General features: G+C 43.3%; 1 protein-coding gene across 1 annotated transcript; it reads right to left on the bottom strand.

The window, feature by feature from the left end:
- Nucleotides 1–26489: 26489 nt before the first annotated feature.
- LOC145393313 (zinc metalloproteinase nas-4-like) lies at nt 26490–56218 on the bottom strand. Its single transcript, XM_080267421.1, has 10 exons — nt 56042–56218; nt 51646–51709; nt 44415–44527; nt 43194–43284; nt 39291–39408; nt 36422–36666; nt 35891–35997; nt 35011–35218; nt 27492–27632; nt 26490–26617 (listed from the first exon to the last, which is right to left on the bottom strand). The coding sequence occupies exons 1-10, from the start codon at nt 56216–56218 to the stop codon at nt 26490–26492; spliced, it is 1392 nt and encodes a 463-aa protein (XP_080123547.1).
- Nucleotides 56219–72089: the final 15871 nt, after the last annotated feature.

The following is a 72089-nucleotide window of genomic DNA, read 5'->3' as shown; positions in this document are numbered from 1 at the left end:
TACCATGTCCTTTGTTTGGTCCTTAGTCATCATCTTTTGGTCAGTCCTGGTCCGAGGCTTCTTGTTTGCATTATTAGTTAGTTTTCCAGGGAGGGGCACTAACCCTCCGCCAACCCACTTGCCGTCACGTAGGAAACACGTGTTGGTTGGTTATAAGGTTACCACCAAGCGTTGTAAATGGTTTCGTGGTTTACAGGAAATCATTTGGCTTGCCACTCAATGTACAGTAGAGCTACCGTAAAAAAACAGAGTACCACTACACTAAGTGGGTGGATGATCGGCGCCCCCACCTACCACAATATATATATATATATATATATATATATATATATATATATATATTTATATATATATATATATATATATATATATATATATATATATATATAAGTATATGAAGTGCAGTGCCCAATATCAGTGTGATATTAAGAACTGTGAAGTGATTTTCTTCAGTAATCCTGTCTTATATCGGCCACACAAGTCAACTGATTAATGTCGGTAGTTTATCTCATGTTTAACCCACTGAAACGGGGACGTAATTTTCTATTTCTTCTTGCCATCTCCTGTTGATTTAATTCAGTTTAGGAAACTGGAGGGGTTAGATATTTCATTCATAAATCCCTTCAGTACGAGAGGCTTGTCCTTTGTTGAATAAAATAGCATGTTAGCAACAGGAATGGTGGAAAGAGGACGTCAGCTGGACTCAGGGGGCCATGGCTAGGTATCTCCCGCACTCACACTAAGTATGTCTCCCAGCATTCCACAGATGATGGCCACTGCCTGGACTCTTCCATGGATGCGTGGTGCAGCGTGCCTTTTTCCCTCCCCTCCACTCCACCAGCTGCAGAAGACGTGTTCGATGTGGTAATGGAGATCTCGTAACACCTCTTCCTTAGCGATTTATTCTGCACGTAATTCCTCAGTTTTGTCTTGTACAACATAGTACTGATGCAAACTATATTAACAATATAATGATATAAGCACCACATACGGGAAGGGTAAGGTGATTATAAAAGGTAAATATGGCTATGGAAGAGGTAGGACGAAGCCTCCTACACCATTTAGGATTCGGCTCATTCCACAACCAGTATCATAATTCATCTGGTTATGCCAATATTACATCAAGATATTATGATATGCGGCTCTACCTGGTGTTCAGTGCTTTGTACATTATATAATACGCAGTCAATGTGCCTGTTCCATAGTAAGTGAAAGTAGCACCAACACAGCATTACCAGTGCTGTGAGTCATGCCCGCAGCTAAGAGGGGGCCGGACTTGAGGGGAGGGGGGGCTGTCCCTTCCCCTTCCCCTTAATTTTTCTTTTTTGCCACCTGGAAACCATTTAGTCCAAGCTGTGTGTCATATTGTAACAGTTTATTGACGCTGTAGAGTCTTCAGAGTGTTGAATTAGTCCTTAGCGGATAATGTAATGCTTATTGTATTATCATTAGAGAGAATATAATGTATTTATTTTATGTAATATAGACTTACTTGCATCTGCTTATTGCGAGCAATGTATGTGCATAACTGCAAATAAATGTATGAGGAAAATAAGTACTTGATTTATATTCTTAAGCTGAATAAGGAAATCTAAGTATTATACGCAACAAACGTTCTTCGATAGTGTCCTTGGCAACGAACGGCTAGAATGTTAAGGGTTAGATTGGTGCGCTGACGGTGCAACCAGCCATTCACTCGTCTTACATGATCATCATTTTCCTCAGTGTTTGCCGCAGCTTATGCTAATTTATACCAATCTCAGTAACAAAGTCGCTTGTTATGGCTTTTTAATCTAAGTCTGACCCAAAATCGTTCCAACAAGTTTAATTCCGACTGAATAAAACTTTCTGAGTTAAAAGGCAGGAAGTTTGACACCGTCCTGTGACCTTAAATTTCAACCGATTGTTATCAGAATTAATATAGTGCACCGTATCCTCACGCTCTACCTTTATGTCAGGTTTGGCTTAGATCAAAACTGTAAAAGTTGACCTATTCCCGACCTATTACCTTTGACCTTTTCTGGGCAATATCTACCATGCTTCCAACCCAGTGAAGAAAGAAACCACTCTGTAAAAAAAAAAGGAGAAAAAAAAAAAAAAAAAGATCGGGTTTACCATTTTAGAGCCAGAGGGGTCTAAGAAAGAAGGAAAAAATACATGAAGATTTTTTTTTTTTTTCCCTATTGTTTTAGCTTGTTAGCGTTATGTTTTAGCACCTTTAGATGTTTTAGGTGCAGACAAGCATGAAGGGCAACGCTAAATGCTTTAAAAACTTAATACCGCTGTGTTTTGGAGTTACGATGGACTCTGTTTATTAAGGCTTATGGGTGCGTCGGCGCAATCCCTATGATCATAGCGTCTACAGACAATCTGATTAATTCCCGAGCGATTTGGTAAATATTCAGATGCACAGAGCTGAATATCTCATATTTTGCATGACTACCGCCATATTTCGAGACAACTGTAAATATACATATACAGTATCTTTCCTAATTGCATCATCATGCTCCATTCTTACCCACCTTATCATCATAAAGCAGTTTCCTTCACATCATGCATATCCATTTGGATCAGGAGCCTCCTCTAATGCTCAAGGAGGCTAAGTTATTCTCGGCGAGCCACGGGACTGTACTAAATTTGTGTTTTCTATTTACCCACTCTAATTCCCGACCACATCTTGCTGTGATAAATTAATGTTGTGTATAAGAGACAGTTATTCACTGTAACCATTTAACCTCATTAATTTACAGTTTCACCATAAAACTAATCTCTTGTTGTTTGACCTTAAGACTGTGTCGAAGCGACTGAATGAGGGAAAGAGAAAAGAAAAAGTATTATATTAATGCTTACAGACTATAAGGGAGTCTTTCCAGGTCCCAGGTTTACTGCTTAGTAGAGGGGATGGCCTTTTTTTTTTTTTTTTTTTTTATCAACTAACCTCCTGAGGATTAATATGAATGACCAAGTGGATTTTTCCTTAATTCTGTCGTTAGCTCGTGTGGATTTTTCCTTAATTCTGTCGTTAGCTCGTTCTGACTGAGCACTAGTAAAACACAGTCTAGGTAAGTTGCAATCAGATTTTAATATGAATTCCTTAGCAAGCCGACCGAACCATTGAGATGGCAGGTGAGGAAGTGGAGGCAGCGTACTCCTCCCTGTGGCGGATTCAGAGAGGGAAAGGGGTCAAGGGAATCTGACGACCCTCCCATTTCTTTGTGCCCATTTCTTTCCATCAACAACTATACGGGAAAACTGAGTGAAAAACAACAATAAAATTCCTCATCAAATTATTTGATCGCACTGATGATTGTCCATGGCTGCAAAACAAACTTTGTTAATACTGTACATAAATACATACACACATACATACACATATACATAAACACATACCATATATACCAATATATATATATAATGATTATTACTCTAATTTTCAAGTGGTGTTTAAAAAAATAAAGATTTGAACCTCTCTTTTTAAAAAATGCACTGCCCTCCCTCCAACACATCCATTCCCCCGCCACTGGGTAGGCACATTCCTTCTTGACCCTGCGCTGATGACCTCACATTCCTTCCACCTCTCGAATACGTAGTGCTCTTATTGAAACTTGGATGAATCTTTATAAGGGTGCAAAGCTTCAATAGTGTTACGAATTAAAGGATACGCGGATATCTGACATTATGACACGTCTCTCATCCCCCAACACCCGATTCCTCTTCAATTTCCAACTTTTTAGTTCTCATTCCAGGATTCTGCTTGACTTTCTGTCACAAAGGTAGCCCTAACTAAAATTTTCATAGAGTGTGGTAAGTGGGGGCGGCCATCACCCACCTACTCAGTATAGGGCAAGTCTTTGGGTGATTCTACACTGCGTGATAAGCTAAATAGTTTCCTGGATTACAAGAAACCATTAACTGCGCTGAGTCGTAACCATAAAACCAAATAACGACTGGTGGTCTAGTGGGTTAAGGCTACCTAACCGAATGGACCCCATTAAAAGTTTATATACGACGAGTGGTTGGTGTTTGTTGTTCACACAATGCCACTCAGGGACAGTGAGGCTGATCACCCTTGCCCTCTCTCTCCTTTGTCGTAAAATTCCGGCCATTCCTTGTATTATGGGTAACGAGCCCTGCTATTGACTTCCTTATCATATCGCATCATTATGACGGGATTGCAGCCTTATCAATGACCTTGTGTAAATCTACTGGATGACGTGGGGTAGCTTTAGAACCCGGGGTTATTTTGTCTAAAGCGCGGTGGTTGGGTTTTACCATCCAGGTGCTGGTGCACCAATGTTACCTACGTATACTTGGACGCTCTAGCAGCACTCAACCTTTATCATACCTTAGGTCCAGCTTATCCTTCGCTATGTTATACTGTATCAGCCTGTATGATGACACGGTGCATAAAATACTCCTTGCTTAGCATATAAAACTGCATTGTTCACTGTATTACTCAATGTTTCTAATTAGTTGAAAATTGGACCTCATTCAGACTGCTGAGAGGTGAAAGTGTGTTCAATGGTCAGTCAACATAACCAACAAAACTGCGACTTTGGCTGCTTTCTTGGTATGAGTGTGAACAGGTCGATAAAATGTATTACCAGACTCCCAGCACAAACACACGTAGACTATACGCAACTTTACACTATCCCAGCAGCACCACGCCACAGATATATTTTGTGTAGCCGTGGTTACATACTAAAACCTTGTGTTATAATGGCGGACTACGGACAGACATGCATATTGTGGCCTATGTTGCAGTTCGTTATATGTCCGTTTATCACAAACAAACGTTGCAGACGTCATCTACTGTGTTAACATGGGACTGGATTGGCCAGTTGCGTTACTGGACCCCTGCACAAACAAGGTTAGACTACGCGATTTTCCTAGCAACATCACACAACCGAAACGCTTCTGTAACAGTGAATACCGGCCCGAGACTAGCCTTGCAATTTCATGACAGACAATGGACGTACACAGTATATCAGTCGTAGGACAAAGGGAGGCAGGACCTAAAATATAATGATGTGTAATGTGTATCGGGCACTGTGTTGGTGGTGATTGTAGATGGGATGTGAATCGTCGTCATAATATACAGTAGTTGTTTACAGCCATCATACGAGAGTCATAACGTCATGTTCGGCAATAAATTTGGATATTACTGATATCCGTTATGCCGTGTCCCAAGACGCTGAACATTGAAAACGAAATTCCCACAGCAGTTAGAAATAGAATAGAATATCTGGTAGGTTAGGGGAGACATCAGGAGAGGTTGGACGGTGTATTAGAAGGGGAAGGAAATGTTGCTGAAATAGAAACGGGGGTGGGGACTTGACCACCAGCTTAGTGGCAACACATTGTATGACGAACAATAAGACTCCAACATTCATCCAATACAGGTTACTGCATACGGAGTTACAGATCACCTTAGAACATCTGTATAATCACAGCCTGCATCTTTCTTAACGAAACTCGACAGTTTCGATACATTTGCCCCCACCACCTGTCCCCACTCCCCTCCGTTCCACCTCGCCGCACAGTCACCTCCTGCCCATGAAAAAATGAGTGTCAATGGCATTATTATTTGTTTTTCTCTCTACCTTCCAATATACCTACGTGGCAAACATTTGCATTTGCTGACTGAGTATGACTTGCTAGAACATTGTCTCTGTGGGTACTAGATACTGTAGCGGAGGGGAAGCTCTGCCGGGTCTGTCCATTCACTTACCATTACTTCGATGTAAATAAACACAGTGGTGCCACATTGCACCAAACACACCATCTACTGTACTCGTTAGAAGTGGAGGCCTGACGCATCATATCAAAGAGCATCATCAGAAACACATATCAGATCTCTTTCAACTTAAGAATATTAACCACCAAAGGAAAGTGAGACGTAGAAGTGGTGAAGTACTATATGAACATTCGTGCCCGGCTGTTCCCTAACCACAGAAAACACATGTGGTATTTCCTCTGCAGTTGAGTTGGTGGCCACTGGCCACTGCTTCTCTTCTTCAGCTTGACGTTAATCTCTCTCTCTCTCTCTCTCTCTCTCTCTCTCTCTCACTCTCCTGTACTAATAAGGGGCCAACATGTTTCACGTGTGGAACCTGGAGGTCGGACGGCGCTCGCAACACTACTCTTATTCTACTCGTAACTTCTAAAAGTTAAAACAAAAATTGCAAATTAAACTGTCCCCTGTATGTGGTAGTAGCCTACTTAGTACTTACTTAGAATTTTTTATGAAAAAATCAAATTGTTATGCTAGGTGTTTTAGGGTCAGCTTCCCGTCCCGAGAACGCCTTGTGTGCAGCTGGGTTCTCTTTCTGGATCGGAGCTTAGACAAATAAGAAAGAGGCAGGACACAAAAACTCAAGGCAACAACCTTACACGTGTATTGACTAATTCTATATGTGGAACAGGTAGATGTCACAACAACAGGAATCTGGGTAATTATAAGTCAAGTACTAGTAGCGTAGTATCACACAGGATACTATTTAGGCAACAGTTTAGGATAGCAGGTGAATGGCACAATAAATAGTGTTGGTAGTACCTCGGGCAGAGGAATAGATCACTGTCGCTTGGAGGGGAATATAAACTGTATTTAGGCTGGGCAAGCATTTCACTGGTCTTGCAGTGCAGAGGAATTACACTACGAAGGCCGAGTCTGTTGTTCACTGAAATCACTGCACTTAATAAATCTCCCTTCTATGTCATTGTTTGCCCAAATCACAATTATCACACATTACTAGGCCTTGCACTTCTGTTCTCTTGGATAATGCACTGCCCGATATTCCAGTCACTATTACACTGTCATTGCACTCTTCACTGTCACTCACGGTCGGTGGGACGGCAGCGGGGTTAGTGGGGGGCAGCGCAAGGATTCACAGCCCGACTCCTGATGAGGGCTAAGTCCCGCCTGTGGCCTCTGCATCCAGCGGCCACGGGGTCACTCGTAGGGGCGTCCTCTCTCATCTGGGGCTGGGGGCGGCGAAGGGCCCTGCACTGTCAGGGCTGGGAGTTGGAGTGCAGCCCTCAGGGCTGGGGCCGAACAGCCTCCTGAAGCACGCACTTAGGCGCCTGACGGTGGACAAGGGTCATCTGCATCGGGGTGGGGAGAGGCCTTGCCCAGAGTTCCTGGGGGCAACCTCAGGGGCCCAGTGACTGCGGCTTCCTGCCGTCAGGAGTGAGCTGTGGGGTCGGTTGTCATCAGAGTCCATCAGGTAGGGTCCCCCTGGAGCCGGCTGGGGAGAGTACAACCCTGGGGATAGCACAGGGCCTCTCCACAGGTCCTCGGAACTGGGACCCTCCTCCTGGAGGATGTCACGTCGTGGGGGTGTGGCAGCACCTGATGGTGGCGGCGGGCAAATTCCGGGTCATAGGGGCGCACGGCCCGGATGGACTTATGTCCCTCTCGCCCAGGGTTGGTCTGTCTGCCCCTCCGTAGGCTCCTCCTTGGGGGGTTGTGTTGTCCTCAGTCGCTATTCCTGGCATTTTACAAATTTTTCAAAGATTCACTTCATGATTATAGGTTTGTTTGTTTGCTGATGGCCAGTCAGTACATTTTGATGTTCTACCACCTTAGCACATCATGAACAATCATTTTATCTTTGCTCTGATCAGTCAAAAGATGGTTGAATGCCTAAAAAAGTATAGCTCGATTCGTATCAATATGGATGATGGCATCTGCATTTGCATTTGACACAACCTCTCAACATCCATTTTTTGCAACAGGCAAACTCTGACTTTATTCATTATTACGACCTTGTTTGACCTTCAGTGTCAAGTCTACTGATATCCACCCCACCATTCTGGGGGGCAAGGAACATTTTTTGTTTTATACCTTGTCCTCGATTTTGACTCCTTCATGGACTTTTAAGAAAATCAAATTTTGAAATGGTCATTTTATGGCCTTTGTTGACCCTGAGGGCCAAAGTAGCACAACCATTGATAAGACTGGTTGCACATTAGGGGGGGGAGGGTCTATGAAGTGACTTTTTCACCTAGAATACCTCCTTCTACAGTTTTATCGCATACTTCCAAATTTAATGCTGGCTTTTTTCCACCACTACCTAGCGTAAACTTACTGTGGAGGCCGTTTCCCTTTCATTATTGTAGGATATTCAGGAGAGCTTACAAGAGAGTGGAGAAAAACACCAAATGCCAGAAGGGAGCCAAGTTTTTTTTTTTTTTTTTTTTTTTCAACTTTTCGCTAATCAGGCTTCTTTTCCATTCAGCCTGTAAACTATTCTTTGAATCAATCAGCAATCTCACATTGTTCTCTTTAACTATCTATCTATCTATTGCCAGACGCCACAGTCCCGCAAGGGGTGGCTGTTAGTCTTTGAGTTAGTTGTTTTACAGGGAGGGGCTCTATCCCTCTGCCAACCCACTTGCTGATACACAGGGAACATGTATGGGTTGGTTATATGGCTACCGCTGTCACAAATTAATTTGGGACATTGTATTAGTATCATATAAGGGAAAGTCTGAATTTCATTGAAATGCATTAATTTTTGCTCATACTGTTAACTGCCTCGCTTTTGTACTCAGATCGTAATGAGTTTCATAACCCTTGTCGTTGTTTCATAAGTGACTGTTTTTCTGTATAGACAGTGCATTTCACTGAGCGAAAATTTTTGTGTACTTGTAGTTTTCACATTGCCTCTCAACCGTTAAGTTGAGCCACGCTCATCTCTTGTCCCCTGTGCCCCACTTGCTTATTTCAGTCAGTCAGCTTTAAACTGCCACGAGAGTAGGGTCGTTTGTGCCCAGTGTAGAGAGCAGCATCTCCGTTGTAAAGCGATTTCTGGATCTCTCCACCTACAGTGATCGGCATAGCGGACAAGCAGCGAATAGCAGCGCCTGGTGTTTAACAGACGCCCAGTCTTTCGTAGCTTCACCTCCGTTCCCTACACTGACCAGTATTTTCGTTCGTTTTCTTAGCCTTAAGTCTGATTAGCTTTTGAATGAGTGAGTGTATTTCCTTTGTTATTTGAATTCACTAGTCCCCCTGTGACAGTGAATTCCCCTTTTGAATTCATTTTTAGATTCATGTAACGTAAATTTATTTTATAGTACTCAATAAATTTACAGTTCTTTGAGCTCATTTAACTGTGTTAATGGTGTTTCATTTCTCCATACTGAGCTTAATTTAGTTTGCTATTCCCAGTTAGCACAAACTTCTTATATTAATCACAACTAGTATTTAGGCCAGTTCTTTTGTATCAAAACTTAAATCCGTTGTGCCGGACAGGAGTTAAGCATCAGCAAGAACTTGTTCATTATTATTATTAATTATTGATTGTCAGGGGGTAAAGATCACACTTTCCCAGAGGCTAACAGTACTCATGATATAGCATTCGTGAGTAGATAGTCTCTGCTGTGTATTGTTGAGAAAGTTTATAAAATTCTCATCTTTAGAGAATTGGCGAAGTAAGTCAGCATAAAGTAAAACTTACTACTTGATTTCACAAGTCAATTCTTTGTGTTTACCTACGATTAATATCAGTTTTATTTCCTAATTTATACCCCCCCGTGACATCTGGCGACCTCATTCCAGGATATTAATTCCTAGCTCTAAAGTTATTAATGAAATAATACTCACTCACACCTAGGTATTTGTTATCATTAAAGGCTATAGCCAGTCACAGATTCACTAGTCCCCCTGCAACAGTGAATCTTACCAGTTTAACTAGATAAGACTAGTTACAATTCACTAATCCCCCTGCGACAGTGAATCCTACCAGATAAGACTAATCACGATTCACTAGTCCCCCTGCGACAGTGAATCCTATCAGTTTAACTAGATAAGACTAGTCACAGTTCACTAGTCCCCCAGCAACAGTGAATCTTACCAGTTTAACTAGATAAGATTAGTTCCGATTCACTAGTCCCCCTGCGACAGTGAATCCTACCAGTTTAACAAGATAAAACGAGTCACGATTCACTAGTCCCCCTGCGACAGTGAATCTTACCAGTTTAACGAGATAAAATGAGTCACAATTCACTAGTCCCCCTGCGACAGTGAATCCTCCTCCACAGGAGATAAAATGAGTAATAATTCACTAGTCCCCCTGCAACAGTGAATCCTCCTCCACAGGAGATAAAATGAGTAACAATTCACTAGTCCCCCTGCAACAGTGAATCCTCCTCCACAGGAGATAAAACGAGTAACAGTTCACTAGTCCCCCTGCGACAGTGAATCTTCCTCTACAGGAGATAAGACTGGTCACCACCAGCCTGTGCCTATATTCTTTACTTTTGATTATTAGCATTTCTCTGCGAAACAGCAGTCAGTACTCAGTCTTTAGTCCACTCAACCTTAGTTGAGTTAGCATCATGGCTACTAATATATATGTGCAGGAAGCCAAAGATATGGGGCTTACCGATCCCAAGGAAATTAAAGACTATGTGCTCTCACGGTACACTCTTGAACAGCAACGTGAGAGTGATGCCCATGAAAAGCATAAAATTCAACACGAACATGAGCGAGAGCAGCATGAGGAACGTGAGAGAGAGCGCGAACACGAGCGAGAATAGCGCGATGAAGGTGAGAGAGAGTGCAAATATGAGCGAGAACAATGCGAGAGAACGTGAACACGAGCATGGCGAGTGTGAGGCACGTGAGAAACATGAACTTGAGATGCTGAAGCTCAAGCGAGACTCTTTGGCTTCAGGCACATCTGGTGCAGCCAACCCGAGCTCCACAAGTGCTCTCCTTGCACATTTTTCTGGCAACCCCATGCCTCAAGCTTTCTTCATACAAGGAAGGTGAGTGAACTGAGCCATTCATAGTTCATTTCGAAGACATGGCACAGCTGTACCAGCTGGATGAGGCAGCCATGCGGCTCCAGTTTCTTGGCTTGTTTGATGGCCCTGCACTTGATATTCTCCACAGAATTCGTGGAGACAATCTCACATATGAGATGATGAAGGCTGCACTCATCGAAGCATACAGTCTCACAGTTGACGACGCCAGGATTCAGTTCATGAGGGCGCACCTCCAAGAGAAGGAGACTGCTGTTCAGTTCCTTGACCGTCTCACTGCTTACTTACATGAGTGGATGAAGAAAGATGAGACCCCTCGCACACGAGAGGGGATAATTGACCTCAGGCTGCGCACACAGCTAGAGAAGTCATGGCCTGCCAAGCTTATGGCTCAGCTTAAGATCTGCCAGGTAAGGGATGCCAGCCAAATGGTGGATAAGGCTGATGCATTCTTCACTGTGTACGGGTACCAAACTCGTAAGCAACACATCTGGAACAGAAAGGATACTGCCAAGTCTGGGAAGTCATCTCAGACTGAACCCCAGCATCAAGGTCGTTCTCAGAATAATGGCCACGGTCCAAACAAACTGCAGAAGAAGGACTAGGGGCAAAATGCACAGAAACCCGATTGGAAGAAGTACAAGCAGTACCCTAACCAGCAGCAGTATCAGTCACGCGATCGACAGTTGGGACAATCCTTTTCAGCACCAGCCCCAGTGTATCGGAGGCAGGAAGCAAATGCAGCCTTCATTCCTCAACAGCAGTATGGTGGTGTTGTCCCTAGCAGCACAGGTACTTCCCCACAGTTCACTAGTCCCCCTGTGACAGTGAACCCTCCTCCGCAAGTGGTCAACACTCCATCTCCCCAGACGGTGAGTACGACCCCTCAGGCATGTAGTTATCAGGGCACCACATTTGGAGCGTTGTGCACGATGCAGCCATATCAGTGGCTCGCCGCTTCCTCCACAGGCCCTCCCACAGGCAACAGTGCCTTCCTTGTTCAGCCAGGATTTGTGGGAGGTGTTCCTGTAAAGGTCCTGAGAGACAATGGTTCCTCAGGTTGCTCTGTCAGGCAGAGTCTAGTTCGGCCTGAGGAATACACAGGTCGACAGATCCAAGCTCAGCTGATTGATGGATAAATGAGATTGTTCCCTGAGGCACATATCCAGGTGGCATCTCCATTTTATGCTGGTACGACAGTTGCAGTTGTCATGCCAGAACCTTTGTTTGACCTAATAATAGGCAACATACCAGGTGCCAAGTATAGTTGCACCATAGCTGACGCTACTCAGACTTCGGCTGCAGTAACAAGAGCCATGGCCAAGGCTCCAAACTGTGTCACCCCGGTGACCATTGCGTCGCCACAAGATCTGATTTGTAGTCAAGATGTTATCCAAGAACAACACTCTGACCCCACAGTTGCTGCTGTGCAGAAGAAGCAAAAAGGTGAAGTGATTAAGTATTCACGGGGAAGTCAAGCCAGGTTCCTTCGTAAACAAGGACGGCTCTACTGTGAGTCATGAACACCCCAGGGCGAGGTTCAGCTGCAGTTTGTTGTTCTTGCTAAGTATCGCTGAGCAGTGTTAGAATGGGGTCATTGTTCAGCCTCAGGAGGTCACATGGACAAAAGGAAAACCCAGGGCCGTATCCATGCTGACTTTTTCTGCCCGGGGATGGGACAGGAATTAGGTAGGTTCCTGCATTCCTGCAATGTGCGTCAATGTACCACCAATCAGGGATATGTCCTTCCTGTGCCGTTTGAATCCACACCCATAATCTCTGAGTCAGTTGAGAGAGAGGGCAGTGGTAATGTGGGTGCAGACCTGATGTCTTGCCTGCTAACTAATGACTAACACGGGCAACTGTTGTACGCTGGGTTCCGTAAGACAGGCGTCCTCAGAGATTCATGCAGTCCAAGGACCAGCTTGGTTTCCAGTTGTACCAGTAAGACCTGACGTCTCGCCAGTTGGCCCCAGAGGACACATTACATCCAGGACCTATATATATATATATATAGGTACCGTAGATTAATGGGAAAGTTTGAAACCCCCATAGGGGCAATCTGAGTGTGAATTACCTTATGGTGTTTCAAGCTGTGGGCCTCTCTGAGGATTCCCGGAGTATGCACATTATCCACATGAGTGTTCACACCACATCAGGTGTTAAAATGTGACCTGCCTGAGATCGCGTAGGGATTCTTAGCTTGCCAATACTTATCGTAAGTGTAGAGTTAGGTTTAACCAATAAACTGCCCATTCTGAGAGATTTGAGCAATCCATGGACTAGCACTTTTCCTGGGTAATAATGTAGGTTTAACCAGTAAACTACTGGCCGTCCTCAGAGATTTATGCAATCCAAGGACCAGCATGTTTCCTGGTTAAGAATCTAGGTTTAACCTTAAACTACAGGGGTCCTCAGAGATTTATGCAATCCAAGGACTAGGTTTCCTGGTTAATAATGTATCCATTAAGAAAATAATAGTGTACTTTTTATCGCATATGTACTGAGTACTAGGCAGAGAGAGAAATTGTAATTTAATAAAAATTGTTCGTCACACTGACACTTTTGATGCTCCACCTTGATTGATTTCGCAGGTGCAGATGGCGGGTGTAGCAGTTTCGTCCTGCAGATCAGCTGATCGTCTCTGCCGCATGCTGCCGCCTCTTCTCTTCTGCCTTATTGTCTCCATGTACTATTAATTTGTATTATATCATTTTACACATAGGTACAGTTGCACTACAACTGTCACACCTATACCGTGTATTACATACACCACGCTACATAACAATTAGTTGTTAATGTAAATGTAGCAAACTTTTGCTGTTTTTGACCTGAGTACAGGATTTTTCACCATCGTCACCGAGTTTTTTCCCTCAAGCTTGCTTCTATTAACGTAAATATGAGGTTTTTATGCTCACTGGCGACAGTGATTTTCTCCTGTAGTAGGATAGTACACACACCACAGAGTGAATCTTGTGTCACTGAGTTAGGATGTAAATAGCACCTACTGTTATATCTTCTATGAAAAATTTCATTTTGATGGGGCATAATGTCACGAATTAATTTGCGACATTGTTTTAGTATCATATAAGGGAACCTCTGAATTTTATTGAAATGCATTAATTTTCACTCAGACCGTTAACTGCCTCGCTTTTATACTCAGATCATAATGAGTTTCATAACCCATGTCATTGTTTCATAAGCAACTATCTTTCTGCATAGAAAATGCATTTCACTGAGCAAAAATTTTTGTGTACTTGTCGTTTTCACATTGCCTCTCGACCGTTAAGTTGAGCCACGCTCATCTCTCGTACTTTGTGCCCCAGCTTGTTTACTTGTCAGTCAGCTTCAAACTGCCACGAGAGTAGGGTCGTTTGTGCCCAGTGTAGAGAGCAGCATCTCCGTTGTAAAGCGATTTCTGGATCTCTCCACCTATGGTGATCGGCATAGCAGACAAGCAGAGAATAGCAGCACCTGGTGTTCAAGACAGACGCCCAGTCTTTCGTAGCTTCAGCTCCGTTCCCTTCACTGACCAGTATTTTCGTTCGTTTTCTTAGCCTTAAGTCTGATCAGCTTTTGAATGAGTGAATGTATTTCCTTTGTTATTTGAATTCACTAGTCCCCCTGTGACAGTGAATTCCCCTTTTGAATTAATTTTGAGATTCATGTAGTGTAAATTCATTTTATTGTACTCAATAAATTTACAGTTCTTTTCTTTGAGCTCATTTAACTGTGTTAATGGCGTATAATTTCTCCATATTGAGCGTAATTTAGTCTGCTACTTCCAGTTAGCACAAACTTCTGTATATTAATCACAGCTGGTATTTAGGCCAGTTCTTTTGTATCAAAACTTAAAACTGTTGTGCCAGCCAGGAGTTAAGCATCAGCAAGAACTTGTTCATTATTATTATTAATTATTGATTGTCAGGGGGTAAAGATCAGACTTTCTCAGAGGCTAACAGTACTAATGATACAGTATTCGTGAGTAGATAGTCTCTGCTGTGTACTGTTGAGAAAGTTTATAAAATTCTCATCTTTAGAGAATTGGCGACGTAAGCCACATAAAGTAAAACTTGCTACTTGATTTCACAAGTCAATTCCTTTTCTTTACTTTCGAGAAATATTAGCATTAAATCCTAAATTTCACATCCCCCAGTGACAACGACCCAGCATTGTAAATGATTTCCTGACTTACAGGAAACCATTAGGCTTGTCACTCAATGTAAAGCCACCTGAAATGGAAAGAGGAGTAATATAATGTGACAGGAATGATGGGAGAAATAGGAAGAGAAGAGGGCAAACACAGAAAAAGAGTGATAATAAATAATGTAGAAGTAAGCAGCACAACATCAAGTGAGTGGATGGTGGTGAGAAATAGGAAGAGAGGCGACAGACAAAAAAAAAGAGTGATAAAGGTAAAGGAAGAAGTAGGCAGCACTACATCAAGTGAGTGGATGATGGTCACCACCTACCACCATACTTAACAACGTGTAAAATTGCCACCTCTCCGTCTTGACTGCTGAGCAGTAACAAGAGATCAACACTATACGATGGTCTAAGTCACGGCAAAGTGATGTGAAAAGGATATACTGTAGGGTCGTAGAATTCTTGACAGTGAACTAAAGGAAACATGCTCCAAAAGAACGAAAATCTCCGCCAGTTTAAAGTGAATGAACTAAGTATGATGAGCCCAGCAGCTCTTCCCTTGGGATCCTCCACAAGAGAAGACAGTAAACCATGGTACAGCACATTCATTCGAACCTGTCAAATACCCCTAACCTCTTTCTGTACAGTTAATGTCCAACTGTAGTCAGACTTTAGAATGGAGGGGTGATTTGACTAGTAACCATGGACTCTCATCCCTACCTCATGACTAAAATTCATCCAACATCATGCACGCACTACTCTATATTCACACTGAGGAAGTGATCCAATACCGTCAGGGGAAAACAAACCGTGTATTATGAGGAAACCGTTGGTGCATGGGTCAGCAAGTCCAATTTACAGCTGGAAGAACTCAAGCTCAATTATCAGTCCGGTCAAACTCCTGGACAAAGTTTGTTTCCCCTTTGTTCATGTCCGTCCCGCTGTACTGTTTGAGATATGGATGTATACATCAACTTTTTAGGATCGTATTCCAGGGGAAGACAGAGACTTAGCAAAATAGATGGTCTTCATTAACGACCCTAGTGCAGTCGATGGGCATTGATCTTACGTCTCTCTCTCTCTCCTACTTTGTAAATAACAGCAGGTGACGGTAGTGTCTTTATTCGGCTTCAGATCAGTGTCATAGCTATTGGTCGTTTCGCCTTCATAAATCTGATTTTTCGAAGATCATGGAGAGGTTCAGGAGGGGACACATATGATTTTCAACGATTACAGTACTGACATCTACAAAGATCCATTTGCTTCTCCTACCTCTCTCTCTTCGCTACCCGCTGAACCAGCATTCTCCATCAAAAATATCGCACTGCTCCATCCAAGGATGATAACTTACAACTCTACCTGATGTCTCATGCAAATGTCTGCATATGCAGCGGTGAGAGAAAGAAGCAGTTGAGGCGAACGGATATTTGTAAATTGTATGCAATTTATAACACTGGAAACAGTAAATGCGAGGATTTGTTGTATGAAAAATGCTCCAGAGTATTTTTACTTTTATTTGGACAATGGTATCTGCAGTAAGAGTAAATTCGAGAGCACCTTACACCTTTCCCTTCACCCACAGCAGAGCGATACAGGAAATCCTCCACGGGATGCTCCTCCGGACAACACAGTAAGCCATGATCACAGTCTCAGCTTTTATATCTGGACCAAAGGTTCACAAACTATCTTAAGACCAGATCCCGCTCGTATCTCTAAATTATTTTTAACAAGAGACACGGGAAGATTCTGTACTCTACCTGTCCTGCCAAACTGCAAAACAGTCTTGACTACGAAATGATAATTATCGTGCAATTTTTTTTTTTTTTTTTTTTTTTAAGAAGGGTAAAGAAAAGAGAATGCAAAATCTTCTTCCTAAAAAATACAAATTTGAATTACGTCTGGTTGCTGGTCGTCGGTTAGTTTGTGAATCACCTTGACAGGACACGCTTTTTCCAGCATCAATAACCATGAACTTGGTTTCCTCAAGCGGTAACCGCGTCCCATTCATATAAAATTCGGATATAATCGACCATATATATTGTATCTGAAAGCTGGAATACATAATTTCAGGGAAACAGTTTCAACATTAATAGTCAGGTTTACAGTGAAAAGAATACTGATTTTATAACAGCTCTTACAGAAACTATCTTTTCCTAGACATTTGCACAGATTCAGTGCACACGTTCCGAGTGCATGTCGAGAAACTACTGGGACTGACGCTTCCCACTGAGGAAACTAATATAAGACTCTGACTAAGACCAGATTCTAATCACCAGTAGAATGCAGGCGTCCCTACTCGTGAAATCTGTGAGATGCTGGGTTAATGGTTTCTCTTGTATAGTCTGGAAATCTCAAGACAGTGCTTCAAGATCAACCTCACTAAAATTCGATGATAGAGTCGTCTCAAGGAAGGATCATGTGATATAGTCAGGGAGCTGCCCGTCAATAGAGGAGCTCACTGAATCTCCGCGGTTGTTTCAGCAAACTACCTTGATTTATGTTGACACTGTATCGCTCAGTGAAGTAACGATTTTCCCTTAAGTACAAGAATGCACAAAACTGGTAACCATGAATAAGTTCGTAAAGCGATGAAAGAAAATTTTCTGTGCTTCTGGAATTGCAAGTTCTCCCTGGAAAGCGGCTCTAGTCATCGACAGTCTCTAAGAAATTATTATTACTTTTTCTTTGAGTAAAATATTTCAGTATTACTATGCTCAGCTCTATCTGCTTATCACTGCATCTGTTTCCCAACGCCGCCTGATGTTAGGAGTAACTCTGCGAAAGGAATATTTTGGAGTAATTTGCTTCAGTGCCTTTCACTCCTGACTTGTGCCTCTCCAGCATCGTCTACGCTTCGCTGCTGTACGTCGGTGATAGAATAAACATATGGTTATGTAGTGCTTTCTTTAAATCCACACCTACATATTTGTCTGTTGTAACTGTTCTTAACACCCCAGACACTTGCATCCCTTGCTGAACAATTTCATTCGGTTGATTTTCCGTATTAAAATCCGCACTAACTAAACTGTTTAAATACTTAAACACCCTCACATTCTCTATTTCTGTACCATTCTAGCAACGTAGTTTTTGGTCATGCCTCTGCACACATAATCACCATACTCTGTCTAAATTTACTTGCAAGTAAAGTTTCTCATACATATTAATATACTTCATCAGTTTCTGTACTTCCCACTCTTTTGTCTCCCATCACGCCCTGCATCATCTGTACACGGAAGCAGATGTAGTTCCCATTCATAACCTTCTTTCTTTAGAATCACTCCCCTACCAAGTGTTCAGGCTTCCATCTTACTTAATACCCTATCAGTACACGCAATGAAAAACCAACGCGATAAGACAGCCCTGTCTCGGTCAACTGTCCGAAGGGAACTCCTCATTCACTTTACAATTCAGCCTCTTATTTACTTTGTTTCACTGCATAAATTGTGGATGATTTTGAGTAGCCTAGTCCACACTTCACTCCATATCTTGATCTTTTTTTCCCCACTGCTAATTATGATGTTACTGATCACTCTCTTCAATCCCAGTCTTCTTCCCACCAGCCTAGTCATCCCCCAAATTGACAGCATTACAGCTTTCTTTTCAGCCATCACTTTCATTCACTGACCATACCTCCATCCCTGTCATCACATCTTCACCTCTTTAACCACACACAAACACTTACACCTGCATTCATATTTTCATCTTATCTCAGTTTTCGACGCAGTTTTCCTTTAATTTATTTTCATTTTTTTTCCTTGCCTTGTTCGCTCACTTTTATCGAATCCTTCACACACACACACACACACACACACACACACACACACACACCTCCTGCAGGACACGAGAAAGGACAGTAATTCGACTTAATTCGAAACAACATTAATCGCTCCAGGAACCTCAGTACACATATCCAGTTGTTCATTTGTATCTGTCTTCTCCAAACGATTTTTGTATTATCGCTATCGCAGTGATCAGTGGTCTTCTGAAATGTCTGCATGCGTCCCTTCTCTGTTACGCCTGACACGCGTTACCTGTCTAGAAACGCACTCTCACCCCTTTTCTGTTCAACGCTAATGCAAGAGTTAACCGTTACAGGTATTCCCAGTCCTTTGTAATACAGCCTATGCGACTGGTCAGCTCTGCTACTGTATTCCTCAGTCTGTATATCCCTCTGCCAATTAACTTCAGTCATAATTTTAAAAGCAATAATATTCAGGCACCTCGATATGACCCATCGTGATTTTGGCTCTCTTTTGTTCATTTATTGTCTTGGAAATGACAGGTTTCTGTAGGCTTGCAACTATTGGTTCGTTCTCTGTATATAAAAAAGGTAGCAAGTTTGAGGGAAGATGATCAAGATGGCAGCAAAGGTCACAGAGACAGTCGATAGTCCCTCTGACTCCACTGCATGGATGTGTTTGTGTAGGGTTATCACTAGCTCTAAGATAATGCAGATTTGATTCAATAATAATAATAATAATGATGACGAGGATGAGGATGATATTAATAATAATAATCATAATAACAACAATAATAATAATGATAATAACAATAATAACAACAATAATTTTTTTTTTCCAGATCAAGCAGATGTTACTAGGATCAAAGGACACTGGGTGAATTAAGTTCATAAGCTGAAATTGAGTTTGTTGTGAGAATACATCAGTTCTGTGGCTGGGACCCTCTTTGGATATGAAAAGTTTCTGTCCGTGTTTCTTTTCGGGTATGAACAATTTCTGTTCATACCTGAAAAGAGGTATGGAGAGAAACTGTTCATACTAGGAGAGGTTCTTACTGGGACAGAAACTGTTGTATCCTCACAATATACACACTTCCAGTATGCGACTATGACTCATCAGTATGAATTATCACGACACAGCAACAACACATTAAAGAATACTACACTATGTCTTGTCACAGATGACTCTTCCACCTGTCCTCACTAAGATTGGATGGAAGGGATAATCATATTACAGCCTACTGACTGCAAAATACTGACATTTAATATCACGCCTGGAAAATTACTGAACACAACACAACCAACCCCAAGATTATGCCGACTCACATTCAGCCTCTTTTTTTAAAATTTATCCTTACTCCGGGTGCGGATGCTCAAAACTTTAGTCCCGGTCATTGCTCGCCAGCGCGGGACTAACATCAGCTGTGTTCACAATGGCTGCCGTCTGCGGTGTTCAAAACAGTTTGGGCGCCATGTTGTGACGTCAGCGGGACTATCTCGGGTCGCAACTCCATCAAAATTTACGACTGGTACCGAGCAGTCCTAAAGCCCATTCAGCACGGTCGTAAGGAAGCTTTGAGCCTCTCATCAGCGTTATCTACCCCTCAAAACATTAGTTAAGGCAAGTGTTTGTAATATATACAGGCATATAGCGGTATTTTATTATGGCAAGGATCACAGGGAACTCTCTCATGCATGATTTGAGCTTGGTTATCGAGTTTTAAGTGACTAGCTACTGAGGCCTCTTATGAATTGTAGATGTGCAGCATAATTTTATCTCATGAGACTATGAAAGCCTCCCTATGATGCCACACATTTGCTGTAAAATGTAGGCTACTCATATATTTTCATTAGGTATGGCATGTGAGCTGTTTTGCTTCTACAAACCCACGTTCTAAGTTAGATGTGGGCAGAATTGGTATTTTTTCCGGTATATTACAGTTTAGGACACTACTGGAATTTCACATTTTAACCTCCATTCTTTAGAGTATGCATATTGAATTCCAGAGGTGTCCTAAGCTGTTAATTTACTTTCTTTTTTTCCTTCAAGGACCTTTCATTAGCTCACAATTTTATTATGACCAGTATGGGCTGTGAAGTGATAGGTTAGGGTCTTTAGGTAAGGATAGGGTAAATGTTTACAAGTGCACCTGCCTTATGGTAATGAATTTGATATAGCTCAATAGGTACATCTTGATGTCTGCGTCAAATTATTCTAATTAATCCATGGCAAAATAATAGTCTTTGAGATATTAACAAAAACCCACCACCACTTTGCACTTAGCTTAAAACCTAACCTAACCTACCCTAGTCTAATCAGAAGCCTAACCTAACATTACTTAACTGCACCCCACTGACCTAAAAACAACTTAATCATAAGGCCTTGGCTTGACAACCTCCAAGCAGGTTTCGGGTTTAGGTTAGGTTAGTTAATTTAGGTAAATTAGGTTAGATTGGGACTAAAACATTGTTAGATAGGCCTAATGGTTATTAAATAATATAAAATGTCAAAGATTATAATTAGAAAAGAAAAACATTGCAAAACGGGTCTTAAGGAAAAACTTTCCAGTTTATTGACTAAACTGAATGCTTGAATTTTGTTTTTACGACCGAAACATCACGTTGAATTCTACTGACAGCATTGACAGGATCAGTAACATACTGCCAAGCTGCCGCCTTCATCCTGACTTCTGTTGCTGCACTGTCAAATGAAAATTTTCCCAATATAATGTCTTGCTTCTCTGCAACACTTGTTGCCATAGCCAGCAGCTTTGCATCAGAGAAGTTTGGGCGCCGAGGTCTCTTGGCTTTAGGTTCACCTTCCATTGTGCAGTAGTCTAGTATTAGACAAAGAAGCATGTGGCGAGTACCTGTGGCGGTGATTTTTGTTTTGTTACCAGCATGCTCGTGTTCTTAGAAACAACCTCCTTGATTCTCATTGGCTGCCTTTTTTGTTACATTGATTCTCATTGGTTGCTATCAGATCAGCTGGCGAACTGCCTGCCCTCTGCCGCATGATGGGACTAACACTTATACCCGCCCTACGACTGACCGCTTCTCGTTTGAACATTGGTGGAGGTGGTCAGTCATAAGGCGGGAATAACTTAAGACGGGACCAGAGGAGCGACCACCGACGGCGTGACTGAGATATGACCAGTTTTGAGCATCCGTGTGTGTGTGTGTGTGTGTGTGTGTGTGTATATATATATATATATATATATATATATATATATATATATATATTTAATGCAAGAAAGAAGGAACCAAAGGCCAGGAGCCAGCAAACTGTTCCTTCCAAGAAAAAAAAAATCAATGCAAAAGAGAACCAAATTCAAGATCCGTTCATTTTGAGATGCCTGGACACACTGCGTTTGAAAGACTGGAGATCATAGGCGGTAGGATATACAGACAGAGGGAGACAGTTGCAGAGTCGACCTGTTGCATAAATGAAGGACTGGGAATAACGGTTAACTCTTGCATTAGAGAGTTGGACAGAAAAGGGATGAGAATTAGTTGCTAGACGGGTGCTAAGCACCCGTCGTAGAGGTGGAGGAATGCAAGCAGACAGTTCAGAGGAGCAGTGACCATTGAAGTAGCTATAGAAAAGAGATAAAGATGCAACAGTGCAGCGAAGAGACAGGGGTTGAAGGGAGCCAGTAAGAGGAGGAGAGTTGATGAGACAAAAAGCCTTTGACTCCACCCTATTGAGAGGAGCTGTATGTGGAGAGCCTACCCACACATGAGAGTTGTACTCCAAACAGGGGCTAATAAATCCCGTGTATAAAATCAACAACTGTGCAGGGGTAAAGAAGGTACGGTGTCGGCTTAGCACACATAATCTCTTGGAAGCAGATTTTTACAAGAGGTGCAATATGATTTTTCCAATATAAGTCCCGAGTGAATGAAACCCCAAGCATGTTCAAGGATGATGCAGGATTGTGCGGGATATTATTAAATCTTAGCTTAGAGGGTACTCCTGTGGAAGATTGTGTCGGGTTGATAGGTGTAAAAACTGAGACTTTGATGCATTTAAAATAACAAGATTATTTTTATCCCAGTCAGAGATACGAGCCAAGTCAGACGTTAAGTGTGCCATAGCCTCATCCCTTGTTTGTTGAAGTAACTGCTGAGATGGACATTGTGGAAACCGAATGGAAAGGTGAAGGGTGGAATCATCAGCGTACGAGTGGATAGGGTTAGATGTACGGCTTAGAAGGTCATTGATGAATAAAAGGAAGAGAGTTGGTGATAGGACAGAGTCTTGAGGTACACCACTGTTGATAGATCTAGGAGAAGAACGATGGCCGTTTACAAAAGGCACAGATAGAAGGATAGAAACAGAAAGAGGGCAGTTTGGAAATTAAAGATTTATGCCAGATTCGATCGAAAGCCTTTGAGATGTCAAGTGCAATGGCAAAGCTTCCGCCAAAGTGCCGAAAGAAGGATGACTAGGAGTCTGAAAGGTAGGTGAGAAGATCACCGGTGGAGCGTCCCTGACGGAACCCTTGCTGACGATCAAAAAGAAGGTTGTGACAGGAAAGATGCTTTAAAATTTTTCTATCAAGAATTGATTCAAAAACGTTTGAAACACAGGATCTTAAAGCAACTGGACGATAGTTAGAGGGTTGGGAACGGTCACCCTTCTTTGGGACTGGCTGAATGAGAGCAAACTTCCAGCAAGAAGGAAAGGTACAAGTTGACGGTCAAAGGCGAAAGAGTTTATCTAGGCAGGGTGTAAGCACTGAAGCACAATTCTTGAGGACAACAGGAGGGACTCCATCAGGCCCTTATGTCTTATTAGTACTGAGGCCAGTGATGGCAGAAAATACATCAGCTGAAGAAATTTGAATGTCAGCCACGAGGAAGTCTGAGGGAGGAAGTGATGGAGGAACAGCACCGGAATCAACTAAGGTGGAATTGGAGGAAAAAGTCTGAGCGAAGAGATCTGCATTATCAGTAGAAGAAATAGCTACAGAGCCATCAGAACAGAAAAGAGGAGGGAAGGATGATGAGGTAAAGTTGTTAGAAAGGTTTTTGGCGAGATGCCAGAAGGAGTGGGAAGAATTCGAGTTGGAGAGTTGAGAGCACTTAGTACAGATGAAATTATTTTTAGCACTGCGAAGAACAGACTTAGCACGATTCCGGTCAGAAACATAAACTAGATGTGATTCAGGGGTGGGTTGGCTCTGGTACCTTTTATAGGTCCTCTCCTTGTGGACAGCATTAGAACAAACGTGATTAAACCAAGGCTTTCTTGCATTAGTCAAAGGATATGAGAAAGGAATGTATACTTCCATGCCTGAGAGAATAACATATGTAATGCGCAAGGCACACCCAGATGGCTTCCGGCCATGGAAGCAAAAATCATTCCATGGAAAATCAAAGAAGTACTGTCTGAGGGCCTCCCAATCTGCAGCTCCGAAGTGCCACAGACGACGTTTCTTTGGAGGGTCCACAGGCCGTACTGGAGCGATAAGACAGGTTTAGGTAATAAGGTTGTGATCGGAGGAGCCCAACGGAGAGGAAAGATTAAGAGTGTAAGCAGAAGGATTAGTTGTAAGGAAGAGGTCAAGTATGTTGGAGCTCTTTCCAGGGCGGTCAGGGATACGGGTAGGGTGCTCTACGAGCTGCTCTAGGTCATTAAGGATAGAAAAGATGTAGGCTTGTTCACCAGGTGGATCAGTGAATGGAGAGGAGAGCCAAAGGTGGTGGTGAACATTGAAATCTAAAATGGAGATTTCAGAGAAAGGAGAAAGGGATAGAATGTGTTCCATAGTAGAAGTAAGATAGTCAAAGAATTTTTGATAGTCAGTAAAATTAGAGGATAAGTAAATGGCGCAGATATATTTAGTCAGAGAATGACAAGAACGCCGAACCCAGAGAGTAGAGAATTCAGAAGAATCGAGTTCAGGAACACGAGAGCAAGATAAATCGTTGCGTATATGTACAGAACATCCAACTTTGGCTTTGAAATGAGTAAAGAGAAAGTAGGAGGAAACAGAAAAGGGTTTGCTGTCAGTTGCCTCAGACAGCTGAGTCTCTGTCAAGATGAGAAGGTGAGGTTTAGTGGAGGAGTGGTGGTGTTTGACAGAGAGAAAGTTGGAGGAAAGGCCGCGAATGTTGCAGAAATGAAGAAGTGAGTCAGACAGTGATTCCAGGCATCTCTCTGAGTCGTCACCGGGAGAGGGGCTGATGGTGGGGGAATTTATGGTCCCCCCCCCCCCGGGACTCCGAGGCCTGATTTTCTAATGCCGCCAATTTACTTTTAATTTTGAAAATGAAGTGTAGTGTATACTGTATATATATATATATATATATATATATATATATATATATATATATATATATATATATATATATATATATATATATATATATATGTGTGTGTGTGTGTGTGTGTGTGTGTGTGTGTGTATGTGTGTGTGTACATATAAATATAGATAGATAGATAGAAAAATATAGAATGTCTATCATCCTGTGTAGCATCGTCTGGTTACATCATCAAGCGCATCTTCATATATAAGAAGTGTTGGTGATGGGAGTCTAAAAGAGACATGCTTCAGCCTAGTTAAATAATATATTACTCGTGTTCACAGCACTTGCCAAACTCTTTGAAGGCTATAGAATGATATGTGGTATGGCAATAGACTACGAGTTGGGTCATGGATCAATCTAACAGACCAGGGGAGAACTTGCGTTATACACGGTCGCCTATATATAACGCACCATTTCCTATCCACCGGGCGATTTCTAGTACGTTGTGGGGTCGGCTCAATCAGTGTTATTATCCACCCCTGCGTCATTTATTAATTTCCTACCCTCTCCGCCACACCCCGCCCGCACTAACCAAGTGAGCCGTCCCCGAAACACATAAAATACTGCCACGTGATTTTCTAATGGAGTGCAATATACGGGCCAGCATGTAGATAAAACAGAAACACCTGAAGCTTATATAAGTTGAGGTGAAATAAGAGTTAGAGCACACGGATCAGGGTTGAGGGCCGTATTTAAGGTGGCATATGATACTTCGTAACACCTCTTCCTAGGCGGTTTATTTGGATATTACACATTGATAATTATTTTCTTCTAGGTTACTCATATATTTCGAGCACTGTCTTAGTTTGCTTCAGTAATGTATAAGAGGATAAGGAGGTGTTTTATGCAATATCGCTAAGGAACACATGCTATGAAGTTCCCAAAACATCTTAGAATACGGCACTAAGATTCACGGACAAACTAATTCAGATTAACAACCTCTCGTGACTCATATATCTTTTTACAGGAATGATAAGGAGGGGAGACTACTGATTCTTCCTGTCTCTACTGTTTTTCCTGCAGAAATAAATCTAAATTTTGAGAGGAGAATTATGACAGGTTATAACTAATTTTGCAGGAGGGCCAAGAAAAGATTACAGACTCACACGTCTCGTATTCTTTCCGTTTAAACAGATTTGAGCTACTAATAAGAGTAAAGCTGTTCGCAAAGCTCAGTCCAGTCCTGGCAAGTGTGCTCCGTCCTTATTTAAAAAAAAAAAAAAAAAAAAAAAAAAAAATCTTCGCCAAACAAAAGAGGATAATCCAAGACACTGGAGCTGTTGTCAGAGAGTGTGTAAGAAATGAATGTCGAGACTGAGTGGTATCCCAAGTGACCATGGAGAATTCGTAACGTTTCTTCCTTAGCAGTTTAGTTTACATTATAACATCTCCGTATCCTCTTGTACGTTATTGATGCAAGTTTTGTCGATATAAAATTATATAAAATAATATACAAGAGAGTGGAACTTAAATCGCTAAGGAACAGATGTTACAAAGCCTCCTATGCCATACGCTCCTAACACTTGCCACAGGATTTCTTGCAGTAGAGTTGCATGTATTCTGGGTTGGCCTGGCACTGACCCAGCTTGCTCCAGGAGTGGCAGTACATGTTCTTGTCCACACACTTCCTTGGCTCGGTATGACCTGGTGAAATAAGAACAAAAATATTTTATGTGAATAGCTGCGCTTTTATTTCTTGTGTTTTACCCACTGATAATAACATGAAAATCACTCGAAACGACAGGAATTAAAGATGGTGTTCAAATGATTTCATTTCTCTATCAAGTTGCCCTATTTAACAGATGCAATGGTTGGCAAACATCTGTGGTAAAATCGTCTTCCATAAGCAACAATAGGCAAACCTCTTTATATTTTCTCTTTACCTGGTGTACAGTGTACATTTGGACATTAAAACATACGTAGTTGACGTGTTTTAAATTTCTAAAAGACTGTACAAACGTGAAGTGCATACAGAACGCGTCAGACAGTTATACGATGTAACCACGAAGCAATGGATCATATTATACAGAGATCCAGATTTATCAGATTGATGATAACTATTATGAAGTGTAATTTTGTGTGTACCGTTCGGCCTAATTGGTGGAGCTACGAAGGTTTGAATGACTGGTAGACTGATGTGTGGTCCATTTCTACTGGACATAGTGTTGATCGTCCTCCTACTTTTATACTTTCTTGTTCCTGTTTCTGAAGCCTTTTCACCGCATGCAGGTTCAGTGGGAGAGGGTTAAGATAATGTTGTTGTTGTTGTTGATGATGGTGAAGACAACCATATTCATTGCAGGCCGACAACCTATAACTGATGATGACATGGTACTTATCGGCAGATGCTACGTTAGCGTGAGGATGAACCCAAGTATTCACGCGTAACAAATGAAGCTTGGTATGCCTGTGCACAGTAATGCATATTAATGTTGTTGTTGTTGCTGTTGTTGTTGTTATTGTTGTTGTGTGCGTGTGCATATGTGCATATGGATATATATGTGTGTGGGAAACTAACCTGCCGAGGGGTCTTGGCAGAGACCGCAGGACTTCTTGCAGTAGATATTCATGTACCCGGGGTTGTTGGTGCACTCTGCATTAGCGCTCCATACGCTGCAGTAAACATCCTGATCCTGGCACTCCTTACCTGCGGCACCACCTGGCATTACTTGGTGGTAAGTTGCCGAGCCGCACCTTACGACGGTCAGTGTCGAAGTTTTTAAGTTCCCCCAGTCTGAGCATACCCCGCCCCGCCCGCTGCCATTATTATGAAACCAACACCTAGCAGTATTTACACTGCCCGAACTTCTGCATTCTTCAGATTTACTGAGTCTACATCGCAAGTAGGAGTAACCCATTCTCCATGCCATGAAGCTCAATTGCACAGCAAGGGAAAAAAAGCTGAATTTTCTTGCTGAGTGTGAAGCTAAAGAGGCAGAGCCATACATCAACACTAAATCCAGTGTCGTAGTCCAGTACGTTACTTCCTCTCACGTAGACGGGCGGTGGCCAGGGGAACCTTCAGCGCGGGGGAACAGTCATACTATAACACTGCCCACTAGTAATTTGTATGTTTATATTCAGGCAACAGACTAGTAGCGTCATTTCCTTCAAGATGCCTTATTTAATGCTACATGTTAGAAACATAACCAATGTAAGGAAAAATATCAGAATTTTTTTTTTTAGTTAATTTAAGGCATTAGTCGACTGTGACTGTTATGGTGTTACCTGGAATAATTTCACTGTATGATAGCAAAGTGCACCTAACCACGCTTCGTGTGAGTTTAATGTCCAAATCCCCGAAAGTGACTGGGTAGAGTTTCCCTGTTTGTCCTCCTTTTCACTGAAATTTCTACAAATTTTTCGAAAAGAAAGTATTATGATGCTATCCCTTATCAGTATTTGGTTTCTTAAGCGATCGTTATGCAGTAAATGAGTAGCCCATAGCGTCAAGCGGTGGGAAGTGAAAACTGAAGGATGTGTGTGTGTGTGTGTGTGTGTGTGTGTGTGTGTGTGTGTGTGTGTGTGTGTGTTTGTGTGTTCGGGTAGCAAGATACAGGATATGGCAGCGTAATATAAAAAAAATATATACACAGCATTACGTTCGGACATAAATAAGATACTGACTTTGCGTGTAGATTCACGCCTTGTAACCACTAATAAGAGTTCGTGAAGTAGAAGTCACTCTCAGTTTATGCGTGATATGATACACATCCTTCACGGAGTCAGCGAAGCTCCAATACTCCAGTAATAAATGTAAATAAATTGTAGTATTTACGATAATCAACTGCACAGTTGCTTTTGAGTATGTATGATTATGTGAACAACAAAACTCCAAAACATACAAACGCTTTAAATGAAACTGTATCAGTGATCATTGCTGTCCAGCAGCTGATATTCCGAGTCAGGTTCAGAGTAATGTCCTCCTAGAGGGTGTTCAGATCAATTTTGTGCTCAGAATCGGTCGAGTTTTTGCGCACGCGCGCGTGTGTGACCAGACTGATGTCTTAAGAATATTTTGGCCACCTATGTGCTCCTGCAACGAATTTGCTGCTGCGGGGCATGAGGTCATCACGCCCTAGGAAGAGCAATTGTCCTCGTAAGTGCGGCAAGCGAAGGCAGTTGTGCACTGTTACTCATTACATCCCCGTCATTTTAATGCCAGTTATCAGAATCAAAGACTTCTACAACCCAACTACCCGACGCGAGAATTGAGAATCATTCACAGTATCTAAAAATCTCTCTACATCCTTATTTGTAATGACACCAACAGCAGACATTAACATTACCATTTTTCTTCAGCATAAGTAATTCTGTACTTGCTATATAATTTGCCATCAACTTCAGTCAAGTACTGCAGCTACAACAGTTGAGTTCATTTCATGATGAAGATACGTAACTTCTTTTCAGATGACAGGTTAATATCACTTCAGGAAAGATAATGCTACAGGTCTTCGTTATTTCATTTCATCATAGTCCATTTGGCCTTCTGTGTCACTGCTAACATCTCTCAGTCATTGCTGAGGTCAGAAAAACTGGCCAGAAGATGTGATACCATTATAACAGAGCAATTTTTTTTTTCTTTTAACTTATAAAGATACCTAACCCTTTTTTGTGTAGTTCATAGGCCCACTGTAGTGAGACTGGACTGGAGGGCTGAATATTTTGGCTTAGAACCAACGAATATTATTCCTACTTCATAAGTAATTTTCTTCGATTCATTCAACCACCATTTAGCATTCAGTTATTGGAGTAACCCGGTCCTGTTCGGTACAAACAAACCGACAATACCACTTCAGCAACAAATTACATCAGCAGCTGTTGTATGGTATATTGCAGGGGACCACCACCTGTTTACCATTATCGGAACTTTCCATATAATTACAGGCTTGGTTTTATTGATGCGGGTGTGCACTAGTGTATGTGTTGTAGTGAGCACACTTGTGTAGTACTGTGTGTGCATATATATGGTGTGTGCGCGGGTGTGTATTGATCTAATGAAAGTGGGAGGGTGCAGATGCAGGTACTGGTTCTAGGTTTATGGAAGGGTCAGCGACCGAGTGTGCTCTTTGTATAGTTGATTTGTTTGTGTCTGAGAGCTCAGCTAATTAATGCTTTCCTGCTTGGCTCATCAGATATGCAGGCACAGTGACTGAGTGAGGGGATGATGGACAGGAACGACTGTGTTGACATGGGGTAGTGTGTCGGTATGAAAGCATCATCAATGGTACAATAGTTTTATACATACATATATATATATATATATATATATATATATATATATATATATATATATATATATATTATTTCATTCATGTATGTATACCGGTATATATATTAATATTCCTCTAACGATTACAATGCTTCCCACAATACTAACAAGGGGATTGTTCTGGTAGTCCATCCTAAAATGAACCCAAATGAGATGGCCTTGCTTAACAGTATGCTAGAGAACCTGGGTGATGAGAGATGCACTAGTGAACTGGAGAAAATGTAGTGACTGTCCCTTTGTAAAAAAATGGAGGTAAATGAAGTGAATTATGTTGGGCGTTATACGTTAACTCTCCTCTGGTTGGAATTTACAGTATTCTATTCTAGCCAACACCAGGCGATTTCATTCACCTTAGAGTGAATTATATGAGCCTGAGTATTAATACTGGCACCATTAACCCTCTTTTAGTCGGAACAGCTAAAATATTCTACTCCAGCTAAAGGTTGACAATTTTCTTTATCAGAGATTGTCATAAGAGCCTGAGAGTGTTAGGTACAAGGAAAAACACTGTAAAAATAAGATAGATATCGATGACATGCATAATAAACAGATTGGTTTCCGGACGTGATTAGATGTATGAATTCATACCGATTTTGCAATCAAGGTAGACATTCGAGAAAGCACCAGTATGTAGACAGGACTGAGAAACATAGGGCATTGAGGAATTTGTCAACAGCATTATACCACGGTGAACAAGAAGGGATTGTGGAAGGTATTATGTATGTAAGGACTGGAAGGAAACCAACAGAACGTCTGTAAGAATAAATGGAGGTTTGAGTGGGTCATTATCTACGCCAGAATATGACCAAGGCGTGAGATACCCCTATGATTGTTATATGTATCAATGTGGTTACGGGAAAGGTCAAAGTGAGGTTACTGGAAAAGTGAGTGAAAATGACGACGGACGGTGAATGGAAGAATGCTTAAAATATAATGTATGTAGATGATACTGTGCTGTTTCCTAATTATACATAGGCCCTATGGCCATAGTTTGTTGATATCTGTGAGCAGCTGTACCTAATACAGTAGAAGGCAAGAGAATGGTGCCTGCAGAGACGAGAGGTAACCAGTGTTTATGCACGGATGATTAGAGCAGAAATGAATCGGTGAAATATTCTAAGTAACTCGGAACACTGATTCCTTCCACCCTAAGACGTAGCATTAATTCTGTTCTTGGTATGTCCAGAAGATTTCACTCAGGTTAGGAGCCGCTTTTCGAACTGGAGGGGCTAATTCGTTTGCCATTTATCTACTCTGGGATATATAATATAATGAAAATAATAAAGACAGCAATATTCAAACAGAAGATGTATCACAAGGCTAAAGGTATTACTAGTCCAGAGAATGAGGAATATGTACGACAGTAAAATTCCGAGAGGCATAAGGAAAAAGGGTAAATGGTGGTATGTAGGCCTCAACCTGAGACAGATAATTCAGCACAGGTATCACCTTTATTATTCGTTTTCTTTGTCTGCCCTTCTTATTACTCTTCTCTCCTTTTCAGGTGGCTTTACACTGAGAGACAAACCAAATCGTTGCCTGTAAGCCGGGAAACCATATACAACGCTGGTTGGTAATCATATAACCAACCCATACATGTTCCCTACGTGTCAACAAGTGGGTTGGCGGACGGCTAGTGCTCCTCCCAGTAAAACAACTAACTCACAAGACAAACGGCCGCCTCTTACGGGATTATGGCGTCTGGCTATGCATAGAAAGTTGCAAGAGTGCTGTTTTGGTACCCGTATTATTATATACTCGTAAGTGTGAAGCATTGTTATGGCATGAACATGAAGAGTCAGGTATAAAGGCAAGGGCTGTGGTACTGTTGAGGAATATATAAGGTATAAGCGTAAGTAATGTGATGCAGTTGAAGAATATATATGGTATAAGGGTAAGTAATGTGGTACTGCTGAAGAATATGTAAGGTATAAGGGTAAGTGATGTGATGCTGTTGAAGAATATATAAGGTATAAGGGTAAGTAATGTGGTACTGCTGAAGAATATGTAAGGTATAAGGGTAAGTGATGTGATGCTGTTGAAGAATATATAAGGTATAAGGGTAAGTAATGTGGCACTGCTGAAGAATAAGTTATAAGTTATAATATCAAAGAATGGAAGAGTAGAATGGATATATGACTTTATCACTTGGGCGTTCTGTTGATTCTGTCTCTCTCTCTCTCTCTCTCTCTCTCTCTCTCTCTCTCTCTCTCTCTCTCTCTCTCTCTCTCTCTCTCTCTCTCTATCCATCTATCTAGCTATCTATCTATCTACCTGTCTATCTGCCCATCTATCTATCTATCTATCTATTTATCTCTCTCTCTCTCTCTCTCTCTCTCTCTCTCTATATATATATATATATATATATATATATATATATATACGCGGAATCATCATGAGCCATATCAAGTCCACTGCTGAACAAATGCCTCCTCCAACCTTCTGCCTGAATTCCTTGACTGAGCCAATATCTATCAGGTTTTGCCTGCACACTTCTCTCTCTCATCTCTCCACCTCCTGACTGGCCTTTTTCTTCTATGCTTGCAGTCTCTAAAAGTCCAATCAGTCAGCCTCTTGCTCCATCGGTTATCCCAGGTTCTTGCTACATGACGTGCCCATCTCCATTTCACTTCTTTTATAACTTCTGTAATGTCCTTTAGTCTGCTCTCCCATCCAAGTTGATCTCATGGTGTCTCTAAAAGATATTCCCATCAGTGACCATTCCATTGCTCTTTGAGAACGGATTACCTTCTTTTCCATTAAATATTTTGTCAGTTTCCAGGTCTCACATCCGTAAGGCATAGCTGGGATTATACATCCCAGGCACGGATTTAGGGAGGGGGCGTGAGAGGCGAACGCCTCTTCTTTTTTCGGCAGTCCAATGATTACTTTTAGTAAAAGAACATTGACATTTATCAAAATATATGCAATATATGCTTTATTGTCCTTGCATTCGATTGTATTATTGTATCCCTATAATCCAAAGAAGTACAGTAATTGTGCATTTTGACTTTTTAACTCCTTAAATACATTAAGTTATAATTCTGCTAGGAATCTCGTTCCCCCTTTTCCAAAGTACTGGATCGGGACCTGCATTCGTTACATACTTTTCGTTTCATACATACTGGCAGGCTACTTTTCATTATGTCTTTATATTTACCAAAAGCTTTCCATCCAATTTCATGTTTTGTTTTTTTTCGTATATGCCCCAAGTAACTGTACTCCTCAACTTCTTCTAGAGTTTCTTCATTTAAAGTATTATGGTGACACTTTTTGGTGTATCTGGATTAAACATTAGTTTTACTCAGATTCATCTTTAGCCCTGCTTTGAGACTTTCTCTATTTAGATCATTTAACATTTTTTTCAATGTTTCTGCTGTTTCTGAGATTAGGACAGTATCATCTGCAGATCTTAAGTGCTTTGAGTTTTCTCCATGTTTGCTCCTTTGTTCGCCGATGTTAGCTTTCTGAAAATGCTTTCAAGGCATGTTGTAAACAATTTTAGTGAAACTGTATCACCCTGAAGCAGCCCTTTCTCAGTCTTAATTTTTTCTGAGTTTTTATGTAACTTAACTGTAGCAGTTCCCTCCTTGTATATATTTTCGAGCACCTTGACAATGTTCTCGTTTACTTCTTGAATCCACAATGAATTAATAATTGCTATGTCCTCCACTGAGTCGAAAGCCTTTACATAACTGAATACCCGCTTCGGAATCCGACCTGCACACTAGGTAAATTTTGCTCCAGATTTGGTTATATTCTGTTCGTAAGGACTTTAGTGAAGAGTTTGTAAATAACGGATTAGCTAATAGGTCGATAGTTATTAAGTTCTTTGAAGTCGCCCTTCGTGTAAAGCAAAATAACTATTGCATTACACCATGTTTTGGCAATCTTCTTTATACATTGGGTAAATAAATCAACAAGCCAGTACAGTATTGAACCTCTACTCTTGCATCCAACAGTAAATATGCTACTACTCTACCTTCTGCTGGGGCCTTTCCTGTTTCCACACTTTTAAGAAAAAGGTTTACTGAATCTGGTTTTACATCTGGTATTCTGTATCATTAGTATCTTTTATAAAGGGTCCAACATGTTTGCATGCGTCAGCCTTGATCACCTAATAGCAGAACCCAAGCTGCTCGATTTCTGGCAGCCTCCCAATTCCGTCCCTTATCCCTGAGGTCACACTCTATGACCTCGCCCCTGGTCTTTTTCGATCTGCCTCTAGCAACCCTACCCCCGACGTACAGTACACACTTCTCATTTTCCGCATCCAATTGTCATCCTCCATCCTCTTGTGTGTGTGTGTGTGTATATATATATATATATATATATATATATAGATAGATAGATAGATAGATAGATAGATAGATAGATAGATATGTGTGTGTGTGTGTGTGTGTGTGCAGTCCTGCCTTCGCTGGTGTGTGAGGCCATTTGTTTCGGTACTACCTTACATTTCACAGTGTACCAAGAGGGATACAGGCTGTCATAATTTGATCTGAAATTTAATTGCATGTATGTAATTTGGTCATAGAACCTACTTGTACCATGGATATAATCAGAGATGTGTAGTGCAGTGATATCGAGTCCCTTTATCACACATAAACATCCTGTTTAAATGCAATACGTAAGGATAAGCTTATGTACAGTAAATATACGAGTTTATATCGGGAATAAGTTACGCGACCTAAGTACGAATACACAGCAGGAGTATGAATACGTCAAGAGAGAGAAATAGTAGAATACTGACGCCAGTACTCACCGCACTGTCTACAAGCCTTCCTGCAATTGATGTTCATCCAAACTGGGTTCTTGACGCACTCGTCCATGTCAGCCCAGGTCTGACAATACTTCGAATCGTTGTCTGCGCACTCCTCCGTCGCCGCCGCGATGATGGGTATGTTGGTCGTGTTGTAGAAGGTGGAAGTGTTGGCGCAGTTGTACAACTTCTGCAGCTTTTCGACGTCCAGCTGTGGATAACACTGGTCACATTCCATATACCGATGACACCACACAGTCGATGAAATGACCTACGTCTGCATTCTCGTTTGCTTAAGTAACTTTGTATCACCTTTTCCTTAACGATTTATTTTGCATAATATTGATGTATATTGCATATATAATGCAAAGAATATTAATGTACCATATGCATAATAAAATGACAAAGGAAAATTTCTAGAGGGCCTCCTTAATGGGATTACGGGACTTAGAAACCAATTTCTGTATACCGTCTTAATTGTGGAACTACTGTATAAAAATACAACTGCTGAAAGGAAGTAGGGGCGCTGATATTTTTGTGGGGAGAAAATTTGAAATTCCCCAAATATAGAACAAATGTGACCAGCATTGCCAATTTACTTTCATGAAGAGGTGATGAATTATTATATCAAATATAATTCATAAGCTATTACAGAATATACAGTACTTACATTTTAGCGCCACAGTTCATTTAATTTTCATATGTGTAGACAGCGTTTTAAAATAACGTAACAACAACAGTGACATCATCATCATCATCATCATCATCATCATCACCAACAACAACAAGGTACCAAATATCCTACTCTAAAATATCTTTGCTGTTGTCCTGTGCCTGTACAGTACTCCTAAAGTCTCACCCTCCACTGCCTACACACACCTACTTTGGAAAAGCCATGGCGCTGTCCCATCTCGTAGCCTGTCTCTCTCGGGATAATGGTTGGCTGTCTTCCCTTTGCAAATGCATACGGGCCGTAGTGCATCACAGACTCTGAGGAGACAATAAATGAAAGAGAAGGCTATATTACTCATTCACCCGTCTAGGATTCTGAGTTACATTTGTCAGCAAATTTGCAGCCACTTCACTGGACTGATATATACTTTAGAGAGAGAAAAAAAAAAGTCATATTCAACAGTTTTGCAACTACTGTATACTCGTTTTACCTTAACTTGGCCCAGATTTTCGTCCTTCTGCAGTTTATTTCACATAGCTCAGTGTGCGAAAGAGACAGTGCTATAGTTCTGCACTCATTTCGTAGAACTTTCTCGTGACTACTGTAGTGACATTTTCTAGAGGGACTCTGTCGCTGCCACTCAGCATTCAAGATAGAGATATGGCAATTTTAGACCAAGTTAAAGAAGAAGGAGCATAGTTCGTATCACCGTCCAGTAACGTTGATGGGATAAAGGCTGACCAAGGTCGTAGGGCATGCCGAGACTTTGGATCTGGTCCCAACCGTACATCTTGAAGTTTGGCCACATGCCGTCCTGAACGTTGAATTTGTTGATGGTGATATAATTGTCGCGGTCAGAACGGGACTGCTCGTGCCAGAATCCCACCACGTGCATGAATTCGTGCATGACGATACCCACGTACAGGCACCCCAGTCCAAGCGACACCTGCTGCGCCCCCGACACCCGCCCCACTGAACTCGAGCACCTGTGACATACGCACACACCTGTCATTACATCTCCACCACACCTCCACTACTGTCATTTCACCCCTATCACAGTCATAGAATTTCCACTAACGTTACCATGCTTCTACCACACCATTACTATTACCACCCACAGCCATCGCACCTCAACCACTATCACCACACCTCCGCCACAGTCATTATATCCAGTCACCATAACTGTCGGTCTCTACATGTCAGTCACTATCACCAAACCAGCGACTAACCACAACTACACCACAGTCATCACACCTTCACCATTTGCTCCACACCACCACCGTTACCACATGTTCACCTTTATCACCATGCCTACACCACTACTACCACATTTTCACCACTAGCCACAGCCTCGAACTGCCACCACATCAGTACAGTCACTATTCTTTTTCCGCCGTTGCCACGCCACCGCACGCCCACCATGACACCATCATCACAGTACCACCACTGCACCACCACACTATCACCACCACACTTTCACCACAGTACCACCACCACACCCGCGCCACACCACCACCAACATACCTGCATCACACCTCCACTACCACACCCGCATCACACAACCACTAGCACTATATGATCACATTATCACCATCTCATCTGCACCACACAACCACCACCACAGCACCACACTACCAACATCACACTTACATCACACTCACTACAGATCCTGTACCACACTACCACCATCGCACCCGCATCATATTACCACCACCACATCTGCACCACACCACCACCACCACACCACCACCACCACACCTGCACCACATCACCACCACCACACCTGCACCACACTACCACCACCACACCTGTACCACACTACCACCACAACACCCGCACCACACAGCCACAACCACACATGCACCACACTACCACCACCACACCTGTACCACACTACCACCACAACACCCGCACCACACAGCCACAACCACACATGCACCACACTACCACCACCACACCTGCACCACACTACCATCACCACACCTGCACAACACTACCACCACCACACCTGCACAACACTACCACCACCACACCAGCACCACACCACCAGTACCACACCTGCACCACACTACCACCACCACACCTGCACCACACAAGCACAACCACACCTGCACTACACTACCACCACCACACAAGCACAACCACACCTGCACTACACTACCACCACCACACCTGCACCACACGACCACCACCACACCTGCACCACACTACCACCACCACACAGCCACAACCACACATGCACCACACTACCACCACCACACCTGCACCACACTACCATCACCACACCTGCACAACACTACCACCACCACACTTGCACAACACTACCACCACCACACCAGCACCACACCACCAGTACCAAACCTGCACCACACTACCACCACCACACCTGCACCACACAAGCACAACCACACCTGCACCACACTACCACCACCACACCTGCACCACACTACCACCACCACACCTGCACCATACAACCACCACCACACTTGCACCACACTACCACCACAACACTACCACCACAACACTACCACCACCACACGTGCACCACACTACCACCACGGCACGTGCACCACACTACCACCACCACACCTGCACCACACTCCCACCACCACACCTGCACCACACTACCACCACCACACCTGCACCACATCACCACCATCACACCTGCACCATATTACATCCACCGCACCACCACACTACTACCACCACTACACCATCACACTAACACCATTACATCTGCACCACACAACCACCACCACACCAGCACCACACAACCACCACCACACCTGCACCACACTACCACCACCACACCTGCACCACACTACCACCACCACACCTGCACCACACTACCACCACCACACCTACACCACACTACCACACCAAACTACCACCACCACACCTATAACCAACCACCGCTATCTCACGTGAGCCACAGTTCCATCACAGTACAATTACTGTTTGCACAACTACGTCATCTTCCTGCTGTTATTACCCATCACTCTCTCACTACAATGTCATCATATAACACCACAATACGACCACACTTTCACCACAGTCACCGCAATATCACCCCACTCCCACCACATTATTACCACACCCTCAGCATATTATTACCACACTCTCACCATACAACCACCGAACCACCACCACAATATCATCATGCCCTTCACCACACTATCACCATGCCCTGTATCACACTATCATAACACCATCATAAATAACTATAGTATCACCACACCCTCACCACATTACTACCATCCCCTCGTCAGTCGCCACATCACCACAGCCTGTCACACTACTACCGCACCCAGTTTTGCTTCCCCATCACCACTCACAAAGAATAAAGTGAGGTGAGTTAATACAGCACTGTCTATACATTCAAAACAATGGACAGCTACAATACACAAAAACAGTCCAAACAAAAGCACGAATTAAATGCCTGGTAATATTAAAAAAAAAAATAGTAAAAAAAAAATTGAGATAAATGGTACTGAACAATTACAATGGAAGTACAAAGCAACAGTATAACACAGTAGAAATAAGCAACTGTGCAAATAATAAAGAGAGAGAGAGAGAGAGAAAGAGGGGGGGGGGAAGAGATATCACTAACCCGTCCCCCTTGAGGATGTGTATATAATCCCTCTCTATGGTGCGTGGCACGAAGCGGATGCAGGACTTTTCATGAAACTCACTCATGGCCTTGGCGATGGTGCCCCTCTCGTTTTCATCTGTGCCGTGAGTTGGATGCATTGGAAAAAAAAAAAAAATAAGTATTCCGGCTTCTTTCTCTCATCATCCTACCCTTCGCTTACCGAATCACTAAAACACACACACACATACACACACTGTCAGTGGTATAGGACAAATTGCAGATGCCTATCAATCAACCACTGGTTACTTCCTATGTGGCACAAATTGGTAGAATCTGAACAATTCGCAGCACTGAAATAATGACGCATCACAGTTTGATAGCCCTCCCATTTTCGTACTTCTTGTTTCCTTGTTGCTAGTTCCGACCTCATTCCATCCTTTGGTGGAAGAAAAAAAAATGATGATAATGAAGATAATTACAGTTTTCTATCTATCTATCTACATTACAACTAGAAAGCGCTCAGCGAACGCATACCTCCGCCAATGCCATTGCCATGAAAAAGGAACCGGGTCCGGATCCATGGATATAGGATCCGGATCCAGATTCGGATTCGGATCCGCCTCCAAATTTAATCAATTCTTTCTTGGTCCATGGCCCACCTTTCCACAAAATTTCATTAAAATTCATTGAGAACTTTTGGATACATTGTGCGGGATACTCTGCATCCAGATCTGGATCCGGCCCAAAATTTAACCATTTCTTCCTTCGCCCATGGCACACGTTTCCACAAAATTTCATCTAAATCTGCTCATAACTTTTTTTTTTAGTATCCTGGATCCGGATCCATGGATACAGGATCCGAATCCGTGGTTATAGGAACCGGATCCGGATCAAGATCCCCCCCAATATGTAATTAATTCTCTCTTGGTCCATAGCCCACCTTTCCACATGTTTTCACTGAAATTCATGGAGTACTATTCGAGATATTATGCGGTATACTGCGGATACGGATCTGGATCCGGATTTGGCCCAAAATTTAATATTTTCTTTCTTGGCCTATGGCTCACCCTTCCACAAAATTTCATCAAAATCCGTTCATAACTTTTTGAGTAATCCTGCTAACAGACAAACAAACAGACAAAAAAAAAATTGCAGTGTAAAACATAACCTCCTTGGCAAAGGTAATGATGAAGCCATTTTTTGAGACTGGTGCATCAAAACAGAATGGATTTTTCTAAGAGAAAATACTGTACTGTAAGGTTTCAATATACTGTATGATTACCTAGAAACACAATTTCAGTATTACTGTCACTGCTTTTCTAACTGCTTCACTTGCCCCCTTCTGGGTGTATGGTCCTTTGCTAGGCTGTCGTACACTTAAGGGCAGTTGACAGGCCAATTTCCCCTTTGTGCATTATATAATCGAAAAACCTACTGTCATTTATTGGGGATCGAACCCAGCCGCATATGGTAAGGTCATTGCTCACAGGGGGGACATAACCACCAGTAAAGTGCTCTTTGTGAGCGCGTAACGAGCGAGCGAGCGTTTGTACAAATGCTTACCATTAAAATTTCATATTGGTGTAAACTTTCAACATTTCTGATGAGGTGGTTGAAAAATAACAGAAGAATAATTGAGCTAAAATATTTACTTTCTCATGTTTTTTTCTGTTGTTTTTTTCTGGGTGTTCATATAGCGAGGCGCCGTTGCACTTATCACACGCATAATATTCATTTCTCCTAACTTGCCGTGTCAACGAACTGCATTGGTAAAATCCAGGAATGGGAGGATTACCCTTGCTGATTTCACCCCCTAAACATAGAAAAAAATGTTCATATAAAATTATGAGCGTAATATCCGAAATTTAATTGTTAGAATTCATGAAAAAAAAAAAAAAAACTATTACAACAGGAAATCTTTTTAATTCGATTTCATGGTAGAGCATGTCAATTGAAGCCTTTGGTACATTCCCTTGGAACGCTGGGATTCCAAGGGGGTTTCTTTAGTCTCATGAGTAAATATATAGCTAAAAACAAAATCTGTGAATGTATCTACCACCTGCTGAAAGAATCTCTTCTCTGTCTTACATGGTGGAAAAGTTATTAGCCTCTGAAAACCATCGCGATTGGGCTATGTCATGTCGGGCCAGGCTGGGTCACATTAGGCTGCTCATTTCTCAGCTGAACGTAGAATAAATATCGCTTAGATCACTGCATTCGTTCGCACGTAACCAGACCACCTGATGACAAAAGCCAGTACAAGAGCACCTTAACACCACCTATTGAAATGACATATCAACAAGATATTACTTCCATCATTGCGATGATGCATTGACCATTATGAGCGAGTGAGGTCAGCAAGCTTAGTGAGGCAATGTCTACTCTACATTCAGCTGAGAAATGAGTGGCCTGACACGACACAGCCCGACTGCGATGGTTTTCAGAGGCTAACAACTTTTCTACTATGTGAGACAGAGAAGATAATTCTTCCAGTAAGTAGTAGATACATTCAATAAATTTTGTTTTTAGCTATATATTTACTCATGAGACCAAAGAAACCCCTTGGAATCCCAGCTTTCTAAGGGAATGTACCAAGGGATTCAGTTGACATGCTTCTCTATTATATCGATTTAAAGCACTATGAAAGTGACATGCGAAGTATGAGTTGTTTTTCACTTTTATATTTTGATTGCGCACGCTCATGCGTGTATATGTGTGTGTGTGTGTGTGTGTGTGTGTGTGTGTGTGTGTGTGTGTGTGTGTGTGAGAGAGAGAGAGAGAGAGAGAAATGTGACTATATTTTAGCTCAATAATTCTTCTGTTATTGTTCAACTACCTCACCAGATTGAAAGTTTATGCCAAGATGAATTTATGATGATAGGCGTATGTACAAGCGTTCGCTCGCTCGTCACGCGCTCACAAAGCGCACTTTACTGGTTTTATCCTTTTTATCACCAGACAGTTTCATTCATTTGAGGAGATACTTGTCGAATTGCTGAGGTGAAATATAGCCTTCGTTTAACTGAATAAAATTGTCTGGATGTAACAAAAACAAAATAATAAACATGTCACTAGACTGAGGGCTCTAAGAATGGCTGCAACACTCACAGGTTTGTTCTGGGTACCGTCCGACGATTCTATTCAAACCCAACGTGACAAAAATTTATATAGGGACACTTAATGGACACACAGATTACAAACACTACAAGGCAACAAAAGACTGCTTAAAAGGTAATGAAAGTCTATTAATAAAAAGATAACGGGATATTTTTAAGTTCTTAAGGAAAAAAGATACCAAAACGAGAAACGGTTACATAAATGGTACTAAATGGCTTCTCAAATGACTAGCCTAGTTAATATGAATATCTAGTTAAAGTACAAGAAAGAGTTGCAGAAAGGAGTAGCAAAGTATTCCTTAGATGGTAAATGAAAAATAGCAAAAAATTACTTCTTCAGGTTCTGATTTGAGGGAGGGGGACGTGAGGGACGTACTCCCCTCATATTTGCAGCGGACCAATGATTATTTATAACAAAAGAAGAATGCTTTTACCAAAATATATACAGTAAACACCTTACATAAACGTTATCAAAGAATGATTTCAGTGCAAAGAGGAATTTGGTAATAAATTACGACAAATTTGTTAAAGAGTCAGCACGAATTCAAACTTGTGGTAATTCCGCTAGGAATCATCCCCCCCTCCCTCTCCAAAGTGCAGGATCCGAGCATGTTCCCTGAATATATGAGAATATTAACATAAGATCCAGGAAGAAAAACAACAAATTATTAAGTGTCCCCCCTCCAAAGTGCAGGATCCGATAATGTTCTTTGATTATAGTAATAACAATTTACATAACATCCAGGAAGAAAAACGACAGATTACCAAGTATCCTTTACACAGAGAGAGAGAGAGAGAGACTCACCATAGGTTTGTGAGATGACGTATGGTATGATGCCGTTCGGCCAGCGCCTGTTGACGTCGATCATGGCACTCCTTCCCACCCGCACCATAGCCTGCGCGAACACGCACACACACACACACACACACACACACACACACACACACATTCATTTCAACAGAGGAGGAAAAGAGGAAACCTGGTAATGTACAAACTTTTATTAAGAACGGAGAAAGCTGACAAGGGGCACAACACATACAATACCTGCCGGACTTTGTAATAGGTAGCCAGGAACAAGACGTCAGGAAGCGCAATTTTCTAATGAAAGTAATTAACGTTTGTGACCAGCTACCAAAACAAGTTGAGTTTGCTAAAGGTGTGAAAATTGGATGTGTGATAAAACAGCAGTAGAGATCGAAACATTAGAAGCTTGACTCAGTCCTGTAAAAATATCGTTAAATAAGAACATCTACACTCATATATATATATATATATATATATATATATATATATATATATATATATATATATATATATATATATATATAGGCGAAGATGCACTTGACAGGTTGATGATGATTGGCTGAATGCAAAAAGTCCGTATAACACCGTTGTATGTCAAATAATTGCCGGTAATGTGAATCGAAACTGGTAATTATTTGAAATACAACGATGTTATTCGGACCTGTCGCATTCAGCCAATCATCACCAATCTGTCAAGTGCATCTTCGCCTCAGTTATGGAAAAGAAAAAAAAAAACAGTGCGTGAACAATTCCCATATGTATATTACAGAAATGTATGACACACAGCAATTCCTCGTACAGTCAGGGCCAAAAGTTCATTTACTACGAGTTATCCAGTGCGTCTACTTCACATTTCAGGCATGTCTGGCATTTTTCTCCCGTACGCATCACATCAAAGAAAACCTTATTTGGGCAGAGAAACATACCAAGATTATCTCAGCTTTAGAACATTAGACAACTGAGAAAAGAAATTAATGGAGGAGGTAAAGTATTAGGAGAACATTAATTTTGTCCCCGACTGCATCATTCATGCTGTGAACTCTTACACAGCTCGGTTAACACACCTGATTATTTCCCACCAAAGTATATTTTGGATTCTGACAAAATAGATGGCTCTACATGTTCTCTCTCTCTCTCTCTCTCTCTCTCTCTCTCTCTCTCTCTCTCTCTCTCTCTCTCTCTCTCTCTCTCTCTCTCTCTCTCTCTCTCTCTCTCTCTCACCCCCTTGTGCAGGTTGAGGGGCAGGTCGTTGGACTGCAGCATAATGTCTCCCTGGAACAGTCCAGCCATCTCAATAGGGTCGGGCTGGAGGCTGGTGTCCACTGTGTCATGAACTGCCGGGTAGGAAGCAGGTGGTGGTGGGACATCAGTACTTCACATTAGTGGACAAGGACTGCGCAATATATGGTTCACCTTGTAGTAGGCAGTAGCCTAGGTGGCACTGGAGACTTCATAATACTTCTTCTCCTGGCGATTTATTTTCTGTTTTACACTTCCTTTTTACTTTTGTACGTAACCGAGGCAAGTACAGTCAGTACCATCTATGTGACTATAACCAGACGCCTTAAATCCGTAATGGATGGCTACAAACAAATCGCTTCCATACCATCCTGTACTCTGCCACTTGGCTGCCTTCCCTCCAGCTCACACACTCCATCATTTATCTCTCTAGTCCATCCTTCCATCTCCTCCCCGGTCTCTCCTTCCTCCTCTTCCCCTCCACATACACGTAGCCATTGGGGGATCAGAGGAGGCAGTTTGTCCCCTCTGGGAAAATTTGGGGGAAATGCTGAAAGGGATTTTTGGCATAGTTCTTGTATGACAATACAGTTTTCCTAATTTTACCATTTGTATATTAAACAATATTATACAAGGTAGGGTAGTGGATGTTGGAGTGGCCCTGGTGAGAGAGGATAGTGTTTGGAAACTCCCTGTACTGTTGTTTGCAGATGATACTGTGTTGTTGAGTGAAGACGAAGGGGAGCTGCAAGGCTTGGTGGATGAGTTTGAGAGAGTAAGAAACGGAATCTAAAGGTGAATGTAGGGAAGAGTAAAGTGATGGTCTTTGAGAGAGGTGAAGTTAGTGAATGTACAGCGAGGTTGGATGGTGAGGAACTGGAAAATGTGAGTACGTTTAAGTACTTGGGTAGTGTGATGAGTAAGGATGAAGGTTTGGAGGGTGAAGTGCTTGAAAGGGTACAGCAGGGAAGAAAGGTTGCTGGTTCTTTGAAAGCAGTGATAAGAAACAGGGAAGTGAGCATGGAAGTGAAAAAGTTACTACATGACAGTATTGTGATACCAACTCTAACGTACGGAAGTGAAGCTTGGACATTGTTGGAAGGACACAAGTCAAGAGTGAGAGCAGTGGAAATGAGTTATTTAAGAGGAGCCTGTGGAGTCACGTGGAGAGACAGGCTGACGAATGAGGATATAGAGGAGCGTTGTGGTGTTGATGTGGATGTGATAGGAAGCGTTATGAGGAACACACTGAGGTGGTTTGGCCATGTGGAGAGGATGGAGGGTGAAAGACTGACGAAGAGAGTGTATGTGAGTGAGGTGGAGGGGGGAAGAGGGAGGGGGAGGCCGAGGATGAGATGGAGGGATGGGGTGGAGAGGTATATGAGAGAGGGGGGTGTGAGTTGGGAGCAGGGCAGTGAAATGGCGGGGGACAGGGCGACTTGGAGGCGATCTGTTTGTGGCCACCCCAAACGGGATTGAGGCGTCTGGCAATAGATAGATAGATAGATCTATTTCTCTCCTTCATCCTTCTTTCCTTCCATCCTCTTCTGTCATTCTTTCCTTCATTTTTTCCTCGTCCTTCTGCCTACGGATAGCTTTACACTCCCTCTTCTGTCTTACTTTCCTTCATTTTTTCCTCTCCCTTCTGCCTGTTCGTGATTCTACACTGAGTGACAAGCCAAACGGTTTCCTGTACACCAGGAAACCATTTACTAAACTGGGTGGTAACCATATAACAAAATTCTGGCGCCTGGTGGTTTAGTGGGTAATTACGGCACTCCAATCGAATTGAGCCAATGAAGGTTTATATCCAAAGGATGACTGGGGTTCATTGCTCTCGTAATACCACTCAGGGATAAGTGAGGCTGGTCACTCTAATCTTAAATGTCAGGACCAACCTGCCTAGCCCCGGGCTCCTACGCTTCTCATGGGGCAACGTAGGATTGGATGATGGAGTGATGGATGGGTTATCTATTTCCAAAAATATTTAGGAGCAATAATTTCCTTTGAAATTGAAAGTTATACTAAATATTATAAAGCCCTTGAGAAAAAATGACCAGTTATAGCTTAACAATTTCCCCTGTCACCTTAGATTATGCGGTTAATATTAGGGCTCTAATACTGTTTTGCACTTGAATCCTGATGAGGTGTAAGAATGGCCTTCCTGTCCCCTCAGCCACATCCTCTCACCCTGTAGCCAGTTGCAAACAAACACTACGCAATAATTGTTACAAACAACTGAGACAAGCAGAATTTTTGAAGACTGCATGAAGCTATTTTGATAACCTCAGAATACATTTTAGAAGGTAAGCAGATATAAATATGTGTGCCAGGGGCCTCGTTTGGGTGGGGGACAAGGGGACGTGTTCCCTCCCCCCCCACACACACATTTTTTGGAGCCTGGGGGACAGAGTATCTTTTGTCTCCCCTACTTTTCTATAATAGGTGAAAATTTTCACGATGAATAGCTTTACGATGTTTTTCTTTTTTTCCCTAATGGAAAAATCCTTTCTATACAGTACAGTACAGTTCTGGTGATATGAAAATCCTTCCCTGCTGAGCGGAGCAGATCGAGTGGTCACTTGAGTCAAGGTTTAAAAGAGGTTAATTCCACCAGAAGTATTCACCACCTCTGATGCCTGAGCCAATGAGAATCAGACTAATAGAATAAGCAGTGGAAAACAAAATTTATATTGGTTACTACCACAGCAGTAGAACAAAACAGAATACCAGATTGGGGGTGGAAGCGGCAGCGAATTTTGATTGACACATACAGTATGTGCTAAGTGGTGAGAGAGAGAGAGAGAGAGAGAGTAAGAGTTATTTTCTATTTTCCAAAAGGAAAATAGAAAATAACGATATTATCACGAATATGGGAAAGTGTGTGTGTTCGGGACACTCACGCAAGTGTGGTGACAGATATTTTGGGGAAATGTTCCAAGTGTTTGCCCTCCCGGTGAAAATCCTGGATACCCCACAGCCCCTTTACCTCACTAAAATACTCTCATCTATAGTCAGTCTCATTTTCCATTCTCTACAAATGGTCAAACCATCTCAGAGGGCTTCTCTTAACGTTTTTAATCACATCCACATCCACCACATCCACACCACAACTCTCCTTCACTTCCTCATTTGTCTGGCTGTCTCGCCATATACGAGTAACTCCTCATATTCCTCTCATATAACTTATTTCTATTGCTCTCACACATGACTTTCGTCTTTCTACTAGGATCTAAACTTCATTTCTACCCGCTGGTGCGGGAATTACAATACTGTCATGCAACAAACTTTTCTTTTTAGAGATTTATACTCACTTCCTCATTTCTTATCACTGCTTTCAGTGAACCAGCAACCTTCCTACCCTGCTGTACGCTTTCAGGAGCTTCATCGTCTAAACTTCCATTCTTACTCATCATTTTGTCTAAAAACTTGGTTACACTGACATTATTCATGTACTGGTCATTCAGCCTCAGTGTGCCTTCTGTGACTTCATTTCTTTCAAAGACCACAACTTTACTTTTAGCTATATCTATGTTTATTTCGCTTCATATATACACTCCAAAACAAATTTACCAAGCCTTAATATTCCCGTCATCTTCATTTAACAATGTTTTAGCATCACCAACAACGGTAGAAGCAGTTTCCAAAGTCTACCCTTTCGCATTTAAGGTCACACTGGCCTATTACATCTTTTATAACCCATATCATCATCATCATCATCATCAGTTTGAGTATCCACTGCAGGACCGGCCTATCCCGACCGAAGTAGGGACGATACAGGCATTGTATCTCTACCAAGTAGCTTAGGTTGTCTGGTAGAGACTATATGTAGGGTGAGAAGTGCTTGTAAGTGTGATTGTAGTGTTGTAATCGCTTTGGATGTGTGTGTAGTCTGTGAAACAAGTGTAATTGGCCCTCGCAAGCCGACTGGGTGCAAACATACTTTACAATATGGGATACTGGTTTAACCACAGCACCCCTGGTGTCCGCCAAATTGGTACATGGCCGGGAGAACGCTACAGAGGCTCCTTATAACCCATATATATATATATATATATATATATATATATATATATATATATATATATATATATATATATATATATATATATATATATATATCCTGAACAACCATGGGGACATAAAACATCTCTACTTCAAGACAACTTTCAGATCAAAGAGCGCACTTCGTTCACTGTATAGTCTTAGCATTCAAAAACTTCTCATCTGGGCTACTCCATAATTGTCAGTACCTTCCACATTCCTTGCCTAGCTACTCTTGTATACTTTGTCCAGTACTTTTTCAGGTACTAACATTATATGAATAACATTAAAGAAAATATCAAGATATTACAGGTATAATAAATCGCTATAAAAAAAAGGTGCTATGAAGCTTACAACGCTTCCTAGAATACGATCCAGTGATTCGACGAGTTACTGAAACATCGAACTGGCCATCTCTATTCAACTCCAGGGCGTCATTTAGCCCTCTTCAGCCCCAGGGTTTCATTTAACCAACTTCAGTCCCAGTACGTCATTTTTCTCCTTTCAGCCCCAGGACATCAATTTAACCCCTTCAGCCCCAGGACATCATTTTAAATCCTCCGGCCCCAGGACATCATTTTAACCCCTTCAGCCCCAGGACATCATTTTAACCCCTCCAGCCACAGGACATCATTTTAACTTCTTCAGCCCCAAGACATCATTCAGTTTCTGGGCGTCATTTAACCCCTTCTGCCTCAGGACGTTATTTTCAGTTTATTTTTGCTGCTATTCATCTACTGTATAATAGCTACGGGTATAGTAAAGATTACTGTATATCTATCCAATTCTGAAAAGCCTCACCTAAGCTGACTAAAACTGCCTGTAGGCAGCTATCAGAGGATGAAAAATGCGTCATCATTTAGAAGGTGTTAACCAGTTCAGTCCAACGATATATCTTTATATTCGCATTCCCGAAGGAGGGAAGGGTATAAGGCTTTACTCGCTGTGTGTGTGTGTGTGTGTGTGTGTGTGTGTGTGTGTGTGTGTGTGTGTGTGTGTGTGTGTGTGTGTGTTTTAGCAAAATGTTTCAAAAACGTTTTATCTGTTATTAACCAAATCTGGTGGAAGTGTTTAGGGTCAACCAATGAGTAAACTTAGTTTTTGAGAACAATAGGCCAAACGTCAGGGTCACAGGGCCAGGTCAAAGTCTGACGTAGCAAAGTCAACTTAAACAGTTTTTATCCAATTTTGACTAAAGCTGGTGGAAGTGTTGAGGGTAAGGCAAGAGTAATGTGATTCAGTTTTGAGAATAATCGGTCATATGTCATGGTCGCAAGGCAAGATTAGGGTCTGACTTATTTTTTATAAGCATCCGTCTCTGGGCATAGGCTTTCACAGTCCGTTGCCTGAGGCTCGGCAATTTTCTTACGTGCTGTACCATACACATCCTCATGCGTGTTTAACAAAATAACTCAATTTTTATTTGATTTTAATCAGACTTGGTGGAATGGATGAGAGCCAGTTAAGGCATAAACCTATCGTTCTCAAAACAATAAACCAAACGTTAAGGTCACAAGGCAAGGTCAACTCAAACCATTTTTATCTGATTAAGACAAAACTTTGCGCAACAGTTGAGGACAATACAAGACTAAAAAAGATTTGATTCTGAGCACAATCAAAGATCAAAGTCACACGCAAAGGTCAAGGCTAAGGTCACACAAGGTCACAGGACAAGGTCAACTCAATTTTAAGTTGATTTGAACCAAAGCTGGTGGAAGAATCAAGAGTCAGGCAAGCAACAAGAAATTCAATTTTAACAAACAGTCAGAAATCAAGATCATAGAGCAAGGCCAAATTTCTACCCGTGTGTCTGTGAGTGAAAAAAATAAAGTATTTCAACAAGTTCTTGTTCGATTTTAACCAAACTTGGTAGAAGGGTTCAGAGCTAGCCAAAGAGTTGCCTTAATTTCTGACAACAGGTCAAAAGTCAAGGTCACATGGCAAGGTCAACTCAAAGTTTTTATCCGATGTACAGCAAACTTGGTGGAAAGGTTTAGGATAACGCAAGGTCAAAGATATCCAGTTTGAAAACAATCAATGGTCAAGGTCACAAGGAAAAGTCAAGGTTACAGGGCAATACCATATCAAACAGCGTTGGACCGATTTGAAACAAACTTTGTGGAAATGGTAAGGGTTAGGCAAGAGTGGAGTAATTCGATTTTGAGAGCAATTGTTCGAAGATCACAAGGCAAAGTCAAATGTCCAGCCATTAGGTGGGGACGGGTATTGTATACAGTATATTCTATGAGTGCTCCTTCTAGTTCAGTTTGTTCTTGCAAACTTCAGACACTTTTTTTTTTCTCCTATTTAGCAGTGACTTTCCGAAAAGCGGGGGTCACATACAACCTTTGTGATTTTCCTTACTATCAGGTGGCGCTTCTAAGCTGAATACTTGCCATGGAGCAGGGAGAATAAACTATAAAATACGTCATCGGATGATAGAGATTAAAGTACAGTCCTTTCCACCACAGAGGGGACAACTTGGACAAATGTAATTGTCTGTCACCCGTCCACCCACAGTCAGTTTATGTATACATGGGCACGATTTACAGACTTAATACCTTGAACCCGGTGATGTTCTTTATTGTTCATTCCTGCAAACTATGGACGATTTTATGCAGCTTTGGGTTGACCTCTTATGGTGAAGGAATCAGTAAAAGCCACAGGCAACCCTCTGGTTAGAAAATCTCATCCAAACTGTACGAACTAGTCCGGAGGTCGCAAGAATGACATTTTGATGCTGCTGGATTAGAAATCAACCGCATAATCCTTAATTTCCATTGGGCCTGTGTAATTCATACAGACCAAGGATGCAAGTTTATTATACAGTACATTAAGTCAAGCCCAGATCATCGTACATGAGGATTGCATGAGGACGATGAGGTATATCAAAGACTGACGCAAGACAGGGAGTGTATTTCCTAAGTGTAAGCCATTTCGGCACCGCGCGCCAAGTTTTCTTTTCCCTGAGATTTATTTATTTAACCCTAACCTAATCCAAGCCAACATAGCCTAACCTCAGTAGGGAGATCTAAGAACACTTAATCTAACCTTAACAGACCAATCTAATCTAACTGACCTAGTCTAACTTAGTTTAGCCTAACGTGATCTACCTTAATTCAAATATTTTTGAAAAAGAAAATATGTCAGACTCAAGGGATATACTCACTCATGCCTTTACTCTTCTCGAAGTCGGCTGGGTTGAGCGGCGGGCCGGGGATGTCCGTCTCGATCTGTGGGGAAGACGCCATGGTGCATTGCCCTAATGCCTGACGCACATACTCTATACCTTCCCTCACTATCCCTTCTCTGTTCAACTCTCTCTCTCTCTCTCTCTCTCTCTCTCTCTCTCTCTCTCTCTCCATTGAATCCAAGATGAAATATATATATATATATATATATATATATATATATATATATATAGATATATCTATCTATATCTATATGTAAGTCTATCTATCTATCTATTGCCAGACGCCTCAATCCCATATGGGGTGACCACAAACAAATCGCCTCTACGTCGCCCTGTCCCCCGCCATTTCACTGCCCTGCTCCTAATTCACACACCCCTCTCTCATATACCTCCCCACCCCATCCCTCCATCTCATCCTCGGCCTTCCCCTCCCTCTCCCCCCTTCCACCTCACTCACATACACTCCTTGTCAGTCTCTCACCTTCCATCCTCTCCATATGGCCAAACCACCTCAGTGTGTTCCTCCTAACGCTTCCTATCACATCCACATCAACACCACAACGCTCCTTTATATCCTCATTTGTCAGCCTATCTCTCCATGTGACTCCACAGGCTCCTCTTAAATAACTCATTTCCACTGCTCTCACTCTTGTGTCCTTCCAACAATGTCCAAGCTTCACTTCCATACGTTGGAGTTGGTATCACAATATTGTCATGTAATAACTTTTTCACTTCCATGCTCACTTCTCTGTTTCTTATCACTGCTTTCAAGGAACCAGCAACCATTCTTCCCTGCTGTACCCTTTCAAGCACTTCACCATCCAAACTTCCATCCTTACTCATCACACTACCCAAGTACTTAAACGTACTCACATTTTCCAATTCCTCACCATCCAACCTCACTGTACATTCACTGACTTCACCTCTCTCAAAGACCATCACTTTACTTTTCCCTACATTCACCTTTAGATTCCGTTTCTTACACACTCTCCCAACCTCATCCACCAAGCCTTGCAGCTCCCCTTCGTCTTCACTCAACAACACAGTATCATCTGCAAACATCAGTACAGGGAGTTTCCAAACACTACCCTCTCTCACCAGGGCCACTCCAACATCCATTGCCCTACCTTGTACCTCTTTTATAACCCCATCCATGTACAGATTCAGCAACCATGGAGACATTACACATCCCTGTTTCAACCCAACCTTCAGAGAAAAAAATTCACTCAGTTCACCATCCACATGCACTGCATCCTTAGCATCCCCATACATACTCTTCACAGCATTCAACAACTTCCCATCTACTCCATATATTCTTAATACTTTCCACAATCCTTGTCTATCCACCCGGTCAAATGCTTTCTCCAGATCCATGAAAGCCGCATACAACTTTTCCCTTCTCTAGAAACTTTTCCACTAAAGATCTAAGAATAAATATCTGATCTACACAACTTTTTCCCTTCCTAAATCCTCCCTGTTCTTCTCCAAATAATTCCTCTGTTCTTTCCCTAACTCTGTCAATAAGTATCCTACCATACACTTTTCCTATTACACTAAGAAGACAAATGCTCCTATGATTACCACACACTTCTTTTTCCCCGTTTCCTTTGTACAAGGGAATAATTATACCTGACTTCCAATCCTCCGGGACTCTACCTTCCTCCCAGGCCAATCTGCACATCTTCCACATCCATTCTACTACTATCTCTCCCCCATGCTTCAGCATTTCACCACACTCTCCATGAATTCCTGGGGCTATCCCCAATTTGACTTTCTTCATTGCTTTCACAATTTCTATCCTATTGATTTCTTCCTGTCCTCTCATCTCCCTCCTTCTCCCAGCCATTCCCCAGCCACTTATACTCGCATTACTTCCATCCTCTATGTTCAACAATTCCTTAAAGTGTTCTCTCCATCTGCTCACTTTTTCTCCCTTCTCCACTAGTAATCTACCATTTTTATCTTTCATTCCCCTGCTAACTTCACTGCCACCCTGTCTTACTCTCTTCACCTCTTTCCAGAACATTTTCTTACAGTTCCTCCACTTTACACTCAAATTCCTTCCAAATTCCTCATCCACTCTCTGCTTACTCTCTCTTACTAATCTTTTCACCTCTCCTCCTTTCTACATATAACTCTCTCTTCCGCCTCTCCACTTCTTACACGCCCCTATTTCTCATCCATTCATTGTATGTTTTCTTCTTTCGTGCCACAGCCTGTCTCGCCTCTTCATTCCACCACGCTGTTCCTTGCACCGCCCTCCATCTTCTCTTCACCCCACACACCACATCACATGCTGCACATATTTCTTCTGTGAATATCCTGCACACACCTTCCATGTCCCCCATCTGCTCCAATTCATATTTACCCAATCGTTCCTCCACTTCTCTCTTATATTCTGTCTTTTTCTCATCCTCTTGTAACCTTTCCACTCTCCTTGCAACTACTCCTTCTTCCTGTCCTTCCCTTTTTCTATTTCTCCATCTTGCTTGGACCTTGATTCTGGCCACTACCAAGTAGTGGTCAGAAAGTCCACTCCCCCAGCCTCTATAAGCTCTTGCATCCATAACACATCTTCGCATCCTTTCATCCACACACACATAATCAATCATTGCCTTCCTTTCATTCAGTTCACCACCCACCCTTCTCATCACTCGCCATGTATACCTGTGAATCATTTTGTGCCTGAAGAGGGTATTGGCTATCACCAACCCCCTCCCAGCACAAATGTCCACTAATGCACAGCCATTCTCATCTATCTCAGCAGGCACACCCCACTCACCAACTATTCCATCCACCTTCGCATTCCCTACTTTACCATTCATATCACCTATCAAAAACACTCTCTCATTCCTTCCAAACTTTTCCATGCACACTTCCACATTTGTCCAGAACTCTTCTCTCACTCTGCTTGCACTATCTTGCGTTGGCACATACACACACACAATCGCCCACATTTGTATACCAACTTTCAATCTTACCCACACAATCCTTGACCCAACTGATCCATACTCTCTTATGTTCTTCTTCTATCTTCTACTCACAACAATACACACTCCTTCTTTTGCCCTCTCATTCTCACCTACTGCTGCACATATACCCCATCCATACTCCCATTCTCTCACACTTTCTCCTCTCCATTTAGTTTCAGTTACTCCACATACATCCACTTTCGCACCCTCAAGCACCTGAACAGTCTCTCTCTCTTTCACCTCATCATTCACACCCTTACATTCCATGTATTAATTTCCCTCTCCCCCCCACCAAACAGGCTTAGGTAGGGATTCACAGACGTATTTGATATCGATTCTCTGTTATAACTTAGATTTACTTTTGCAGGAAGAATTAAAGACGTAAAAATTCTGCACTCTCCCTTCCTGTCCCTCCTGAGGAAAACAGATGCAGCCTATGATGAGTTCCCTCTCGTAAACTAAAATTATTTATTATAGAATGAAAAGGACACACACACACACACACACACACACACACACACACACACACACACACACACACACACACACACACAGTCAAGCTGTTTTTCAAAAGATGGTAGCCTAATTATTGTGTAAGTAGTAACACTCGTAAACAGTGAAATACGCATTGTAGCATTATTAGGAACGGTAAAGAGAAAAAATGCACATAGTAATGATCATACAGGTTACCAGCTCACTGTAAACAGGTCGCATCAGGGGAAACAACACAGTGAGAAAAAACAAAAATGAAGCTGTAAGATAATAAAAGAAAGAAAAAAATATTTGAAGTAAGTCATTATCAAACCTATCCAGCAAACACCAACTGGCCCTAATCTTCAATAATTTGATACTTCTTTGCTCACAGAATATTACTCAGGGATTAATTCCACAGCCTAGATGCATTTAGTATAAATAAAATAGAGCAACACCCAAAAGGTAGTGTGCTTTCGAGCACCCAAAAATGACACAAAATATTGTGCAGATTTGCACATCCTGACCTTAGAGCAAAATTTCAAACCTAACTTCATTTCGCTTTTTGGCTGATCAGCGAAGACGTCGACAATGCGTTTAGACAATTTTTCGTCTTTGAGCAGTACAATTAAAGCTTAAATCAAGAAGGGGAAGGCAGGCACCCAGATTTCTGAAAAACAATTGTGAAATGCCTATGGTTATTATATGTGATAAGACTGCATCCTACATTACTAAATGCACTCAGTAACGCTGCTGAGTGCTTAAGAAATTACCGTCGAAGATAGGGGCTTATCTACACCTTCGCAGTTACGTTTTAAGCAATTGTCCGTTAGAGAACAGTACTTGCATTTTAGACACAAGGCAACCCAGTGAAAAAGGGAAGGCAGAGATAAAAGGTAACTTTATTTCTTTGTGTTTATGGTACTGACCGTGTCGGGGCTTCCCAGCGGCAGTTCTGCAACAGCGTTTGGGTCGAAGAAAGACTGCTGTCCTACGTCCCCATGTTGAACGATGGGATCTGACGATCTCTCCTTCACCACCGCTGCTGCCCCCGCCGTTCCACGCAGCAGCCACCACACCACACACAGCAGCGGCACCAGCTCCATCAACACCGTCCCACCTCGCTACGACGAATATTCGCTTGAATAATGTCCTAATTTACATCCACATCTCCCCCCCCCCAACATACACACTAAGCATACATTTCCAGTCGCCTACGCACACATTTTACATGTTGATCATTATTGTGTCTAATCCTGTAATTTTACACAAATCCACAAATCGTGTTTGGAAAACTAGTTACCATATCCTAAAGGACTATACTTTTCCCTAGGCTTTAAACTCCAGTATTTTTTACGTTAGTCAAATTATGTTTTTTCACGTATTTCTTGGCCTTTCATAAACCGGTAGTACTATTAACTCCTACCCGATGACATAATCTATTTTATTTTATTCCTGGCATCACCAGACGGTTCAACCTTCGCCTTGAGGCAGACTTTTTGAATTGAAAACTTACGGTGTTAGATATTACGTTTACGAAAGGTGATCATAGGCCATGCTGGCTTTTTTTTTATTTTTTTATGCAAGGAAGAAGGAACCAAAGATCAGGAGCCCGCAAACCTTTCCGTTCAAGAAAAAACAAAAACAATACAACAGTGAGCCAAATTCAAGATCCGTTCATTTCGAGATGCCTGGACACACTGCGTTTGAAAGACTGGAGATCATAGGAAGTAGGAAATACAGACAGAGGGAGACAGTTCCACAGATGACCTGCATAAATGAAGGACTGGGAGTAACGGTTAACTCTTGCATTAGAGAGTTGGACAGAAAAGGAATGAGAGTTTGTTGCTAGACGGGTGCTACGCGCCCGTCGTAATGGTGGAGGGATGCAAGCAGATAGTTCAGACGAGCAGTGACCACCGAAGTAGCAACAGAAAAGTGATAAAGCGGCAACAGTACGCCGAAGAGATAGAGGCTGATGAGACGAAAAGCCTTTGACTCCACCTTGTTGAGAAGAGGTGTATGTGGGGAGCATCCCCACACATGAGAGTTGTACTCTCAACAGGGACGAATAAAACCCGTGTATAAAGTCAACAACTGTGCAGGAGTAAAGAAGGTATGGAATCGGCCAAGCACACCAACTCTCTTGGAAGCAGATTTTACAAGAGAAGTAATATGATCTTTCCAAGATAAATACCAAGAGAATGAAACCCCAAGTATGTTTAAAGATGATGCATTACTGAGCTGGATATTGTTAAAAATTTGATACATTTGTGGAAGATTTTGGTGGGTTGATAGGTGTAAAAACTGAGTTTTTGACGCATTAAAAACAAGATTACTTTTGCCTCAATCAGAGATTTGAGCCAAGTCAGGCATTAGATGTGCCATAGCCTCATCCCTTATTTGTTGAAGTAACTATTAAGATAGATGCTGCGGGAAGCGAATGGAAAGACGAAAGGTGGAATCATCAGCGTATGAGTGGATAGGGTCAGATGTACAGCTTAGAAGGTCATTGATGAATAAAAGGAAGAGAGTTGGTGATAGGACAGAGCTCTGACGAACACCACAATTGATAGATCTAGGAGAAGAACGGTGGCCGTCTACAACAGCAGCTATGGAACGACCAGAAAGGAAGCTAGAGATGAAGGCACAGATAGAAGGATAGAAACCGTAAGAGGGGAGTTTGGAAATTAAAGATTTATGCCAGACTAGATCGAAAGCCTTTGAGATGTCAAGTGCAATGGCAAAGCTTTCCCCGTAGTCCCGAAAGGAGGATGACCAGGAGTCTGAAAGGTAGGTGAGATCACCTGACAGAGCCCATACTGACGATCAGAAAGAAGGTAGAGAGAGGAAAGATGCTTTGAATTTTTTTTACGTTAAGAATAGACTCGAAAAATTTTGGGATGCAGGATGTTAAAGCAATTGGGCGATAGTTAGAGGGTTGGGAATGGTCACCCTTCTTTGGGACAGGCTGAACAAACTTCCAGCAAGAAGGAAAGATACGGGTTGATAGGCAAAGGCAATAGAGTTTACCTAGGCAGAGTGTATGCACAGAAGCACAGTTCTTTAGGACAACAGGAGGGACCCCAGCAGGCCCATATGTAGATCTTGTCACCTGATGGCACCTCTCTAGGCTTCACAATCTAGAGCTATTTCCCTCTCGCTCCCCAACCCGGAGATTTCCACGAAGAATCTCACAACACGCCTTTCTCGGGCTGCCTCTGGGCACTCTTCCCTCCACAGTCACATGTGCGACCCTCCTCAAGTAGCCATCCTCCCCCCTTCTTTGAACATGTCCAAATAATTTCAGTTTACCGGTTTGCATTACCTCTGATATTTGTAATGCCAAATCTCGCGCATCACACTACCCACACTTTTGTCACTTGGTGAGGCTTGACTCATTCTTCTGTACAGTCTCATTTCTGTGGGTTCCATTCTGCATGCACAGCCTTCATTAACTCCTCTTTGCTGGCAGAGGCTCTCTTAAACCGAATAAAATTATCCGGTAACATCAAGAGTAAACCATAAAAAGACGTCACCTTATTGAAGGGTTACTTATACCACAACAGTTCGTATATGGTCTTGAAGTGAAGATATTCTGAGCTTCTGTTGTCTAAGATGCATGGATATAATTCCCTTCAGTCCGATGACTTATTTTCCATTGCAGTCTTCAGAGCTCCAAACTGTTTAATTCATTTTTGGAGAAAGTATTAGAACTGAAAAAATTAGCTATAGCCTTCATTTACCCGTTCTCTACATGAGGTGTCCCCCAAAACTAAATACTACCGTATGAAGTTAGCAAGAATTCCTTAGTAATGCACGCCACAGGGCTGAAAAGGGTATTTAAATTTTCCATACTTACCGACAGACTTCACTTGCCAACCCCACCACTGAGTAACGTATGGTGAGGATGGGAGGAGTGGGTGGGTTTGAGACTACTTTCGATTAATATACCCATGATGGTGCCAGCATCACGGTGAGTGTTGCTTACACTCCCAGCATCCACCACCACCGTTACAATTGTCACCTCCTCCCTTCTCTGTAATATTCCCTTGTCACAATCAGTAGTTTAATCAGCCACCCCAGTATCGTGCATTATAATCTTAATTCTCATTATAATACTAAATCTCAGAGCTGTGCTTAATAACTTCTGCTTACATTTTTGTTCCTGATCTCCGTAAAAAAAGAAAAAATAATAAAAAATGAAAAAAGAAAGAAAGAAATCGGAAACCAAACTGCTCTTTATTAGTGCTTTAAAAAGTACTTTTTTTTTTTACCTAGGATTAACGAATGTTATGTTCCCGTTAATGTAATATTTACCGTACCTTAACTGCCACTAAATCGCCCAAGATGGATCTTTCATTCTTTTTTTTTTTTTTTTTTTTTGAGGGAATTTATGAAACGATTTACCCATTTAACCAACTTGATAGGAACGATTGTCATTAAACCGAAATATTTTCTTAAGGTTCAGACCGGAAAAGGTTTCCCAGTGGCGAGTAAAATCGTCTGGAGTTAGTTAGAATAAACCAGTTTGGTACCAATCAGGGTAAAATAAGTTGTTGCCTGATGTATGAAGGTTGATCAAGCTCTATGTAGTAATGTTAAATGATCATGACGTCATTGGATTATTTTACGGTTAGGTAATCATGGTGTTAATCTAATGATATGATCCTGTGTGTGTGTGTGTGTGTGTGTGTGTGTGTGTGTGTGTGTGTGTGTGTGTGTGTGTGCAGCTAAAACTGGAAAAAAGGGTTTGATGTGTAGGTGGGTGGATCGAGGTGGTAAGGGAGGAGGTAGGTGATCAAGAGTGTGTGAGATATGCTGTGTTAATGGTGGGGCAGGGTGGGGGTAATACACCCTGTGAAGATGGATGTTGTAGACTGACTGGCATAGGAGTGAACATGATTTAACATAAGAGTACCTCCATACAGAATAAGAAAAAGAATAACATAAGCACACACCGTTATCAGTTATCTGGTGTCTGACAACACAGGTGAAAACATCTTCGCAAATGCTTTCATTATATGGCGGTAGACTGAGACACAACCCACCTTACGTGGACCACTGCCAAGGTTCCTGTGCACATTTTGATGGGGACATTATACAACCCAGGTCTTGACCAGACAGGGACAATGCCGTAAAAGCAAGGTGCATGTAGTCCTTTCAATCAATGTGGAAACGGATATGCATATATAAAATTTATTCTATCATACTGCGATGACAAAATGAGTTTAAACGGTCTCCTAGTCTTCTCTGTCTCGTTGCAGTAAATAATCATAGGGACATGCAGTACAGTAAATAATCATAGGGAAATGCAGTATGAAGTTCTTTGAATTGCAGTACATATGAGAAAAAACTTGCAGATCGGTATGTGAATAATTCCCTGGATATAAAACACCTCTTGTTTATACAAATAAAGTATAATTTCGAAATTAAAACGTATTTAGAAACAACAAGCAGAGAGGTAAGTACATGTTGACCATGTTTTCGTGTCCAGTGCCGCCAGTGCAGAACTACATATTAAACTTGCTTTCCATGGTTTTTAGGGAGGGTTAGCTAAGTAAGGAGCTCCCCACAAAAGATACGGCACTGACATAAAAGAAGGGATAATGCAGGATGACCTCGGACAATTCAGGACGCAGATAGGTTATTTCATTCTGTGAAGTCTTGGCCACCCTCATCTATACTCCATTTTTTATTGAGGCGAAGATGCACTTGACAGGTTGATGATGACTGGCTGAATGCAACATATCCAAAAAATATTTACTAGCCCTAATTTCTCCCTCAGATATTTGTTGTCAGTTAATAATGCTAGATAATGAAGTAATGTTGCATTCAGCCAATAATCACCAATCTCTCAAGTTCATCTTCTCCTCGATTTAAAAAAAAAAAAAAAAAAAGCGGAGTATAGTCACCCAGACAAGGTCTGAGCTCTGAAACTTTTCCCTCCACTTGAGATTCGGTGTAGACTCGATTCGTGAGGCGTTAAGTGACTACATCTCCTGAATGGGCTGTGGCAGTCTCGTTACTGCAGCTCGCTATTAGTGCAGGTATATGAGTGTGAGACGCTGATCATGGATTGTATTGCATATAGCTTACAAGAAGGGAATGAGGTGTTCATTGAGTAAAACTTCAAGCACCTTCATGCTGAGTTAATGACGTACAAGAAGAAAAAACATTCCCTTATTTGCTTTAATGGACTTTGACGCGATGGGATGCGATTGTCGAAGTTAACGCTTTCAGATCAGATCAGATGTGTGTCGGAGGCATTGCCTTACAACTGCGCCTACTCGTACTTAGCTGCGTTTGGTTTCAGTCGTTTACCTCACAGTGGTAGGTGAGAGCGCTCACCGTCCACTCACTTGATGTAGTGCTGCTCTTGGGTCCCAGCTCTTTCCTCTCTTCCTTCCTTCCTCTTCTGTCTTTATTTCCTTCATTCATTCCTCTTCCTTCTGTATACGGGTGACTCTACGCTGAGTGACAAGCCAGATGAAATCCTGTGCACCAGGAAACCATTTGCCACGCTGGGTGGTAACCATATAACCAATTTTTTTTTTTTTTTTTTGCGCCTGGCGGTTTAGCGGGTAATTACGGAGCTCCAATCGGATTGAGCCGGTGCAGGTTTATACCCAAGGGATAGCTGGGGTTTATTGCTCACGTAATACCACTCAGGGATGAGTGAGGCTGGTCGCTCTCAACTTAAATGTCAGGACTAACTTGCCTAGCCACGGGCTCCTACATCCCTCATGGGGTAACACTGGATTAGATAATGAGTGAATGAATGAATAATCTTATTTGCTCTTTTTTTTTTCAAAAATTGTGTAAAATCTGTTTCATTTATTGTATATTTTTTAGCATAAAACAGAAAATGTCCAGTTATTTTGCTCCTCTATAAATGCTTGTTATGATTCTGACATTTTTACTCATTCGTATATCCTCTGCAGTGCAGTAAGAAATGTTCCAAAACCTCTCCCTCTACTCCACAAGACTGACATGCTATATTTTCATTTCAGTGTACTTTTCCATCATTTGGTGGCAGATAGTTTGCTCTTACTCTTATAAGATGACTGATGATGGATGTTTGTCGTATACTGTTTCTTCTTCTTCAACCTGTTTCTTTCATCCTTTGTAAATCTCTAAGCTTGTCTTACATCTTTCTTCCACTTTCCATAATTTTGTATCCCAGATTTAATTTTCTCTTGTTATTTCCTTTTCAAACATTTCAGTCTATATTACTAATGCCTATCGTCTCCATATATTTATTTGTCGCCTCAGCTCACCTCATATTTTGTTGTCATTAACTCTAAGACAGTTCTTACATCACTTTTGTCATTTAGTTTGTTTTGGGGCTATTGAAGTATTCATTCTGAGAGTCTACGTTTTACTAGAGAGACCCATATGTCTCTTCCGAGTGTACAGTAGGCTACATTTAGATGTGTATTTTGGGGCTTCTAATATCTGTCCATACACAGCTTTCATTTCCTTGCAGTTTTCCGTTCCTGAGTCTGTACAGTTTATTAAGAGGAAGGGTTACATTTTTCCAATACGTTTTACCAATTATTAGTTTGATGCAACTCCTTACAGTGGTTGAGTTGGTTGTGTTTGCGAGTTTCTGTGCCTTTTCAATGATTTTTTCTCCTTGTGTCAAGCTAATTTCTTTTGTTGTGAATCGCTAAAACTAAGTACTTTATACAGTTTTTTACTGGTTTTCTCGCTATTTCTTGTTCTGTCGTGTTATATACAACTGCACTGCTTTTTTTATTATTATTATTATTATTATTTCCGAGCCACATTGCCTACTGATCTCAAGTAGGCTACTGTTTTTAGATGTTTTGCCTCCTCAGTCGAGTTTGCTAAGAGTAGACCACCGTCAGCGAAATATAGTATCCATATTTACAGTTTTTCATTTCTTAACCCTGCATTTTCTTCCTCTAATTCCACTATTATTAGATATGTGATTAATTTAAATACTGTACTACAGTACAATCTGCGCATCCTTGTCTGACGCCGCTTGTTACTTCACTTTATATGTTACCAGTATTTATAGTCGTACTCGCGTAAATGTGCGCCTGTGGTGTGGCCCGCATCTGTGTACAGTGTGCCACGTTTTCTGTACCGTTCTCTCTCTCTCTCTCTCTCTCTCTCTCTCTCTCTCCTGGCGGGAAATGTGAGCCACCCTGAGTACTTTTGATTCTTTTATAAGTTATTTATAATTGTGCTTTCATTTGTTAATTTGGTTGTGTTATATTTAGTGATATTTATCATTTTTTGTATACGGCAACAGATGACCCGTTATTGCAGTACCATGATTGATTTTCATTCATTCATTCTCTTTCCCCTTCCTCCATCTCTCAGCCTGACAATGCCTCTACCACCACCACCCCCCGTCATGCCAACAATGCATTCAACCTTGCCCCTCTCCTGCCTGCCCCCCCCCCTCTCTCTCTGTCTCTCTCTCTCTCTCTCTTTTATTTCAAGAGACATTTTGGATATTTGATTTTACATAATATTGTATATATTGTAAATTTGACATCATTTCCACACCACCCTTTAGGTCAAGGCCACCGACTGGGTCTGGAAGTGTTGCCGCTCGCGAGTGAATAATGTTTTTTTTTTTTTTTTTACTTCGGTATTGGCATATGCCTACTATTTTGTCCTACATATTAGCTTATGATTATAAATGTGATTATTCCTCGCCCTTATAATTACGGTAAAAGCCAGTAAATGTGAGCATTTTTCCCTAGCAACACCTGTACAAGCTATGCTTGGGTCTGTGGAGGTACGTACTTTACCTTAGGCCAGACTGGGTGTGTCAGTGTTGCCACTCACAAGAATTATATGAATTATTTCTTTTACTTCGGATATTGGCATATTTCTTCTGTTTTCAGGCTCTATCTTATATCCATAACTGTAATTTTATTACCCACCCTAAAACTACGCTAAAAACCATTAAAAGTGACTACAATTTCTTTTAGCAACACTGTACAATATGTATGCCATGTTTCTGTGTTAATGTATAAATATTTTATGCATAATAAGATTACTGTTGATTCATCCATCAAAATACACAAGTGTAAGTTTTATTCACCTGAATTTATCGTATTTGTGATGCCTTGTACATAAATAGCTTCCGTTTCACATAGCAAGTTGGGGAAACGTGGCACCATTGTACACAGGTGCGGGCCACATCAAAGCCGCAAATTTACGCGAGTACTACTATAGCTTTGTCTTGCATCTTTATGCTTATTAACAACAGCATTTATTATTCTCGAGTCCATTTTATACTTCAATAATGTTGTTACTATCTTATCTCTTCTTAATGATACTGTTAAGCAGCGGGATTTGCCAGTTAGGTACTGCTAGAGAATTCCCGATGTTTCCCGTAATTCCGTACTTCCGTTACGAGTCAGAGTTGCCAATTAGCCTGCTGTTTGTGATTGTAGTTATTATGTAAGTTGTACGGTGTAGGGAGGTTCCGCCCGGGGGTCCTGGGGGCGGTCTGGAGGTCCAGAGGGCTGCGGTCCCTGGTGTTCAGAGACGCCGTCAGGAGGGGGCTGCGGTCTCGGCCTACATCAGGGTCTGTCACGCGAGGCCTCTCCAGATCTGGCTGCAGGGAGAATTAAGAGCCCAGTGGAAGTCACAGGGCCTCTCCAGTACTCCTCCAGGCTGCAGGCTCCCTCTGGGTTGTAGGTTGGTGAACAGGAGTCAGCACCTGATGGAGGAGCAGCTTCCGGCCATCTCCTGCTGTAGGGCTCAGCTACTGGCCGTGGCCTTCTGGGGACGCGGCTGCAGGCCGTCACTAAGGCCCGACTACTGGCCGTGGCCTGGGGGAGGGAGTGGCTACAGGCTGACTCAGGCACCTTCAGAGCAGCTACAGACCTTCTCCTGATGAAGGCAGGTGCGGCTACAGGCCGTCTCCTGAGGGAGGGTTGAGTGGCTACAGGCCGTCTCCTGTGGGAGGGTTGAGCGGCTACAGGCCGTCTCCTGTGGGAGGGTTAAGCGGCTACAGGCCGCCTCCTGTTTGCCTCCGGAGCGCTGCAAGCCATCTCCTGTAGGAAGGCCGAGCGGCTACAGGCCGTCTTGTTAGGGGCACCTTCAGAGAGGCTACAGGCCATCTCCTGACGAAGGCGGGAGCAGCTACAAGCCATCTCCTGATTACCTTTGGGGCGGCTATAGGCCGTCTCCTGCAGGAGGGTTAAGCGGCTACAGGCCATCTCATTGGGGGCACCTTCAGAGCGGCTACAGGCCGTCTCCTGCAGGAGGGTTGAGCGGCTACAAGCTGTCTCATTAGGGGCACCTTCAGAGTGGCTACAGGCCATCTCCTGATGAAGGAAGGAGCGGCTACAGGCCGTCTCCTGTTTTCCTCCAGAGTGGCTACAGGCTGTCTCCTATAGGAGGGTTGAGCGGCTACCGGCCATCTCAGGGGTGCTGACTGGAGCTGGAGTAACAGCTCCACCCTGTGGTTGTCGAGGATCGGGTTGCCCACAAGGTAGTTGCGGTTTCCTGCTATGGTGGTGGCAGGCGAGTTGTGGGTCAATGGGGTGTGCGGCCCAGGCGGATATGTCCCTCTCGCACGGAGCTGGACTGCGCACTGTCTACCTCTCTGTGGGCTCTTTCTGGGGATGTCGTGTTGTTTTCAGAGCTCAAACCCCGCATTTTAAGTACCCTTCTTGTCTTAGAAGAATTATATAAAGCGAAAGGATTGTCAGTAGAAAACGCATTATGTCAGGTGGATAACGATGGGTAAACTCAAGTGTTCCTAATTAATCACAAGAATGGAGAAGTACAGTTAGAAAAAAGGGACTTGTATAGTCAATATTGAAGAATGTTCCGCCCCCCTGATGGAGATAGTTTCAGCTGGAATGACAAGATAAAATCTACGGATAGAGAAAGCATAAAAGAAAATTTGATTCACTCAGATATATTTAATTGGATGCAAGGGGAATGAACAAGATCAAGAGTCCGTGGGGTGAATACTACTATAATTAGACAGGGTGCGGATTGCAACACTTGATGTAGTCACTTAGTTGTGGCGGCACTTATACAAAGACTTTTGATTCCCCCGCGCACCCTAGTCTCCGTTCACAGTTACTGAAAGTTCTTTTATTTAGGACTCACACAATCACTATAAGTTCTCTTACTTAGGGTTCAAGTTATTTTCTGTTCTGCCGAGTATCGGGTTCTTATAGACTAATAGTAACTGTCACTGGCTTTACACTGGACTTCACTTGGTCACTGTTCACTGTTATTTCCCCTGGTTTGTTCTCGGTACAAGGGGCGTCACTATTTACCAGTGTATCCTGGGTAGAGATCACTCTGAAGTACGGGCGTGAGGAGAAGGCCCTAGAGGGAGCCTGCCTGCAAGGGGCAACACACTGCCCGCAGGGGAGTCACTGCCCGGGTCCTGGTCGTCGGTGAGGTGCAGGGAGGCCCTCCTGTCTGAGGGCCTCGACCCGAGAGGAGGCCCTCGTACTGGAGCCTCGTTGGTGGGGTGCAGGGAGGTCCTCTGGTCTGGGGGCCTCGACCTGAGAGGTGGCCCTCGAGACTGGGGCCAAACAGCTGGAGGAGGCGGGCCTGTCACTTCTGGCTCCGTGGGGTGAGGGAGCCTGGGTTGCCCTCGTCTGGAGGCTGCTGGTCGGGCCTGGGAGTCCTGGGACTGCAGTCGCCTGTAGGAAAAAGCGCCGACAGGGTTGGGCTGTGGCACCGTCTCCGTCTGGTGTCCGACAGGAACAGAGATTTCCCAGGGTAGGAGGTAGGGCCGGTATCGGACCTTGCCACCACTCTGGCGACACCTCCGGGGCAACACTCCCAAATGGTGACAAAGGACTCCCACAGGAGGAAAAGGCAGGAGAAAGGTACACGGAGTCTGTGTCCTCTCCAGTACGTACTAAAGCCGTAGCCTCGGGTCACCTTACCCTGGTACGTCTTGTGGCCGTAGCCGTAAGCCTACCCGTCTTACGAGAAGCAACTGAAGGGCGTACAGTGGCCACTCCTTACCCATCACGTACAGTGGCCGTCGACGTGGTGTTGCTCCCGTAGTAGGGAAAAGCAGGAGAGGGGTGCACAGAGGCCACGCCCTCTCCGGTACATACTGAGGCCATAGCCAAGGGCCTGTCTACCCTGGTACGTACTTTGGCCGTAGCCGGTAGCTGATCTTCCCATAGAAGAGCAACTGAAGGGCGTACAGTGGCTGCTCCTTCCCCGTCACGTACAGTGGCCATTGACGCGGTGTTGCTCCAGTAGGAGAGAACAGCAGGAGAGGGATGCACAGAGGCAGCACCCTCCCCGGTGCACACTAAGGCCGTAGCCGAGGGTTCCCTTACCCGGGTGTACACTTCTGGCCGTAGCCTTGGGCCTCCTACCCTTGGGGTGGTAACAGTGGTCGTCGACGCGGTGTTACCTGGGACTGAATCCTGTTCAGTCCCACCCCGATTTTGGTGATGGCTGTCCCGCCTGCAAGGTCATTGCCTTTTTCCGGTCACCTGGTGTTGGGGTAGTTGCGGGGAAAGAGGACTCAGGACAGTAGTGTCCCAGTGATCCTCTTGACCTGGGTCACTAGCCCCACCGTTGTGTCCTCCTGGGGTGGTGGTGTGGTAGGGGCTCGGTGGTGGGGTGGGGGGTGGCGGGGTGGGTGGTCCGGCAGCGGGTATTTTACCACCCTCCGTGGTAAAGAAGTCATGACCCCGTGACTGGAGATGGTATGTTGTGGTGGTGGATGTCTGGTGGGCCGGGGTGAGGTGTTGTAGGAGGCTGGTCCAGTGGTAGGTGACGGGGTTCGGTTCTCGATGAGGGTTGAGAGTGAGCCGGAGAAAGGATGGGTGGTCGGTCTGGTGTAGGAGGCAGAGAAGGTGGTGCGTCTTCCGAATCCTGACATGTGGGCGGTCGTGGGGTAGCCAGTGCACTCTGGTGATCTTCATCTCGGGGAATGGTGCCTGGTGAGGAGGTGGATGCTGAATGCTGGAGAGTGACGGGAGATTGGTGCTTTTATGGGGGATGGGTCGGTGGGAGGAGCGTTGTACTTTGGGGAATTGGGATTTGGGAGGATTCCATCGTGCTTTGTGGAGAGGGAGGGTTATGGGGCAGGTGTTTGAGGTATGGGTGGTTGTGGTGGTGGGTGGTGGGGTGTGTGGGCGGTGGGAGGTGGTGTTGGGGTGTATCTGGAGGGTGGGCGTGAAAGGCGTCCTGACCTGGTGGTGGTGGTAGTGAGTGTGTGTGTGGGTGGTGAGGGTGGTTGTGCACGTGGTGGCGGTGAGGGCGTGCAGCCATTGGGGGGGAGGTGGGGGGGGATGCGGTGTGGCGCATATAATGAGAATGGTCATGGGGGAGGGGGGGTGAGGTTGGGCGGGTGGTGCTTGTGCATGGTGGGCTGGAGTGTGGTGTGGTGTGGGAGGTGGTGGGTGTACAGGTGGTAGGGAGGTGAGTGGTGGGCTGAGGAGGTGGTGGCGTTGGGCGGTGGCGGTGATGTAGGCTGTGGAGGTGGTGTGTTGGGATCGGGTGTGTTGGGAGGTGGCGTGGTCGTGGGTGAGGTGGAGGGTGGGAGTAAGGAGTAAGAGTAGGAGTCTGAGGGGTAATTCTCAGAAGGCTCAGTGTGGACAGGTGTGCAGGAAGAGGTGCGGGGCACGCGGGTGTGGGGATGGTCATTGTTGGGTGGGTGAAAGGGTCGCACGTGGCGATTTCGGTATGTGCGTTGCTGTCCTTGTTGGTCAATGATCACTTGGTAGGGGTTAGGGACTCAGACTATTTTGAAGGGACCACTGTACCGGGGGGAGGTCTTGGTGGAGGCGGGAAGGTGTGCCACGACAATGAACTGGCCAGATTTGTATGGGGTGGAGTGGTTGGTGTCGGGCGTCATGTCCTGTTGGGTTTGTAGGTGGTGGAGGCGGCGTTTGAGGTGGTGGAGGGGGTCAGTAGTGGAGGGCGGGGTGGGTGGGTGGAGATGGTGGCGGAGGGGTAGGAGGAGCGGGGTTTCCCCGAAAACTCACTTGTGGGGGGTTATACCGTCTTCTCGTGGGTATGTGTTGAGGCCCCATCGAACAATCTTGACATGGGCAGGCCAATCATCGTTCCCTGTTTGCATGATGCGTGTCTGGACCTGGTTCATGAGGGAGCAATGGCTCCTCTCGCAGATGCTGTTACCTTCGGGCCAGTAGGAGGATGAGTGGGAGATGTGATACCCAAAGATATTCGCCAGTTCTTCCCAGACTTTGCCAGTGAATTCTGGGACATTATCCGAGTGTAGTGCTTGGGGAATGCCAAAATACGGGAAGACGTGGCGAGTTAGGGCGTCGGCAACAGATACAGCGTTGTGATCTTATGGCGGGGCATGCGATGATGAACTTTGAATACACATTCACGAATGTGATAATGTATTTGTACCCTGCTTTGGGGGTGAGGGGGCCGACGATGTCCAGGGAAAGTAATTGCCAGGGTTTCTGTGCTGTTAGTTTTCCTGAAGGGCCGGGTGTGCGAGTGATGTCCTTCCCCAAAGCACAGGCGCGGCAGGATTGTATGATGTTTTTGGCAATGGTAGATGGGTTAGGTGTCCAGTAAATATCACTGAAGACTTGTAAGAGTTTCTTAGGCCCCAGGTGGATGCCATTGTTGGCGTGAAGATGCAGCATAGTGTCGTGGGCGGTGGTAGGGTTTAGGACGATGTGGCCGTTGGGATCGAACAGGTGATCGCCGTGAAGGTGGAGCTTGGCGAATGTGCTTGGTGGGATCCAGGTAGGGCGTTGCTTATTGTGCCACATTTGGATAAGGTCTGGTTCCGTGGAAATGGCATTGATGGGTAGACGGAAAAGAGCGTCGGCGTTTGTGTGGAGCTTGCCTGGTCGGTCTGATATCTCAAAATCATACTCTTCGAGTGCTTCTCGCCATCGTATGAGTTGTGCGTTGGTCGTGTTGGACTGGCGTAACCACTGTAGGGATTGATGGTCAGTAATGACAATTACGTGGGTGCCTGAGATATATGAACGGAAGTAATCGAGGGACCAGATGATTCCAAGGCACTCGCGTTTGGTGGCCGCATAATTTCTTTCAGCAGGATTTAGGGTGTGGCTGGCACAGGCGATTATGTGCTCATGGCCGTTTTGCACTTGGGCAAGGGCAGCCCCTATGGCAATGAGTGAGACGTCGGAATATAGACGGAAAGGGAGGTTGTAATCTGGGAATGCGACGACGGGGGCAGAGTTCAACTTGGACTTGAGGGTGTTGAATGCGGTTTTTCTTGGTTCCGTCCATATGAATGGTTCGCCTTTTTTTGTCAGGGCGTGGAGAGGTTTGGCGATGTCTGCAAATCCTTTTACAAAACGCCTGTAATATGAGGTTAGGCCTAGGAAGGCTCTGGTTTCGTGTACGTCGCGAGGTAGGGGGATGTCGGCGATTGCACGTAGCTTGTCGGGGTCAGGGGAGATGCCCTCGGCATTGATCACGTGTCCAAGGAAAGAGACTGATCGTTCGGGCAAGACACACTTTGTGGGTTTGAGTTTGAGCCCAGCCTGGCGTATGCGTTGGAACACCTGTTTGAGGCGGTGGAGGTGGTCAGCCCAGGTGTGACTGAAGACGATGACGTCATCCAGGTAGGCCAAGCAGGTCTCCCAGGTTAGGCCGCTGAGGACAGATTCCATGAGGCGGAAAATGTGGTAGGGGCGTTGCAGAGTCTGAAGGGAAGGACATTAAATTCATAATGCTTCCCGTTCGATGTTGAGAAGGCAGTCTTGTGTTTGACGTCTGGGTGGACGGGGACCTGCCAATAACCTGATTGCAGGTCTAGGGTAGAGAACCATGTTGATCCGTGCAGGGAGTCAAGAGAGTCATCGATCCTGGGTAGGGGCGTAGCGTCTTTGATGGTAACGTCGTTCACTCTGCGGTAATCAACGCAGAAGTGCATGGTTCCGTCTTTTTTACGCACGAGTACAACAGGTGAGGACCACGGGCTACTGGAGTTGGAGATGACACCGGCATCAAGCATATCCTGGACCTGACGGTCTTCTTCTGCCCATTGCTTAGGATTTTTCCGGCGTGATGGTTGGCGAATGGGAGGTCCGGACGTAGGTATCTCGTGACTGAGATAAGTAGTGTGGCCAAGGTCTGTCGGGCCGGAGGAGAAAAGGTCCTGATAGTCCAGGAGTAGTTGTCAGAGGCTGTTGGTTTGGGAAGAGGATGAATGTGATGGTAGGTCGGGGAGAGTGGGGTGGGTAGGGGGTGGTGTTTGGCATGGTACTGCTTCTTCCGTGTCGCCAATGATGAGTCCTCGCAGTAGAGTTAGTGGCGTTGTGGCAAGGTTTGCGATACGGATCTCTTGGGCATAAGGGGGAAGGAAGGTGGGGGACACTAAACAGGATGAGAGGGGTCCGGTGGGTAAGGACGGTGAGAAAAGGTCGGAGGTACCCGAGGGTCTGATTAGTTTCACCCAAGCTTTGTGGTGGGGTGGAATGGTGACTGTGGAAGCGATAGTGGCGGGAAAAGATGGAGAGGGGGCCAGTAGAAGTTGAGTGGGGGATGGGGATGGAGGGGGATGGAGTGAGGCGTTGAGTGAGGTCAGGGTGGGGTTACATGTACAGGTGGGTTGGGGCAGGTGAGTGTCAGGGGGAGGGTGAGCGTGGTGTGTGGGTGGTGGTATTGTTTTTCTATTTTCTTCTAGGGTTTTTTTTTCCTTTGTTGATTGATGCTTGGTTGGGGCGGGCTGGACTGAAGTGGAGGCGACGCTGATGACAATCAATGGTCGCGTGGAGTTTTTGGAGGAGGTCCAGCCCAAGGTATCCACCATTTTGACTGCATGTGGAATCAAATATGATGAAGGGGTGATTGGTGGACACTCGTTGGTGAGTGCTGGTTTGGAGGGCCCTGGTTTCCCCATGGATGGGTAGGGGGCCATCCCCCGCATCTACGAGGTTGGCTGAGGTGGGGAGAAGAGGGCCGAAAGCAGAGGTGTGGCGGGAGTAGAAGAGGGAGTAGAGGCATGACCTGGCTGCTCCC

Source organism: Coenobita brevimanus, chromosome 24 (assembly GCF_032717465.1).
Source record: "Coenobita brevimanus isolate Jiangsu-jjx chromosome 24, ASM3271746v2, whole genome shotgun sequence".
NCBI classification, from domain to species: domain Eukaryota; kingdom Metazoa; phylum Arthropoda; class Malacostraca; order Decapoda; family Coenobitidae; genus Coenobita; species Coenobita brevimanus.
The sequence above is the reverse complement of the archived record's forward strand: the minus strand, read 5'-3'. Positions and strand labels throughout refer to the sequence as shown.

What these genes read in the sequence shown, in the direction of transcription:
- LOC145393313 (XM_080267421.1), bottom strand. Translation starts at nt 56,218, where the DNA reads ATGGAGCTGGTGCCGCTGCTGTGTGTGGTGTGGTGGCTGCTGCGTGGA. An exon ending in CGCTGGGAAGCCCCGACACG is followed by an intron (nt 51,710 to 56,041) that starts GTCAGTACCATA and finishes TCTTCCCCACAG; the next exon opens with ATCGAGACGGACATCCCCGG. An exon ending in CGTCATCTCACAAACCTATG is followed by an intron (nt 39,409 to 43,193) that starts GTGAGTCTCTCT and finishes CTCACGGCACAG; the next exon opens with ATGAAAACGAGAGGGGCACC.